The following is a 60,948-nucleotide window of genomic DNA, read 5'->3' on the forward strand; positions in this document are numbered from 1 at the left end:
GGTGTATTATTATTTTAAGTAAATTATATTTTATATGATCAATTTTGAGTTATAATATGGTAAATATTGATGGTTATAACTCCCATAAATATTCTCCATAATTTTTAAGAGTGTAGAAGGGTCCTGAGTGGGACTGGTGAGACTGGTGGGAGCTCTACTTCCCAATATAAAGGAAAGGATCACAGAGTGGGCTGATTAATTACACTATACTATACATTTTCCAAAGCAGGAAATTCACAAAAAAGGGAACTCCAAGAATGTCTTTGTTTCCAAGCTTTAGGAAGTAATTAAAACAAAACTTTTGGTACCAAATTCAGGTCATGATTGCCCATCATTAAAAGTGTATGGGGGATGGGGCAGCTAGGTGGCGCAGTGGATAAAGCACTGGCCATGGAGTCAGGAGTACCTGAGTTCAAATCCGGCCTCAGACACTTAACACTTACTAGCTGTGTGACCCTAGGCAAGTCACTTAATCCCCATTGCCTCACTAAAAAAAAAAATTAAAAAAAAATGTATGGGGGGGGCAGCTAGGTGGTGCAGTGGATAGAGCACTGGCCCTAGAGTCAGGAATACCTGAGTTCAAATCTGACCTCAGACACTTAACGCTTACTAGCTGTGTGACCCTGGGCAAGTCACTTAACCCCAATTGCCTCACCAAAAAAAAAAACATATGGGGGGGGGCAGCTAGGTGGTACAGTGGATAGAGCACCGGCCCTGGATTCAGGAGGACCTGAGTTTAAATCTGGCCTCAGACACTTAACACTTACTAGCTGTGTGACCCTGGGCAAGTCACTTAACCCCAATTGCCTCACCAAAAAAAAAAAACATATGGGGGGGGCAGCTAGGTGGTACAGTGGATAGAGCACCGGCCCTGGATTCAGGAGGACCTGAGTTTAAATGTGGCCTCAGACACTTAACACTTACTAGCTGTGTGACCCTGGGCAAGTCACTTAACCCCAATTGCCTCACCAAAAAAAAAAACATATGGGGGGGGGGCAGCTAGGTGGTACAGTGGATAGAGCACCGGCCCTGGATTCAGGAGGACCTGAGTTTAAATCTGGCCTCAGACACTTAACACTTACTAGCTGTGTGACCCTGGGCAAGTCACTTAACCCTCATTGCCCCGCCAAAAAAAAAGAAAGAAAGAAAGAAAGAAACATTGGCCAGTCTAGATAGTAGGAACTTGCCAACACCAGAAAAGTATATGGGGGCTGTTTCTTGGGGTGCATGGAAAATGGTGTCGTGACAACATAGGATTACATTCATTTGTCTGGTGATTCCCAAATCTGTCCGCCTCTAAGGTCCCTTCCAACTCCAAGAGCCAATGATTCAGAGAACACATTTCGTTTCCAACTTTTGAGAATGACAATGACACTTTGAAGAGTTTTGAACATGTGGGCCTCTTCTGGCTGTCAATGACTTCCTTAGAACGTCATCTCAGGGGTGGGATTTCTGACAAAGTATATGAACAGCTTGTTAACTTTTCTTGAATAAGAATGTGTGGATGTTTTTACAGATCTGCAGTGTGGAGTCCATGCCAGTCTTCCTATTATTCCAAGTTTTGCACATGGGCTTCATTTTGGGCTGACTTTCCTAGGGCACACAATGAGTTAATGGTGAAGCTAGGACTAAGATGATCCATCCAGTTGATGATGGGTTCATGCTTCACTATTCTGAGAATGCATTCATTTGGCTGGTCTCTGGAATAGAGAGAGGCACATTTTGGGGAATGATTCTGGTGACTTGGGTCTCTTTAAAAACTGTGGAAGTTTTCATTTGTGCTTTCCTTTTTATTAACAGACTTCCCTATAGCAAACACAAGTATTCAGAACCAGTTTGTCCATCTATGAAACAGGGCCTCTGAGGGCCGCCTTGAATGGGCACGTTTCAAAAACTGCCTGCAATCCTGCCATTATAACACTAGGTGGTGTCCTTTGCCTTAGGGTGAGTAAGTGTAGCCTGGAAGCCTTCGGACAACAAAACAGTAGTAAGTGGTGGGATTCAAAGCAGGGGAAAATGGAGACAACTGATGATTGCAAAATCACAACAGTAGACATTAGTAGTATGAAAATTATACTTTCTGGTTTCCAAAATTCTATTGGTAGAGGTCCCTCCACCAATACAGGTCAGCAGAGCTTTAGAGCATACCCAAGGGCACCAAGGAGTTAAATGACTTGCCCAGGGTCACACCGCTACAATGTGTCAGTCAGGACTAGCTGTTCCAGACTCCAGGCCTGGTTCTCAAGTAGATTTTTTTCAAAATCTTGGATTTTTTTTTAATGGGGGGTGGGGTTTCAGACCTTTAATTTTACCAGTAGAGAGAACTCTTGGTGTGCAAACACTTTCCAAGGATGCAGATCAGCAACTTATTGGTAATTTGTAGTCTCGGAGTTGTGTGGGGGCACTGAGAGATTGTCTACATCCCAACTTACCCACAAGCTAGTATGTACCAGAACTTGAACCCACATCTGCCTGACTCCAAGGTCTGTTTTCTGTCCTCAAAACCAGCCACTCTACGACTCACCTGACTCTTAGTGAGATTAAAAACTCGTCAGAAATACATGAAATCCACTTAGTAGCAACCTTTAGGCTTAACTGTGGTTTGACCCTTGCCCTTCCTCTCTCGCTCTCCCCTTATGCATTGGCCACTCTACTTGGGGCCAATTCTTATGGGAACTAAAGCAGAAAATGATGGGAGATGTGGGACCCGAGGCCCAAGCTGAGGCCGCTGGGTGTTCCTGGAGCCAGGAAGACCTGAGTTCAAGCACGCCCTTTGATATTTACTAACTGGGTGATCCTGGACAAGTCACCTAACCTCTGCCTCAGTTTCCTCATTTGTAAAATGGAGGCAATAGCAGCACCTACCCCCTAGGGTTTTTCTAAGGATCAAATGAGAGAATATTTGTGAAGCGCTTAGCAAATCTTTAAGCTCTTTATAAATGCTGGTTCTTCTTATTGGAAAGACCAAGGCGGAGCAAAGTAGAAAGCAAGAGAGTGGGTCTCTTGAGGTCCAGCGACTCCAAGTCCAACACTGTTATGCCACACTGCCCCCTAGAGGTCCAAGACCTCAAAAATGGCTGGGCAGAAAAGCTACAGATTCCTACAGAATTCAAAATACGGTAAATTGGGCAAGATCCTTGTTGAACTCAGGATCACAGACTCAGAATGGGAAGGGCCTTTGGTGGCCACGTAGGCTAGTCTCCATCTGAACAAGATGTCCTCTATTTCATACATCACTCCTCCTCCTCCTCCTCTGAATGAAGATTTTTCAGTCATGATGAACTGCAAGGATTGTGTGATTCAGCAGCTTTGCATATTCAGAAGTGAACTTGATGGGGCAAATGCTAGGCAGCAACTGCTTTAGATCTGAGCTGACTCTGCCCAGGGACCAAAGTGCTTTAGGGGACAATATGTCCCTGGTTCAGGAGGCTTCTGAGGAAATGGTCCTGTTATAAGAGCTATCTCATGTTAAATAATAGCCAGGTTAATCGAGAATATAAGGGAAATACTAAGTATTACCGGGAACCCTGGAGAGAAAACGCTAGAATGGGGGCTGGAGCTGATAGTATTCGACAGCATTACCCTAACGGGACCCTCTAGAGCCAGAAGGAAGATGGAGCTAGCCAGGCACTGAGGGATCCAACTCAGCAGTGCAAATGGAAGCTGGAATAAAGCCTTGCAGAATTTATAAAGGCTGCCCCAGCACTGGGGTTATTAGACGAGAAGATGGGCTTAGTCCTTACTGCAGTACTCGGCTGAACCCTCTCAGACCCTGGCACCCAGGAGGTAAGCATCTTTCTCAATCTGCAGCTTGGGCAGTCCCAGGCCAGGCTACAATGAACCAAGAGATTGTACTAAAACAAAGGCCTTTCACTTGAAAGGAAAACAAGAGCAAGAACAAAGAACAAAAGTGGCAACGAGCTCTCCGTCACCCATTTTCCCTCCTATCTCCCAAGCCTCTAGTACCTGAAATTCTTCCCTGAGTGGCTCTGTGCTCTAGGCAGTAGCTTGCTCATTCCATGAAGGATGAAACATGGGCACAGGAAAGGTGCCCCTCCTTGTTATACAAATGCTGATGTCTGAAACACTGTTGAACAATTATCGATTCCTCTGGGGAAGTAGAAATGTGTTTTGTGGCTTCTTGTAAGAGGAACTCTAGAACCGTCTGGGAAGAAATGACTTATGGGGGATCCTTCCATTGACTTCTTTCCCAGCTCAGCTCTGCCACCTGATCTCCTGCCTACCACTTGTGCCATGCAGATTTCTATCAAATCAGTCACTGGGAAACTGCTGACCTAATGCAGAGGCTTCTGGGGGATGTGATCCAAAAACCACTAAGAGTCTGCTTCATAACTCTTACTGTGTCATTCCAGGTCTTTCCCCCAAAGAATACCCCAATTCCACCAGCAAATAGTATACATATTTGCCTAGCGACCCACCAACATTGAGATTTGTCATTTTAATTTTTGCTCATTTGATGGGAGCAAGGTGGGACCTCAAAGTTATTTAAGTTTACATTTTATTTTAGCATTTAAGAAATTTAACAGCTTTTCAGGTCTTTCTTTGGAGGAGGATAATATGTTTCATCCATAGACCTTTGGGATTGTCTTGGATCATTGTATTGCTGAGAAGAGTTGTCTTTCACAATTCTTTATCAAACAATATTGCTATCTCTGTGCACAATATTCTTTTGGTTCTTCTCACTTCACTATACATCAGTCTTTCTAGGCCTTTCTGAAATCATCCTGCTTGTCATTTCTTATAGCACAATAAAATTCTATCACCATATACCATAACTTGTTTAGCCATTCCCCAATTGATGGACATTCCTTTGATGTCCAATTCATAGCCACCACAAAAAGCTGCTATACATATGTTTGTACAAATAGGTCTTTTTCTCTTTTGGGAGATGTCTTTGGGATATAAACCTTGCAGTGATATTATTGCTGGATCAAAGGGTATGCATAGTTCTATAGCCCTTTGGGCATAATTTCAAATTGCTCCCCAGAATGGTTGGATCCATCCACAACTCCACCAACAGTGGATTCCTCAATTCTATTTAAAAAAAAATTTAATTCTGAATTAATTTTTTTAAAAAGTCTATATACAAAATATAACACAAAAGGAGAAACATTATGTAAAACCATAGATTTCTATTTCATGTAACTGTGATGACTAAAAGGGTTTGAGAGACAGTTTCTGGGTAATACAATCAGTTTATTTAACCACTTAACCATTCTGGTAATTTAACCATTTTTTTTTTGCAGGCAATAGGGGGTTAAGTGACTTGTCCAGGGTCACACAGCTAGTAAGTGTCAAGTGTCTGAGGCCGGATTTGAACTCAGGTACTCCTGAATCCAGGGCCAGTGCTTTAACCACTGCGCCATCTAGCTGCCCCCAATTTAACCATTTAAAATTTTATTTTATTTCTTAACCATTTTATTAATCAAAGGATGGTCATTTAGCCAACTCTCTTAGACCAAAGACAATCATGGTGGGTTCACAGTTTATATATCCTTCAAAGAGTAGATGTTCAAAGAGGGGCTGAGAGTGACATCATGGCACCCTATAACCTATAAACTATCTCTTGACTTAGACCAACTCCAGTCTTGGGTTATCTAGGCAAGAGGATCTGTCTCCACACAAACTGGAATGGAACACAATGGGTTTCCCCACCTTAGATGAAATTCCTAGCTAGGTGGGTGGAGTCTGACCAAGGTGAAAGAGAGTTAACTCAATCTCATTATCAGTAATGTCCTTCAAGAGACTGAACTTAAAATCAGGACTTTGGAAGAGAGGGAGACCTCTGAATCTCTCCAAGATATTAGTTATAAACAATCATTTCATCACTTAAAAGTACATAATAAATTCAAGTCATTTGTTTCCAAAATATCCTTATCTTTAACCCTTTATCCTTATCCTTATATAGGAAACCATGGACTTGAGGCATTATTTTGAAGTCGTTGGAGGGGAATATTGGGAGAGCTCCACTTTTTCTATTCTTCCATCTTGGCTCTGCTAAATGTGCCTTAAGAGAAAGAAATATAGCACAGCACTCTCCAATCATCCACTTTTGAAGTTGAGAACAAGGAACATGAACATCTATTCATTAAAACAAATAATAAGTCATATTCTTTGGAAGGTCATAGGATTGTAAGGGGGGGAGGGGTTGGCTCCTCTCCAACCTCCCCCCTCTTGTTGATAGAGTCAGAGAAAGTAAAGAGTTTAAGGACAAAGTAACAAGGTGCTAATGTGTTAATCAGGAGTTAACACCAGCTGATCACTTTACAAAGTGTGAAGACTTCCTTGGATAAGCAGACCTCATAGGCCTTTGTGAGGCGGTTATATAAAGAGCTGAACTGCACTGGAATTGACCGAGTCTAGACGGGGAGTGAACTTCTCTCTCTCTTCCCGAGCCCTTCGCGTCGCGTCGCGGCTCAGCCCGCCAGCCCGCCAGCCCGCCCGCCAGCCCGCCCGCCCGCCCGTCGGTCAGTCCGCCTTGTAGCATTGGAAGAGTGATATTAGCCCAAGATGGCCAACTGCACGGTGAAGGATGCTCACAACACCCATGGCACCAATCCCCGGTACCTGGTGGAGAAGATCATCCGGACTCGAATTTACCAGTCTAGGTACTGGAAAGAGGAGTGTTCTGGGCTCACAGCTGAGCTTGTGGTGGATAAAGCCAGGGAATTGAAGTTCGTGGGGGGTGTCTATGGCAGCAGTATCAAGCCAACACCATTCCTGTGCCTGACCTTGAAGATGTTGCAGATACAACCAGAGAAGGACATCATAGTTGAGTTCATTAAAAATGAAGATTTCAGGTATGTTCGCGTGTTGGGGGCCCTGTATATGAGGCTGACAGGCACTGCCACTGACTGCTACAACTACCTGGAACCCCTGTATTATGATGGCCGGAAAATTAAGAGCCGCAACCGGGAGGGAGAGTTTGAAGTCAAGCACGTGGATGAGTTCATCGAAGAATTGCTCCACAGGGAGCGGGTATGTGACATTATTCTGCCTCGGCTCCGCAGGAGCCCTGCGACGGAAGGATCTGGGCAGCTGGAGCGTCGAACCAGCGCTGTGGAGGTGGAGGTGGAGAATGTAGAGTCCGGTGAGGAGAAAGGGAAGGACGAAGACCAGATGGAGAGGAACCCCGCCCCGGATCAGGGCGGGAGAAGGGACGGGGACCTGGACAAGCCCGGTCCCGCCCCAAAGCTGAGCCACTGGCGAAGCCGGAACCGATCTCCAAAGAGAAAACGCGGGTCTGCCAAAAGGACTTCATCCCTTAGTCGAGAAAGACATCGCAGCAAGAGGCCAAGACCCCACCCGAGGCGATCCCGATCCCGGAGCCTATCGGGAGCCCCGAGCCGTTCCCGGAGCCGATCCCGATCCCGGAGCCGATCCCGGTCATGGGGCGGATCCCGATCCCGGTCCCGATCCCGGAGCCGATCCCGGTCATGGGGCGGATCCCGATCCCGGTCCCGGTCCCGGAGCCGATCCCGGTCATGGGGCGGATCCCGATCCCGGTCCCGGTCCCGGAGCCGATCCCGGTCATGGGGCGGATCCCGATCCCGGTCCCGGTCCCGGAGTCGATCCCGGTCATGGGGCGGATCCCGATCCCGGTCCCGGAGTCGATCCCGGTCCCGGAGAGGATCCACAGCACAGAACCGATGCCGATTACGGAGTCGATCCCGAGCCCGGCGCCACGGTTCCGGATCAAAGTCTCCAGGCCATCACAAGAGGCCCAGAATCAAGAGCCACTCAAAGTACCCTGAAAGGTTGAAGAAAAGGAACAAGAAGAGTCGGCGACAGGAGTAATGGACGCCTGACAAAGTCCCCCGGGGTGTGAAGGCGCCCGTCCCCCAGCCCACCACTGCATCTTCTGCAGCTCTTCCCTATCCCATTTCTGACTTTTAAAAAAAACTGCTTAAGACGAGCCATGTTGAGTTTTTTGTTTATTTAGAATTTTTCCCCCAAATTACATGCAAAAGCAATTTTTAACATCGATTTAAAAAGACCTTGGGTTCCAAATTCTTTTCCTCCATCCCTCCCCGCGCCCCAAGAACGCAAGCAATTCAATATGTTATACATGAACCGAATAAATTGTGATTGGCTGTAAGTCACAGTGTCCTGACTCTTTTCTTTGGTAACTTTGTTCTTAAATATTACATCGCCCTGTTTACCATACCCTGTTTGTCTGTGCCAGACTACAGGCAGACAGGCCAACCTGATCTTTCTTGCTGGGTAGTGGAAAGAACCATGGGTTGAGTTTGAATTCTGGCTGTTAAATCTCTCTGTTTTTTGTGGGGGCAGCTAGGTGGCACAGTGGAAAATACACTGGCCCTGGAATCAGGAGGACCTGAGTTCAAATCCAGCCTCAGACACTTGACACTAGCTGTGTGACCCTGGGCAAGTCATTTAACCCTCATTGCCCTGCCCCCCCCTCCAAAAAAAAACCGTAATAAATATTTTTATATATAGTTTTGGGTTCCAACTTTTATCCCTCCTTCCCTCCCTCCCCTCCTCCTCCCTGGGGCGGTAAGCAATCACATATGGGTTATAGTATACACTTATGTACATTACCCTATTAGTCATTTTGTACAACAAAACTTGAATAAAAGAAAAAAAGTGAAAAATAGGCTTCAGTCTATGTTCTATTAATATCAATTCTTTCTTTGGAGGAGGATAGTATGTTTCATCCATAGACCTTTGGGATTGTCTTGTATCATTGTATTGTTGAGAATTGTTATCATTCACAGTTCTTCATCAAACAATATTGCTGTCTCTGTGCACAATGCTCTCTTGGTTCTGTTCTTTTCATCAGTTCATAGTCTTTCCAGACCTTTCTGAAATCATCCTGCTTGTCATTTCTTATAGCACGATAATAGTCTATCACCATCACATACCACAGCTTGTTTAGCCATTCCCCAAAGGATGAGCATTCTTTTGATTTCCAATTCTTAGCCACTGCAAAAAGTTTCTATACATATTTTTGTACAAATAGGCCTTTTTCTCTTTTGGGAGATGTCTTTGGAATATAAACCTTGCAGTGATATTATTGCTGGATCAAAGGGTATGTGCATAGTTCTATAGTCCTTTGGGCATAGTTCCAAATTGCTCTCCATAGTGCTTGGATCAGCTCACAACTCAACCAACAGTGGATTAGCATATATTAGCAATATAATGTCAAGGTTAATTACCCCAATTCTATTTTACAAAGTACATTAGCACCTACCCTGTGCCTGTGTTCAGAGCACACAAATGAATGAGTCGTGTTTCAATCCTCAGGGTGCTCAACACTCTAGTTGGAGACATAAATGCACACAGAGCGTGTGTTCCCATGTCCAAGAAGTACAAACCAGTAGCTAAAGTCATTCCAGAGCAGGAGCAAGCTCTGCCAGATCCAGGGCTGGGACCTGCTCAGGAGAATCAGATGAAGAATGCTACAGGTTTATAGGGGGAATATTTTCTTTTACTATTCTTTTTTTTCCATAAAGGATTTTATTTCCCCCCCATTTTATCAGACCTTTTTTTTTATTCAAATTACATGTAAAGATAGTTTTCAACATCCTCTTTTGTAAGATTAATTCCAAATTTTTCTCCCTCCTTCCTTCTTCCTCCCTCCTGATGCCACCTGACTATCTGATATAGGTTATGGGTAACAATCACATTAAACCTATTTACATATTAGTCATGTAAGAGAAAAGTCAGAACAAAAGGGGAAAAACACAAGAAAGAAGAAACAACAACAAAAAAGCAACAACAAAAGTAAAAATAGTCTGCTTCAATCTGCATTCAGACTCCATAGTTCTTTTTCTGCACGTGGAGAGCATTTTCCATCATGAGTCTTTTGGCATTTGGTCTTGGATGATTGTTAAACCTATCACAGCTGATCATCACACAATGTTGTTAATACTGTGCACAATGTTCTCTTGGTTCTGCTCATTTCACTCAGCATCAATTCATGTAAGTCTTTCCAGGTTTTTCTGAAATTCATACTATTCTTACTACTTTTTTTTTAAGTGAGGTAATTTGGGTTAAGTGACTTGCCCAGGGTCACACAGGTAGTAAGTGTTAAGTGTCTGAGGCCAGATTTGAACTCAGGTACTCCTGACTCCAGGGCCAGTGCTCTATCCACTGTGCCACCTAGCTGCCCCCCTTACTACCTTTTAATAAAGGCCTTTGCTGAGAGCTAATCATATCTGTCAGATGATTGTTAATGGGAAGCACACTGGTTGGGGCTCATGAATTATCATTTTTAGAAAAGTGGTTCCAAAATTCCAGAAATCTGGCTGTTTCAGCGAGTCAAGCAGCCTCTCTCCCACACATCTACTCCAACAAAAACACAAAAATTCCACCAAAATGAATAATGATCAAGAAATCCAAGTGAGTGATTTCTTCTTCTTCTTCTTCTTCTTCTTCTTCTTCTTCTTCTTCTTCTTCTTCTTCTTCTTCTTCTCCTCCTCCTCCTCCTCCTTCTTCTTCTTCTTCTTTTTGTGAGTGATTTCTTCTAGCCCAGAAGTGCACCAAGAGTCAGCCAGAAGCCCATGGACAAAAGGAAAGAGGGCCTCCAGCAAAGCCAGCACCTGCACATACAGACAAGATAGTAGCCTCTCACTGTGGCCATAGAAGGTCCAGAGTCAGGAGTTGCCTGCAGGCTCTGTAGCTGGATACCAGGTAATGCCTCCAAGGAAACCTCTGGCTAGTCAGAAGCCCACAGCACTCAACATGTCCAAAACTGAACTCATTATTATTCCCCAAATCCTTCCTGTTTCCTAACTCCAGATTACTGTTCAGGGCCCAGATTCACAACCCTGGTGTTATTCCCAACTCCTCAATCTCTCCATTCCCATCCCTTCTCCTGGCTGATACCCAATTGGTAGATAAGTCCTGTGGTTTCTTCCTTTATAAAAGCTCTTGCATTCAGGGGGCAGCTAGGTGGTGCAGTGGATAAAGTACTGGCCCTGGATTCCGGAGGACTTGAGTTCAAATCTTGCCTCAGACACTTGATACTTACTAGCTGTGTGACCCTGGGCAAGTCACTTAACCCCCATTGCCCCGCAAAAACCAACCAAACAAAAAAGCTCTTGCATTCAAACCCCCTTTTCTCCTCTGACACAGTCACCCTCAATTTAGGCCCTTATTACCTCCCTCCTGCACTATTGGAGGAGTTGGTTTCCCTTCCTCAAATCTCTCCACACTCCAATCCATCCTCCAGGAAGTTGCAAATTAATCTTCCTAAAATGCAAGTTTGACTCACATCAACCTTATTCAATAAACTGCAGAGGTCAAGCCTTGGCAACAGAGCTTGGGGTCTCCCTTGTCCCTGATGATGAGAAATGGTGATCAGAAGTCAGATTGAACCTGACCATATCCCCTAGAGCAAGAATATTTAGGGAAGCTGATAAATAGAATTGTAGCCCAGTATAGCCTCTCTCTGAGGAGAGCAGAGCGGCCTCCAGTCCCAGTTTTCTGCTTTCCCTCTTGGTGGTAGAAACAAGACTGTTAGAAAAGGGAGAAGGGGGACAAGGGGGAGAGGAGGATGGAGATGTCTATGCTGCCTCCCTCCGAGCCACACAGCGATCCCCCCATTCTGTAAGCACCAGGCTGGGGACAATCCCTGGCTACACATGAGACCCTGTTACAGTTATTACCATAGCAATGACCAACCAGATTTCCAGAGGATCTATGATGAACCCCACTCCAACAGGAGTGGTAGACTCCCTTTAGTTAGGAACATGGAGAGACACAAACATTTTTGGACATGGCTAATGTAGGGGTTTATTTTTTGCTTGACTATGATAATTGTTACAAGGATTTGTTGGTGGTGTTTATTTTTAATTGGGGAAATATCATGTTGAAACAAAATGAAAGCAAAGAGAAGAGAGGCTCGTCGGACCATGCTAAAGTTCTGTATATTTTTCAGTTAATGAAACTTGACCTTCTTTTCCTCCTGCCTCCTTCCCCTCCCCCGACTGAAACATTTTTTTAAAGTCTACAGATGGGTAGGGAAGGAGACCAGGAGGAAAGTCGTCAATAAGGATCGTTTGGAAAGTAATGGGTTGAATTTATTACATATTTATAAAAGTGATGTGGAATTGAAATTCACAGTTTCACATGTGATCTTCCTTTTGTGTAATATTTTGTATATGGACATTTAAAACATTTTTTAAATTCAGAATTTTTTTAAAATTTAAAAGTAGAAGTGAGGTGCCAACAGTCACCCCTAGAACCTGTGAGAAAATAATAGAGTTTTGAGAATGCCCAAAGGCCCCCTTGAGATTTATTGGATTAAGATTGATTGGATTGGGGGCAGCTAGATGGCGCAGTGGAGAGAGCACCGGCCCTGGAGCCAGGAGGACCTGAGTTCAAATCCAGCCTCAGACACTTAACACTTACTAGCTGTGTGACCCTGGGCAAGTCACTTAACCCCAATTGCCTTACCCCCCCCAAAAAAAAAGATTGATTGGATTGACTGACTTCAATGATTAACTCACTTAAAGTTAATTAAATTAAAACCACACCTGCCTGGCCCTCAAGAGGGTGTGTTCTTAGAGGGTGTGAACTCTGATCTCAACATGTTACCACCCTCAAGTCCAGTAAACCAATAGATTTGGTTGATGCTAGCCAATTAGCTTGAAGCAGCGTGTAAGGACCGCCTCTCCTCCAGACCTGCGGGAAGCTTCCAGTCACACAGGGAGAGAGACTTTCTTTTTTGGCTTAAGACTTGTAGGTGAAGGCGCCTTTTTCTCTCTTCTTCCCTAGATCCTAGCAAGGCTTTCCTAACTTTCAGGGCAATGTGCTCTATCTTTACTAACACTTAATGTGCTTTAATAAATGCTTAATGCCCCAAACTGATGCTAAAGCTTCTAATTTATAAGTAGCCATAGATTAGAAACCCCAGCTAATTTCCCCCAAACTTGGGACAGAAATAAGGTGACCACATATAGTTTTTGTTTTGTTTTGGGTTTTTTTTGCGGGGCAATGGGGGTTAAGTGACTTGCCCACAGTCACACAGTTAGTAAGTGTCAAGTGTCTGAGGCCGAATTTGAACTCAGGTCCTCCTGACTCCAGGGCCAGTGCTTTATCCACTGTGCCATCTAGCTGCCCTGACCACATATAGTTTTACTCATCACAACCCCAAGGTCATCACTTCTTTGGGGACCTAAACTGCAAACCTGAGTGCTGAGGATGGAGTGACCCAGAGCAAGAGCTACATCAGGGTAAGAGCTGGAAGGTGCCTCTGGGGCCCTCTGGTCTGACCTGCACACATCTGCTCTGGAGCTCAAGGAAGAGGAGAGAGAAAGAGAAACTGATCTATTGAGGAAGAGAAAAGACTTGCTGCAAACACAATGCAGTCAGGGAGTGACGTCACAAGTAACAGAGAGAGGAGAAGGCCAAGACAGACAGTGAGAAAGTGAGATGCACACACACCCAGATACTCACAAAAAGTCATTCATAGAGGCACAGAGAGACAAGCCTTCACATGAGCAGAGGAGCAATGAAGGGATGGATAGGAGGGGGATGAAGGCCTTAAGGAGCCCCTAGAACACTCTAGCACTTCCCTTTGGAACTCTCACCATGTCTCCATCATCTGGAAGCTGACTGCTTTTGTTCTTAAACTTTATTATTTTTATTAAATTTTATTATTTTTCCATGGAATTATAAAGTGTGTGTGTATGTGTGTGAGAGAGACATACAGAGAGACAGAGACAGAGAGACAGAAAGAGCCAGAGCCAGAGCCAGACACAGAGACAGAGACAGGAGACAAAGAGACAGAGAGAGAGCAAGAGCCAGAGAGACAGAAACACAGAGACAGAGCCAGAGCCAGAAAGAGAGAGCCAGAGCCAGAGCCAGAGCCAGACACAGAGACAGGAGACAGAGAGACAGAGAAAGACAGAGACACAGAGAGAGAGACAGAGCCAGAGAGCCAGAAAGACAGACACAGAGACAAAGACAGGAGACAGAGATAGACAGGGAAAGACAGAGAGACAGAAAGAGAGAAAGACGGAGGCAGGGAGGGAGGAGGGAAGAGCGAGGAAAAGAACAAGGGAGGGAGGGAAAGGGAGAGGGAGATTTGACAAATTCTCTTCAATAAACGTGAGAAAGAAGGAAAATTCTGTCCACATAAGAAAAACTATTTCAGTGTCAAAGGTGCGGAATGTAATTGCCCCAGCAGCGGGGAGGCTTTTGCGGGACTCCGAATAAGCCTCCCCTCAATGGAGCCAAAGCGGGATCGAAGTCCCAGAGACCTCCAGTGGTGGCCAAGGTTGCCTGCGGCCGCCCAGCCGCGGCTCCGCCTCTCATCAGCCCCCGCTTTCTATTGGGTCTCCCGGGCGGGAGGGGGTGTGTGGGGGGTGCTGACCGCGGATGTGGCTGGGCGCCCCGGGGGAAGTGGCAGAGGACCGGGCCACAGCATCCGCGTGAAAGAAGCAAAGAAGCATTTCCTATTTCATCTGGTTAAAAGAACCACAGGGACTCAATCGCCGCACCCCCCCCCCCCCCGGGCTTAGTGCAGAGAGGGGAAATCCATGAGAAAAAAGAACCGCAGAAAAGGAGAAAGGGATTTCCTCTGTGAATTGCCTCCCTGTGTCCTGAACCACCTGAAGTCTGGCGAAGCCTACGAACCGACTTTCTCCAAATGAGGTTTTTAAATACCCAAAATGGCACCCCTACAATTATATTGAAACGCTGCTATCCCGGTATGTAAACACGCGTCCCAGATGCCAGGGTCAGAAGCCCTGTTTAAAGTTCAAAGGTTTTCTTTGGGAAAATCCTCCAGCCCTGGAGTCAGGGAGACCAGAGTTCAAACTTGGCCTTAGACACTTGACACCAGCTGTGTGACCCTGAGCAAGTCCCTTAACCCTGATTGCCGGGGCGGGGATTGCCTGTATGATGTCTATTCAAAGGATAAAGTGAGTCTTTGAACTTAAAAAATCAGTCTGAGGGGCAGCTACTAGGTGGCGAAGTGGATAGAGCACCAGCCCTGAAGTCAGGAGTACCTAAGTTCAAATCCGGTCTCAGACACTTAACACTTACTGGCTGTGTGACCCTGGGCAAGTCACTTAACCCCAATTGCCTCACTAAAAAAAAAAAAAAGAAAGAAAAATCAGTCCGGACCCTACCCAGGTTGGCAAGAAATAGTGGCCAGAGGGCTGGGACTTGGAGACAGGAAGACCCGGGTTCAGGTCGTGCTAGCTGGGTGCCTCTGGACAAGTCACTTTATGTGTGAGCTCCCAGGAAAACTCTACACTTCTGCATTACCCATTCTGGTCTGCATTGGGAGAAAGAGGCTTCCTTCCCACCCGATGAAATCACAAGTCTCTCTGTCTCTGTCTCTGTCTCTCTCTCTCTCACACACACACACACACACACCACCTAGACAAGTATACTTGTGTACACACAACCATCCACATACACACAATTTAACTTCCACATGGGAAGAGCTCGTGTAGGGCGCCATCACCCCGTGTTGCACAGAGATGATCACTGGGGCCCTGAAGGGTTGAAGTCGCTTGTCCACAGTCATTCGGGCAGTGAATGGTAATGTCAGGACCTAGCCTGGGTTCTTCACCTGCACAGTCCATGGAAAGGCTGTAGACCTCAAGGGTCAGTAATTCTCACTGGCTAACTGCCCACAGGTCCTTCTTTTCTTTTCTTAAAAAAAAATTTTTTTTTTTAGGTCCTTCTTTTCAAGCCCAGGACTGAATGAATCTTGAAGGACATGTCAGCTCATAGACCACTTAGTAGAGAAGCAGGTGCTAAACCTGTCTTCTGTGTTCTCCAAGAGAAATTGGCTGCATGAAAAAGTCTTTTTCTTTATATGGCAGTGTGGGCAAACCTGGCGTTTATCTTTTGGCACAAAATTGAGAAAAGACAATTCTGATGGCTGAAGAATTAAAAAATTCTCCCTTTGACTCAGATAGTTGAGAGGTCAGAAGAAGAAAAGCCAGTCAAATAAAGGCATCGAGAAGTGAATTTCTGTGCAAACTCCACCCTGGGGAAACTCTAGGCCTTCTTGAGAAGATGACTGGCACGGTCAAACTACTCAGTCTGCTAAGTATGTGCAGAATAGAGGCCATTGCCACGGCCCAGCTGACAGATGGTGAGGGTCTTCACTAGAGTAGGGGCAGGGCACGAGGATGAAATGACAAGAAATGGAGCACAACCAGGAAAACGTGGTGCACAGAGACAGTGTGGTGAAGAACTGTGAAGGACATCACTATTTTCAGCAATCCGAGGATCCAAGACGATCCGGAAGGACTCCTGACTAAGCGCCATATCCACCACCAGAGAAAGACCTGCTGTTGATGGCACACAGACTGAAGCCTGCTCTTTTCCACTTTCTTTCATTTTTCTTTTATTCAAGTATTCCTGTACAAAATGACTCGTGTGGGCGTGGCTTACAGAATCATCCATGTGTAACCCACATCTGATTGCTTACTGCCTCAGGAGAGGGCGGGGAAAGAGCGCTAAACACTGGAACTCAAAACTATAAATAAAAGTGTTTCCTATTTTTTAGAAAGCAAACGAAATGGGGAGGCCTGGTGGGCATCCAAGGGAGCAGGGCTTGAAGCAGCGGCAAGCAGGAGATTCTTGGGGTTGAGGATGCTGGGGGTTTGTTTTGAGAGGTGGGCCACATGAACAGCTTCAAGTGCATGGGGCTTGGCTGGCAAAGGAGGGTTTGCAAGTGGCCTTGGTGAGCAAAGAATGGGTCCGCTCTTCCTGCTGAGCCCAGCTCCCTTCCCTGGGATTCATCACCACGAAGCCCCAGGCTTAGCAAGTGCTCCTCTCTTTGTGCTTGTTCACTGGTAACGAAGTGAGCCCTTGCCTTTGCATATGGTTTAAATGTGCATGTGACTGAATCCAAGCTCTCAGTCTGGGATTCACCCATCCCACATCCAGCTCTTAGCGCCCTTTCATCTCGCCAGGAATCCAAGTTTGTGTGTGTATGAGGTGGATCTCTGCTTTTAACACTCTCTCAACCTATGATGCCCATTTCATTTTTTTTATCATAAAAGTATTGGTTATTATTTGCCAGTTACATGTAGAGATAGTTTGCAACATTTGTTTTCATTAGATTTTTAGTTCCAATTTTTTTCCCTCCTTCCCTTCCTTCCTTCCTGGGTGAGAGTGACCCAGGACAAGCCTGCATAGGCGTATGGCAACCTGCAGGGCTGGAGGACACAGTACACATAGATGACATCACAGATCGCTTGGGCTACTGCAGTGTCAGGATTTCATTTTTAAAATGGAATTTTAATGAAATTTGGGGGCCTAGAACAGACTCTTCCAATCTATTCACTAGGGACTGATGCTCATCATGATGTCCCCTAGGTACAATAAGGGACTGAATAAAAGAAACTGGGTATTGTTTTCAGCATCCTGTTCTTACTAAGGCAGGGAAATACCTGAAGGCATTTTGGTTACCTTTTCTAAAATAAAAAGTGTTACTTGCTCCCAAGTGTCTGCTGCTGGAAAGCTGCTGTCCTGGTAGCTGGGGTGGCTGGGCTTTGGGGTCCCCTGGGAAGCCCTTGGTCTTCTCCCCCTTTCTCCTACACACTGGGAGAGGCCACAGGTAGTGGAGTGCTACGAGCTGAGTGGGTCAACTGGCTACTTCTGGGCTGGTGAAGCCCAAGCAAGGAGAAGGCCCCCACACCTACATCTCTGCCTAGTCCTATTGCTCAGTGGGGGCCTCTGCCAGAGGAGGGGGACTTGGGGTAGAGGGGACCATGCTGGCCTCCCCCATGCGCAGGTGCAGCTGCACACAGCTGTTTATTCTCCAGCAAGAGTGCCACGATGAGCCAGGTTCTGCCAGCAGGATGCTCTGGAAAGCCCGCTGCCCATTGGGCAAGGGCTCTTCCAGTGAGAGGGCTCCTTCCAAAACTGCTAGCTCGGCGCTAACACCTTAGGCCTCTGTGGGTGGAACACATGCTCCTGTTGAGGCTGGGACACCTCCAGCTGCAGGCCCTGCACCAACTGGTCGTGCCAGTCCTCGAGCGGGGCCCACAGGCCTGCTCATGGGCTAGGCCAGAAGCTTCTGCTCCAAGTTACTCCTCTGTAACTTCGTGGCTGGGTCGTTACTTTGTAGCTGTTGGCATCAGCCAAACAGCAGAGGGCAATTGGGACTTGGTGGCCGAACCCTCCAAGACTCCCAACCAAGGCCCCCAGGAAGCGGGGAGGCCCTGGCCCAGCCTTTGGAAAAACTGAGACACCCCTCCCATCTCCTGATGACCCAGACTTAGCAGAGGGGCACCATCTGATGGAGAAGTGATCAATGCTGGGGCTTGTTTTGTTGGCCTGCATATTTGGGACAAGGGTTTTGGTTTTTTAACAAGGGGAGGGGGAAGGAAGAGAATGTCTATTTTTGGTTTTTGTTTTTGTGAGGCAATTGGGGTTAAGTGACTTGCCTAGGGTCACACAGCTAGTAAGTGGAGAGTGTCTGAGGCCAGATTTGAACTCAGGTCCTTCTGAATCCAGGGCTGGTGCTCTATCCACTGCGCCACCTAGCTGCCCCCGAGAAAGTCTATTTTTGAAGAAAACCAAACTTCAATTTAAATGTAAAAAACAAAGGAACACAGAGAGTTTCTCAATATGCTCTTCCCTCACTCCCTCCCAACAAAGAAAAGCAAGTAATTGAAAACTATACCCAAGACTGCTGTCAAGAGGCAATCCCAAAGTCACAAACCTCACACACGAGGGTAAAGAGTTCACAGTCCATACGGAAGTTGGCGTATTTATGAAATGGCATAAAGAAGAGAAGAAACTAAACAGGAGTGGCAGGGGAGGAGAAATCCCGAATAACTCTGATGGCCAGAGGAATTCTTTTGGGAAGATGTGAGGGGGGCCCAGGTGCACAAGCAATTTCCCAGTCTATGTAGACTGTCTTCACTTCCAAAGACACACAGGGAGTTTGGCTTGGGGTGCAAACAACAAATTGTCCACTGCGGGGCTTCATTCTTGATATGACTCAGGGTCTCTTGCATCCTCTGGGTCCAGTGTTTCTGGAAAATATGGCAACTCCAAAAAGACACATTCCGGGGACCCTTAACATTCCTCACCACTCCCTGGGGCGGTGTCCCCTTATACTACTTATCTTTATACTTGGTTGGCTCTTTAGAAAACAAAACGACGGAGTTTCCCGGGCTAAAACTGCTGTTATAGGGCCAGAATCAATGAAGAGGCTGGATGGAGTACTCCCTAGCTAAACTGGCCATGGGTCATTCCACAGTGCATGTGGTCAAAGTCTTGTTATTTTGTAGTAGGGATGGATTTGGGGCAGCTGGGTGGTGCAGTGGATGGAGCCCCGGCCCTAGAGTCAGGAGTACCTGAGTTCAAATCCGGCCTCAGACACTTGGCACTTCCTGGCTGTGTGACCCTGGGCAAATCACTTAACCCCAATTGCCTCACTAATTAAAAAAAAAAGTAGGGATGGATTTAATTGATCAAATTGATTGTGAGGTGTCCCAAAGAATTACAAGACTCAGTGACTCAGTTTCCCAAGTTTTATTGAAAGACTGATGACCACAGGGAGAGCACCAGGGAGGTGTCTCGATTTGGGAGATGGAAATGGTTATATTTATAGTGAGAAAAAGTAGGTTATCTCCTCCTTAAGGAGGTACATGGGAGGTCATATCCTAATTTGGATTTCCTGGGGTCCTAAGACAACCCTGAGGTGGGTACCTTTTTCCTTGGAGTTGTGTTTTTGGGGTTTACATGTCATAAGGTGAACCACAGGACACCTTTGGCCCTTTCTGTGCATGTTCCTAACGACGTGCTTAAGCTTGTCAGACCCAGAGGGTCTCTGGGTTTGTGACATCTCTCTACTTAAGATCTGGTTTCTAGGTGTCCTGTCATCTAGGAATATTAATGGCTATTAATGACTCATGGTCTCTGGTTACTGTCTAAGCTTCTATTGATAGGGATGAACCTTCTTGGTTACTGTAAGAACACAAACCTTAGTTTCTCTGTTAACCCTTTGGGGTACCATTGATAACTCAAGCCTTAGGTTGTCGTTAACCCTTTTTAGCCTCCTCCATCAATTTCTCCCTTTCTACTTGGGCAGAACCTAAACCCAGCCCCTTCTCTTCACTCCTGAATCAAGGCACTGTCCCAGTTTAAGCCTTTGGTCCAGCACCTCTTCCTCTTTCTCTTCCACCCAGTTCTTTTCCTCTCCCCAGCTCCCTCCCTAAGTTGGTGTGTATTTATTCTGTCTCTGCTTTATGTACCCACTGTCTGTCCAGATAGAGTGTGAGCTCCTTGAAGGCAGGGCCTGCTTCACTTTTGTCTGACCAAGTGAGGGATAAAAAATTCAACTCTGACCTCCCAAGAGCTGGGTCTGTCTTTATGAAGTCCTCAGCATCTGGCCCAATACTGTCCATACAGCAAGTGCTTAATGTTTGGTGACCAAATCGAAAGCATCATCTAGTGAGCCAGGAAACACTTAGGGTTGACCTGCTTATTGATACAGAATGCTATGTTGAACAAACAAGTCAGGAGCAAAGAAAATTTGCAGACAGACTAGAACCATGGGCTGAAAGGAATAAGCATCATCAGATCCTAGAGCTGCAAAGCATCTCAGAAGCCAGCTGGCTCCACCCCTTATTTGACAGAAGAGGGAACTGAGGCTCAGAACTGTGAAGTAACAGTATCCCTGAGATTTGAACCCAGGGCCAACCAGCCTCCCAATCCCACCTTTCTTTTATGCGCTGTGAATCCCAAGCCCACTCCTCTTCACAGGCTTCTCACAGCTGTCAAAGTGACATTCCTAAAGCTACTGAGTCTAGGATCAAGTATTAACTCCTTTGTTTGGAAAGATCACAGACTAACTTTAAATGCTCCTCCCTCCCTGAGCCTTAAGTTATCTCATCTGTAAAATGAAGGGGTCAGACTCCATGACCTCTGAGGGCTCGTCCAGCTCTAGAACTAAGACCCCAGCATCCTACCTTTCCAACCTTTTTCTAGATTAGCCTCCCTTTCCCCTGACTTATGGCCCTGCCAAACTGGCCTTGACTTCCTCACTCACAATATGACATCTCTTGTGTCTCTTACTTTGCCTGGAATGCAATTGTTCCTCACCACCCCCTCTTTGAGCCCTTTATTTCCTCAAGACTCAATTCAAGCACTACCTACATAAAGCCTTTCCTGTTCCCCATTAACCGGCTCCCTTTCTTTCTCATCTCTGCCTCTAAACAGGTCCTTTCAGTACATTTATTTGAGGGGCAGTTTATTACTCAGAATAGTGTTTCTCTTCCAGCATTTTCATCTAAGGGGCCATGTTTCTTCTAAAATGGATTTTTTATCAGTTATCTATAAAAAATATTATTTTTCTGTCCCTCTCCATAACCAAAACATCCATACTACATATGAAAAGGGACAGTAGCCCTTCCCATCAGTAAGTCCATTTTCTTTTTTTTTTTTTTCTTTTTTTTTGTTTTTGTTTTTGTTGTTTTTCAGGCAATGGGGGTTAAGTGACTTGCCCAGGGTCACACAGCTAGTAAGTGTCAAGTGTCTGAGGCCGGATTTGAACTCAGGTACTCCTGAATCCAGGGCCGGTGCTTTATCCACTGCGCCACCTAGCCGCCCCCCCGTAAGTCCATTTTCTAAAAGCTAATGGTGTCTGACTGTCATTATTAATGGGGAGTCCGCCCATGAGGGCTTCTGAACAAGAGTATTAGAAAACTCAGTCCTTTATGGTCCCCTTTTGGAGACTGCAAAATGCCAGTGCAAGGGCAGTTTCAGGGAATGACTCTGGAAGGAGCTGCTACATAGGTAAAGCGATTTTCAGACCTTAACGTGTTATATAAAAATTGGCTAATGAAAGGATCGGCCATCTTCAAGACTAAGAGCAGCTCCTAAACCTTAGCCATTGCTGAGTTTACACATTTACTCTAATCAGGGGGACCCCTCTTGAGTAGCCTACTCTGAAATCTCTCAAAGCCACCAGTGCTCCTGGATGCCATTGGCAAAGGACAACTTGCACCCATACTCCTGGGGTTGTAACTAAGGATTCTTGGTTAACTGCTTACCCAGCATCCTTTGGAGCCAGAAAAGGGGGATTGAGGGCAGCTAGGTGGTGCCACAGTGGATAGAATGCCAGGCCCGGAGTCAGGAAGACTCGTTTTCCTAAGTTCAAATCTGGCTTCAGATGCTTACTAGCTGTGTGACCCTGGGCAAATCACTTGACCTTGTTTGCCTCAGTTTCCTCATCTGTAAAAATGAGCTGGAGAAGGGGCAGCTAGGTGGCGCAGTGGATAGAGCACCGGCCCTGGAGTCAGGAGGACCTGAGTTCAAATCCGGCCTCAGACACTTAACACCTAGTAGCTGTGTGACCCTGGGCAAGTCACTTAACCCCAATTGCCTCACTAAAAAAAAAAAATAAAAAAAAAATGAGCTGGAGAAGGAAATGGCTCAGAAGACCCCAAATGGGGTTATGAAGAGTCAGACACAATTGAAAACAACTCAAGAGCGCTCACTCACTCAAACGAAACACGGCTGTAAAATGAAATGACATTCCAGAAGGGAAACTATGAACATTCAACTCCCCGGCCGCGCACCGTGATGCCCTTGGCATCAGGTCCCCCGTCACCGGGGCAGGTCCGTCTGACCCGCACGGGCGTCCCCGGTGCTCAGTAAGTGGCCGCTGACGTCATGGCCCCCTCCCCCTTCATCCACGTCAGGGCCGGCCCAGCACTGGCCGGGGGAGGCCTCTCCGCAAGCCCGGCACGAGGCCCACCGCCCTCCGGCTCTGGCCGGGGTCCGGGCCACAGAGCGCAAAGGACCGCCGGGACAGCGGCAGAGCCGCGCTGGGGGGTCGCGGAGAAGGCAAAGGGGCCTGCCTGTGAGGGCGGGGCTTCCCGGGCCTCCCACTCCCACCTCTGGGAGGCGCCCTCGGCCCCGGCTCTGCTGGCATCCCCCTGGCGACGGCGAGCTCGCTCCTTCCCGAGGCTGCCCGTTCCACCTGGGGAGGAAAATCTCCGCCCACTCTTCCCCCCCCCCCCCCCCGTCCCTCCCCTCCCAAGAGTTGCCCCGGCCGAGCCTCCGTTTCCCCGCCCATAAGGTGGGGCAGGACCCCGCCTCCACTCCCTGGGATCCTCATGGCCGTGACGCACTTCCGCTCCCCAAGGCACAACAACGCCCCGGGCTAGCCCGAGCGGGTTCCCGAAAAGCCAAGGGCGGGAGCACGCTCGTCAGTCACTTTTCCAATGCCCCGCCCTCTCCTCATTGCGCAGGCGCAACACCATGCAGCCCCGCCCCGGCTACTTGGCACCGCCCCGCTCCCTCCCTCCCTCGAGAGCACCGGGCGGGGCCGGGCTGCAGCGGTGGAGGCGGAGCCGGGGAGAGGGGGCCGCCTAGCCGGCGTCTTCCGCGAGGAGGAGGAGGAGGAGGAGGAGGAGGAGGAGGCCCAGGCCCCCGGGGGCGAGTCGCCCTCGCTGCCTCCCTCCTCTGCGGGCCGCCTCGGGGGCGGTGCCTGCTGGCTGTGACCGAGGCCGCGGGCAACTTCCCGGGTGTAGGCTGCTCACCTGCCGACGGCCGCCCTGACGGGCGCCGCCGCCGCCGCTTGGCCCGGCCGGGCTTCCGTCCCCGCGGACCCGGCCTCGTTCTGACGCCGCCGCGGCCTCTTGGCCCGGCCGGGCTTCCGTCCCCGCGGACCCGGCCTCGTTCTGACTTCGCCGCCGCCGCTTGGCCCGGCCGGGCTTCCGTCCCCGTGTCCCTGCTCGGACTACCCGGAGAAACGAGGACTGGAGAGAGGCCGGCGCGCCCCGCCCCGCTCCGCCTGAGCCCAGCCCAGCCCTGCAGGCCCGGCCCGGCCCGGCCCCCGCGTCGTCGGTGGTCGCCTTGTTGCGTGGCCGGCGGGGGCGAGGGCCGGGCCGGGGCCCGGGGCCGCTTTCCTCTCCCACCCTCATCCTTCCCTCTCGGTCTCTCCCCACCCCCCCCTCCAGCCCCAGGCCGCGGCGCGCGCCGGAGCCGGAGCCGGGGCCGGGGCCGGAGGCCGGGCCGGAGCTGGCGGGGACTGCCCCACTCCGCCCCCGCGGCCCCGCCCGCCCATGGCCCGCCGCTGCCGCGCGTCGTCGGCCCATGGATTTGTGACTGAGCCGGACTCGGAATAATCCTCGCCCGCCGCGCCCGGCCCGGCCCCCGCCCCCGGCCGCCGCCATGGAGGGCCCGAGCGGGTCCGAGACCCCGCCCGTGACCCTGATCATTAAGACGCCCAACCAGCGCTACAGCGACCAGACCATCTGCTGCCCCGCCGAGTGGACCGTGGGCCGCCTCAAGGCGCATCTGGCCGACGCCTACCCCGGCAAGCCCGTGAGTCGTGGCGGGGGGACCCCCTTTGGAACGATCGAGGCCCGGGGAGCGCGCGCCGGGCCGGCCGGGCAGTCCGCCGAGGGCTCTCGGACCCTCCTCCTGGGAGGGAGCCACTGGGGAGGAGCTCGGGGGGCGCCCGCGACCGGCCGGGAGGGTCGGGCCGGCGCCCCGTGTTTGGCCGCCCCCGGACGGACCGCCCCTCTCTCGGGTGGGTTCTCGTGCCCGCCTGTGGGGGGGGAGGGGCGGTCCGAACCGGGCGGCCCAGGACCCGGTGTGTTTGGAAATGCTTTTTCATAGAATTTCTCTCCCAACGCTCCCGTGTCATTCCGTGCGTCTGAAAAGATGGTCCTCAAGGGCCCGTGGGCAGCTGAAGGAGCTTCCCGGCCCCCGGGCTCCTAGGGAGTGTCTGGGGCCGAATCTGAATTCAGCGCCTCTCGACTCCAGGGCAGCCTCCAAATGCCACGAACGTTTTCTTGTCCTGCTTCTCCTGGGTTCCGTTTGAATTTTCTTCTGTTCGCTTCTGTGTTTCGCCCCTTTTCCTTCTCTGCTTTAAAGAAGCTGAAAAGAATGGTGCTGTTGCCATCTCCCTCCCCAGTCTTCAGGGACCGGGAAAGAGAGCAGGGAAGAATGAATCCTGGGCCCCCTGAAGCGTGAGCCGCAGCGGGGTCGTCCTTGTACAGATGCTAGTGATTCTGCCTCTGCCCGTGCAGCTCTTCCCAGGTTTCTCTGATCATTTCTTAAGGCTCACTTATACTCCCTTACGTTCGTGTGCCCCGTGATTGAATCATCCCCCACTGGATAGGCTTCCCCTTCCTTTCCAGTTCTTTCCCACAACAAATAAAGCAGCTACACACGTTTTTGTACGAAAATAAATGAGCTCTTCCCCTCTCCTTCACGAATCTCTTTGGAGTATCAGCGGACCTAGTCGTGGTCGTTGTTTGACCTTTGTTCTTGAAGAGGACTGTTGGGATGTCATGACTGAAGTGAGGCAGGGCTGTGCATGGTCACCAGCCTCACTCTCTTTTCCAGAGCCATATGGGTCTTGGGGCAAGATAGACAGCAGGATGACTGGAGATGACCCCAGATGTTTGAGGCAGTTGGGGTTAAGTGACTTGCCCAGGGTCACACAGCTAGTGTCAAGTGTCTGAGGTTGGATTTGAACTCCAGTCCTCCTGAAGACAGGGGCTGGTGCTTTATCCACTGCACCACCTAGCTGCTGCGCCTCCTCCCCCCCCCCCCCATCGTGGCTTTCTTCAGGCACTAGTGGTGAACCCACCACCTGGCATCCTCAGGCCTTTTGTTTCTTACTGAAGACTTTCCGAGCCTTTCAGTTCAACAGCATTTCCGTAAAGCACCTCCTCTGTGTCCCTCATGATTTCTTCCTCCCCCACCCCCCCTCCTTCTCTAGGGTCTTGTATTTGAAAGTCAAATTTTCTATTCAGTTCGGGTCTTTTCATCACAAATGCCTAGAAGTTCTCTTTTTCATTGAAGTCCCATTTTTCTCCTGAAAGATTACACCCAGTTTTGCTGGGTAGGTGATTTTAGGTTGTAGTCCCAGTTCCTTTGCCCTCTGGTCCTTTAATGTAGAAGCTGCTAGATCTTGTGTTATCCTGACTGTGGCTCCATGGTACTTGAATTGTTTCTTTCTGGCAGCTTGCATTATTTTCTCCTTGACCCAGGAGTTCTGGGATTTGGCTACAGTGTTCCTGGGAGTTTTCCTTTGGGGATCTCTTTAGCACTTCCTCCGTGCCAGGCACCAGGCCCGTCCCCAGTGATCCAAAGCCAAAAGTGGAACTGGCCTGGCCTGGGAGGAGCTCTAGTCTAATAGGGGAAACAGCCCATCCATGTGAGGTCAGTCCTGAGGCTTATATCTTATTAGATATGTGACCCTGTGTCAGTCCTTTAACAGACTCTTAGCCTCAGTTTTCTTATCTGTAAAGTGGGGACCATAGATACCTACTTAATAGGGTTGTCAGGATGTATAAACCACTTGGCAAGCTTTAAAGGTTCTAGATAAGTGCTAGCTGCTCCCACTTGGTCATTCATTTGCTTCAGTCATGCGTGACTCTTCATGACCTCAGGTTTGCCATCTTCAGCTCATTTGGCAGATGAAGAAACTGAGGCAAACAGGGTGAAGTGACTTCCCCAGGGTCACTCGTAAGTGTCTGGCCAGATTTGAACTCCGGAAGATGAGTCTTCCTGACACCAGGCCTGGTGCTCTGTGTACTGTGGTGCCCCCCAGCTGCCCACCCTCGTTATTATTAGTGCTTAAATTGAGCATCTGTGGTGCGGATGTGCAGAGGGACCACCCTCCAGTCAGCGGAGGTGGCTGCTGAGTGTGAAGGCCAGCGTGGCCGGCCTGGCACTCTAGGGGTTACCTAGTTTCTCCTCACAATGGCTGCGGAAGTAGGGGCCGTTAAGACCCCTGTTTGATGACTCGAGAAACTGACACAGACAGGGTCACCCAGCCAGTGAGTGTCGAGGGCTGATTTTGCACTCAGCTCTTCCTGACTCCAGGCCTGGCTGCCGAGAGGTCAGTCCTGAATTCCCGGTTTTCCTCTTGACCTCACCCATTGCCCTCTGGGGGGGGGGGACACATGACCATTCATGCCCTGGCTTCCTTTCCCTTCCCAATCTTGAGCCTGTCCCTAGCAGGTTTGTTCCCCCCTCCCACCACTCTGCTTCTCTGAGCCTACTCTTCTTTGGTGATGGAGGACGGGATAGTTAGCCCACTCCTTTTGGGTTTGTTCATTTCACCTAGGCAGCGCTCCCTGCCCCAGACAAGGGCATCCTGTGAGTCCTCCCTATAGAGGCTGTTTCACATTTTCTCCCAAGCTTCTCTCAACATCGGCCCCTGCCCTCACCCCAGAGGACCTCTACTCATACTGCCTGAGCTCCTCCCCTCCTTAGTCTTTTGTTCAGCCTCTTCACCAGGTGCACTTCATTCTCTCCTTCTTCCCAGGCTCTAATACCTGGCTGGATAAGAGGGAGGGGTCCAGGGGGCTGAAGGGATCTGGGACAAAGAGGGAGAGGAGTCAGGAGTGTGGGTGGCGGTACAACCACAGCACCCTCTCTGGTCTTTGATCTCCCGGCTGCAGGTCCTGCATGTTGGGAAATCCTCACTTAATGGGGCTGTTGCCCCAAATTCTGCCCTCTTCTCTTCTTCCCTTTTGGGGCCAAATGCCTCGGAAAGCTGTCTGTGCTTTTGGCCTCCATTTCCTGTCACCTCTGACCTTATTGCTGCTCTCTCTAAAGTGTCCACAGATCTCCAGAGTCCTTATCCTCCTTAGTCTTTCCACTGTGTGTCATAATATCGACCCGGAGCTCTCTGCTGTCTTTCACCGTGCACATCCCCAAAGGCTCTGCCCTGGGCCTCTTTCCTCTTTCTGTGCTGTCTCCGTGGCCATGATCATTGGTCATTGCTGTGCACATGACTCCCCAGATCTGTACAGCCAGTTGTAGCCTCTGACTTGAGCTCAGTCTCCCCGGCTCCCCATTGGGCATTTGGAACTAGTTGTCTTCCAGGTGTCTCCAACTCATTATACCCCAAATGGAGCTCATTCTTCTCCTCAAACCCCCACCCCTCTTTCTTAACTTCTCTTTCCTTTGAATACACAGTCATTCTTAGAGTCACCCAGGTTTGTAACTGGGCCTTCTTCCAGGGGCTTCAGAGAAGTGTCCCCCCACCCCCTTCCCCGCCCCCATGAGGACAGCAGCAGAAGTGCATGTTTGAGGCAGCCTGAAAGGGGAACTCAGGTATACTGTTCTTGAAGCCCACCTTTCGGTCTAGAGAAGGGGAGACTTGAATTACCTTGTGGTGCCATTGGGGTATCCAGCCTCTTGGCAGAAAAGGAGACTTTGTGAGCAGTGTCCACTTGGGAGTTGCCTTGTGGTTGGCTGCCACTCCAGACCTAGAGACAGATCATTTCCTGCTATGTCCTATTTCTTCAAGACAAAAAAGCAAGGTTTCCCCGAGGTCCCAGCAAACTGAGTTACTCAGATGGGACAGGTCCAGTGAGAAGGGCACAGGCCTATTCACCCAGCTCCAAAGCTCACTGGTCATCTGAACCTCAGGCTGCTAAGGAAGCCTGTTGGGGACACTGGGAGACTCACCTTCAGGGGAGCTTCCCACCTTCTGGAGCACTTGATATTTCTGTTTTTGTGTGTAGGTAGAATTCTTTGAGGCATTTTCTGTAAGGGGTCAGTGAAATAAAGCTTGTGTCATTCTGAATAACCTTTGTTGTTCGGTTGTTTCAGGAGTGACCGACTCTCTGTGACCCCATTTGGGGTTTTCTCTGCAAAGATACTGGAGTGGTTTGCCTTTCCTTTTCCAGCTCATTTTATAGCTGAGGAAACAGGCAAACAGGGTGAAGTGACTTGCCCAGGGTCACAGAATGTCTGCGGCTAGATTTGAACTCAGGTCTTCCTGACTTTAGGTCTGGTGCTCTATCCATATACCATGTAGCTGACCACTGAATAACCGTATTGTGTGTTGGATGCTATTGTAGGATTGGGGGGCTCTACTACTACCCACACTTTTGGAAAGCCCCAAGCATGAGCTCTTCCTAAGTTTAGTTTTGGAGCGATTTCATAGGAGCTTTTCCTGCAGGGAAAAGGGAGAACCAGAGAGGAAACCTGACCTTTTCTGGCATGAGCGTAATCTGAGTAATTTCATTCCGCTTCAGGGCCGGGAGAGGGGGCTCAGCACGCCCTTTTCCCTCTTTTCTTTTCCTTTCTTTCTTTCTTTCTTTCTTTCTTTCTTTCTTTCTTTCTTTCTTTCTTTCTTTCTTTCCTTCTTTCTTTCTTTCCTTCTTTCCTTCTTTCCTTCTTTCCTTCTTTCCTTCTTTCCTCCTTTCCTCCTTTCCTCCTTTCCTCCTTTCCTCCTTTCCTCCTTTCCTCCTTTCCTCCTTTCCTCCTTTCCTCCTTTCCTCCTTTCCTTCTTTCTTTCTTTCTTTCTTTCTTTCTTTCTTTCTTTCTTTCTTTCTTTCTTTCTTTCTTTCTTTCTTTCTTTCTTTCTTTCTTTCTTTCTGTGAGGCAATTGGGGTTAAGTGACTTGTCCAGGGTCACACAGCTAGTAACTGTCAATTATCTGAGGCTGGATTTGAACTCAGGTCCTCCTGAATCCAGGGCCCGTGTTCTATCTACTGCACCACCTAGCTGCCCCTTCCCTTTCTTCTAAGAGAAAGAACAAGATGCACCCTGAGCATGGTGTGCAGAACAAAAAAGATGCCCTACATGCTGCTCTGTGCACTGGATCTGGCCCAGCGCTGGTTTCCATCTTTTCCGTCAGCACCAGCTGGTAGCATCTAAATGCAGGGATCCCATCGGCAGGGCTCTGTCATTGGAACATGCAGATCTGTATCACTTTCTTCTGTTCGTCCTCCAGTTTCAGGCACAATCTCTCTCCCTGGTTGGGTCTCCTTCCAAACCTTTGGCAGAATTGTTCACCCTCATCCACTGGTCTTTAATTCAGTTCAGTAAGCATTTCCTGAGCATCTACTGCAGTGAATTGGGCACAGGGCTAAGCCCTGGGGGTATAAAGACCCAAATGAAGGAGCCCCTGCTCTTGAGGAGCTTCAAATCTTCAGGCTGTGGAGGAAGGGCAACATGTTCACAGATAAGGATATGCTGCTCTGTGCTGCGAGGGGGATTGGGAGGGGCCCCAGGAGGAGATCATGGCTCCTGAGCTGGAATTGAAGGAAGGGAGGAATTAGCAGAGGGGGAGATGAGAAGGGAGAGGATTCCAAGCCCAGGGGACAGCCTGGCAGAGGCAGGAGAGGGGAGTGTCTTGTCTAGGGAATAGGAAGGGAGCCAGTTTGGCTGAACTGTCTCTCTTTGCGAGGGGGATTCTGTGTGGATCATTCTGGAAAGACAGGTGGGAGCCTCAGAGCTGCCTTCTCTCCTATGGGCAATGGGGAGCCACAGGAGGCTCTTGAGCAGAGGAGTGACATGTTCAGACCAGTGCTTTTGGAACAGTAGTTTGGGAGCTGTGTGGAGAATGGGTTGAAGAGGCTGCCAGGAGGACCGTTTAGAAGGCCTTGCAGTGCTCCAGGCTAGTGGGATGAGGGTTTGAGGCCGGCTCACAGGCTTTGGGAATGGAGAGAAGGGGATGTGAAAGAGGTTGAGGAGATAGGTTTGATAGGGCTGCTGCCAGTGGGCTTAGATATTGGGGGCGAGAGGAGAGGGAGGAGTCTCAGGTGGTTTAGAATTTGTGAACGTGGATTAGAGGAGAGATGCTGAGGCCCTCAACAGAACTTGTGCTGTTTGGATGAGGGCTGCATCTTAGGGGAAAGAGAGAATTCTGTTTTGGATGTGCTGAATTTGAGATGCTGGTGCGATGTCCAGCTGGCCCTTGGAAATGTGGGGCAGGAGAGAGGTGGACATAGATTTGTGGCTCATTTGCATGGAAATTGTCATTGAACCCCTGTCCCCAGATGAGATTTGGAGAAGGAAAAGACTCGAATGCAGCTGGAGTCCAAGTCAGGGTGAGAGCTCGGATGAAGGCAGTGGCTGTGTGAGGAAACGGAAAGGCAGAGGTGCTGTGGTGTAGTGGGGAAATGGCCAGACAGAGCTGGTGATTGGGAGAGGGGTGGGGACCGGACATGGGGTCAGGCATCTCATGGAGATTGGACCTTGTGCGGAAAGAGGAAAGATGGGAGAAGGGTCAGGTTTAGGCAGAAGATAAGGATCCCATTTTTGACCGAGTGCATTTGAGATGCTGATGAGACAAAGGAAGAGAATGCTTTGTGTACATCCAGACACTGAGGCCAGGATAGACTGTGAAGTGTCATCATAGCAGATAGAGAAAGCTGGACCTGAAGCCAGGAAGAACTGAGTTCAAATCTAGCGTCAGCAACTTACTACCAGCTCTCTGACCCTGGGCAAGTCACTTAACCTCTGTCTGACTTGGTTCCTCATCTGTAGAGCAGGGATCATATAGGATCTACTTCCCAGGGTCCTTAGGATCAGATGAGATCCTCTTTGTAAAGCGCCTAGCCTGCCCCTTATGGTTTGCTGTTGAAAGATGAAGTTGGATTTGTCCAGGGCCCCTCAGTTAGTGTCTGGGGTGGCACAGGATTGGCTTAGGGTGGGCGGGCTGTAGGGATTTGGGAGTCACCTTAACTCCCAATTACGGATGAGGCTACAGATAATTAGGGTTGACATAGAACATTTGAAAGTTTGCAAAGTGCCTTATGTCAGTGGTGCCAAAGTCAGAAACAGGGCCACTAAACCGCACGGAAGAAGATCCCCGTGGGCAGTTGCACGTGGACATAGAAAACCATGGATTAGCATTGTTGTTCATTGTCTGTGGATTTGGAAAACTATGTATTAGCATTGTTGTTTAGTTGTGTCCAACTCTTGGTGACCCCATTTGGGGTTTTCTTGGGAAAGATACTGCTGTGGTTGGTCATTTCCCATGCCGGCTCATTTTACAGATGAAGAAACTGAGGCAAATGGCAACATGACTTAGCCAGGAAGTGTCTGAGGCCAGATTTGAACCCAGGAAGATGAGTTTTCCTGACTCCTGGCCTAGCGCCTCTTAGCTGCCCTACCCTTAGCATTATCTATGTTCTGTTGTGTTTTTGCTCAGTGACTTTTTTTTTAATTAATAAAGTATCTTATTTTTTTTCCTGTTACATGTAAAGATAGTTCTCAACTTTTGTTAATACAGGCTTTCCAATTTCAGATTTTTCTCCCTCCCTCCCTCCCCTCCCCCCTCCCCTAGACAGCAGGTAATCTGATATAGGTTATACACACACACACACACACACACACACAACATTAATCATATTTCTGCATTAGTCATGTTATAAGAGAAAAATCAGAGCAATGATGAAAAACCTCAAAATAGAAATACAACAGCACCCAAAACAAAAGAAATAGTATGGTTCATTCAGCATCTATACTCCACAGTTCTTTTTTTTTCCTGGATTTGGAGATCCTCTTCCATCACAAGTTCCCTGGAGCTCTTCTGTACCATTGTATTAATGAGAAGAATATAGTCCATCACAGTAGATCGACACTCAATATTGATGATACTGTGTACAATGTTCTTCTGGTTCTGCTCATCTCACTCATCATCAGCCCACACAAGACCCTCCAGGTTTCTCTGAACTCCTCCTGCTCATCATTTCTTACAGCACAATAGTATTCCATTGTATTCATCTACCACAACTTGTCCAGCCATTCCCCAATGGATGGGCATCCCCTCAACTTCCAATTCCTTGCCACCATGTAAAGAGCAGCTATAAATATTTTTGTACATGTGGGTCCCTTCCCCCTTCCATGATTTCTTTGGGAAAAGACCCCAAAGTGGTATTGCTGGGTCAAAGGGCATGCACAGCTTTACCTCCCTTTGTTGCCCAGTGACTTTTAACCAAATTCTGGTACACGGGGCCCCTCTGCTTGACATGATTCTCAGTGGAGCCTCACAACAATTCTGTAAGATAGCAGCTGGAGATCCTTTTAGTTTTATTTTACAGTTGAGGGACCTGAGGTATATGCAGGCTAAGTAACATGGTGGGCCTTGCAGCTTGGAAGTGTCAGGGGAGGATTTGAACCAGGTCTTCCTGACTCCAGGTTCAGCATTCCACTGCACCATGAGGCCTTTTTTTCACTCTGCTGCTTTGAATTTCTACCAAGAGCCACAAGGGGAAGAAGAGCAGAGCTGGGCTGGGGCTGGGGGGGAATGGGTGCTGGTGTTTAGGGAACAAAAAATTCAGGAAAGGAGCCTGACGAACAAGAGAAAGCTGAGAGGGCTGTGTTCTAGAGGAGCAGAGACCCACTGGGCGCTGGACAGAACTGAGCCAGTTAGTTTTCCTAGAGAGGGGCCTTGATGGCTGTGGCGAGAGCAGGTCTGGGCTAGTTAGGAGGCTAGAGGAAGTCGCCAGGAAGCTGATTCTGAGCCGCAGACTGAGCTGTGGGGGTGGCCGGGTCAAGGGAAAGTTTTGTTCAAAAGGATCTTGGAGGAAGAACAAAAGCATCTTGGAGACCCAGGGTGTGTTTCTAGGTAGGTTGGAAGGAACCAGTGGATAAGGAAGATTGGCAATGACAAGAGGGCGGGGAGAGAGGAGGGAATGGTGTGAAGGGTATAGGAGAGGGGTAAATAAAGGCTATTCAAAAGACTCTTAAGAGTCACCAAAGTAACCAGGGTTATAAGAGAAGTAGAAAACTGGGAAAGCCATGGAGGCAAAGGGACTATTGCGATGTGAAAGGAAAAACAAGACCTATACCTTTTCATCCTCCTGGCCTGTATGCTGGGGGCTGGGGAGGAGGAAGAGCATCCCTGGCAAAAGAGCAGGCTGTGTGCCTTTCATGAAGAAAGCTAGGAGGAAGGGAGGAGGTGTTGAGTTGGGGTCTCCAGAGGGCAGAGAAGAACCTGGTCTGGGGATGATGGATAGGGCTGACGTGTGCCTGGGGGTGATGTGAAAAGGTTAGAAGTTGCTTTTCCCTTCAACAGGTAGCAACTCAGAATGCCAGGGATAGCAACAGTCTAAGAAATCTATTTGGCAAACCCAAGATGAGGGATAGCATTTTTAGCAGATTGCCAGGAGGAGATCCGTGGTTGTAGTAGGCTGCCATCTTGGGCTGAAGCCATTGGATTTGGCCCATGACCTTGGATGCCTTGAGAGAGGCTCAGAGGGCTTCCTGGAAGGGATCCAGAGCTGAGTCTCTCTGCTCTGCCTACTTCTGGAGGGTTGTTTAAGTTCTGGGAGGACATTGATAAGCTGGCAAGGTTCAGAGGTGGGCAGAGCCGTGGCCACCATGAACTGAAGGAGCTGTAGATACTGAGGGTATATCAGCCATCTCCACCTACATGGTGTTCACAGCTCCAGAGAAGAGATGTGGCCTCGTGGAGCTGAATGTCACTCCACAGATGAGAGCTGTCCCAGCAGGCTGCAGGTGCCTCCTTCCTGGAGGAGGGTGGGTGGGGAGGCTGCCCACTCTTCCCCCACTGAGATTCTGAGACTCTGGGAGGCAGCTGGACCCATGTTTAGGAAAGTGCTGCGGATTTGCTTGGAGACCGAATGGGTCAGGAGCAGCAGACCGCGATGGGGGCCGAGTTTGGGTGCTGTAGCTTCAGAAACATCTTTGAAATGAATGGAATTTTAAAAAATTAAATAGAAACTTTATTCCCCTTACAGCTTGCAGGTTGGCCCTGCAGTGAGAAATGTTGACTCTAGTAGTTGTTCTTGTCTCGGTCTGCTGCCTATGTTTTGTTCTCTGTGATCTCCGTTGAGCATCTGCCAAGTACAAGGAAGCCCAATAACTTGGGATAATGTTTTGTTCATGCGATATAATGCTATTCTTTTGGCCAACTGGGGGGCGGCCTGTTAATCCTCTGTGCCCCGCCCAGGCTAAGTCCCCCCAAATTCTGGTTTAGAGAGTGTGGTACTGTCGACCAGCCTCCCCCCAGCAACCCTGGGCTAACACACCAGATGAGGTCCTTAGGCCCTAACCCAAAGGGGTCAGTTTGTTTCTGGCTCATGCCCCAACCCTAGAGTTTTATGCCGAGAAAATAGAAAAGAAAAAATAAAATCTTGGGGTGGCATGTCTGTCGCCTCCTCTTTTGTCCAGGCCCACATCGGACAGTGTGGCATTGGGGATGGGATGGCCTTTATTTCTGTCATCACAAAAAGGTGCCTCACAGGAACCAATTGAGGAACAGAAAGCCCTGGGGCAGTGAATTGTCCCATTTGCCTTAGACTTGCAGGCCAAGGCTCCTGACAGAGCCCTGGGCTCTTCACAGGCTGGTGTTTGGCCCCCTGTGCAGTCTTGGTACACGAGCTATTCTGTTCCTGAACCTGCCATTCCTCAGACTTAAGCATTGGGAGCTCTTCAGGCTGGGGGATGGGCTTTTTGTCTGTCTTTGGGTCATTGTCTGCGCTGCTTCCCTGCCTGGATTTCACAGCCTTCACCCCTGCTTTCCTTCTGGATTCAGCTCAAGCACCAGGTCTCCAGAAGCCTCCTTTCCTCCTCACCTGCCCCAGGGCTCTCTCCCACAGGCACCTTCTCTCTGGGGATGTGTATGATGGATGTCCTCCAGACCCGTTGGCTCCCAGAGGGAGTGGATGATCCTTGAGGGCAGGCATTGTGTTTGTGAGCATTTACTGCCCATTACCTTCCTTTGCAGTAGAGACGATCATGGAGTCTTTATGTTCTGGTGTACAGATCCCTACCCCGGGGCAGATCAGCGGTTATTTGTCATTGGCATTCTTAGTGCCTCAATCCCCAGGCCAGGCCACTTTGTATCAAAGGCAGAACCTGAACCCAGGCCTTTCTGACCCAGAGGCCGAGGCTGCCCCTCTCTCCAGGCTACCACTCTTCCTCTCATGCTGAAAAAAACAAAACTGTTCTTGCTTTTCAGGTTAGATTGGGCGCATTCGGAGGATCTGAGGGTTAGATGGGACAATGGACACTATCTAGTGCAGCCCAGTGTGATATTGGCCATTGGGTTACATTGTAAACTGCTCATCTTCTAACCCCTCGAGCTCTTGTTTATAGGAGCTGTGGTCTAGTCATGTGCGCCCCCCCCCCCCTTTGCCGTCAGATTGGATTTCAGCATCTTCCACTGGCCCCCAGGCAGATGCTGTCCACATCTTTCAGTCTCCTTATCCTGTTGTCTAACCCTCCCAGCTCTGTGTCACCTTCAGACTTTCCAGGTATCTCTTCTGGGGCTTCCTGATAAGCCATATATGGCCTAGGGGCAAGGAGAGAGACCCCCGGAGTACTCCAGGAGCCCTCCCAAACTGATGTCAGTCTCCACTCACGATTATTCTTTGGGTCTGGTCATGTAACCCGGTCCAGTTCCATGTAACTGTGCTGTGCTAAAGCTCTCCAGATTGTCCACAGAGAGTAGCATGAGAGACTTATTAAAAGCTTGGTGAATCTAGTGATTCTATGTCTGCCACAATGCTGTAATGTCTAGTCCCCTGTCCAAAAAAAGAAAAGGAAAGGAAAAGTTAGTGTGGTATGACCCTTCTCCTCCTGAAACTCTTTTATTATGATGCTAATTTTTGAAAAGATTGAGGGAGGGGCAGCTAGGTGTCGCAGTGGATAGAGCACCAGCCCTGGAGTCTGGAGGACCTGAGTTCAAATCCGGCCTCAGACACTTAACACTTAAGCTGTGTGACCCTGGGCAAGTCACTTAACCCCGATTGCCTCACTGAAGAAAAAGAAAAGAAAAGATTGAGGGAGGGAGAGGAGCTGTGTAAAACAAATAGAAGTGAAAATATGGATTATAAACTGATTTGGTATCATCATCTCTGACATGCCATCTCTATCTAGTTCTTGGTGACTTTTTTCAGCTCATCCCTAATTATATTCCCCGTAAAAATGTATGAGACTAAGCATGTATGTAGGATGGGGTCAGTGAAGGGTAGACCACAGTCGTGTCATTTCCAGTGTCTCATTTGTGTAGTTAAACTGAAGAGCAAATGAAAACAAAGTGAGTTGTGCTCCAGGCATTGCTGAGATTCGTTGTCTCTGATCCTAATGGAGAAAAGAACCTGAGCGTGTAGCTTGAGGATTTTTCAAGGGAGCCCAACTTCAAATACCTTCCCACTTTACCTGTCACCTGCTCTACCCACTTTGGGTTGGAGCCTCATTTTGTTAATGAGCATTCCCTTCTTCAGTGTAGGTGAGAAGGACGGTTTCCTCGTGCTTTTAGTTGACATCTGTGTGGCTGAAATTGTCGAAGCATCTCTAGCTAGGATGTATTTGTACTGGAGTGCTGGGTTTGGGGCTGGGGAGAGGAGTTCAAATCCAGCCTCAGACACTTACCAGCTGTGTGACCTTGGGCAAGTCACATAGCCTCTGTTTGCTTCAGTTTCCTCACCTGAAAAATGGGGATCACTTTTGTTTTGTTTTGTTTTTGTTTTGTTTTTTAGTGAGGCAATTGGGGTTAAATGACTTGCCCAGGGTCACACAGCTAGTAAGTGTTAAGTGTCTGAGGCTGGATTTGAACTCAGGTACTCCTGATGCCAGGGCCACTGCTCTATCCACTGCGCCACCTAGCTGCCCGGGATCACTTTTTAGTTTAAAAAAGCACCTACTTGACAGGATTATTGTGAGGATCAAATGAGACCCTATTTAAAAGCACTTGGCACAGTACCTGGTACATGGGAGGCACAGTAGGAATGCCAGCTACCATCGTTGTTGTTGTTAGCTGTCAGCATATTTTTGAAATTTGTCTTGAAATGACAGAATAATGGCATTATATGAGCATGTCCCACATAACATTGCCTTGACCCTGGTGTCTTTTTTTCCCCCATAAAAGTATTTTATTATTTTCCAGTTACATGTAGAGATAGTTTGCAACATTTGTTTTTATAAGATTTACAGTTTGAAATTTTTCTCCCTCCGCAAGACAACAAGTAATCTGATATAGGTTATATGTGTATTAAAGATATTTCTGCATTAACCATGTAATGAGAGAAGAGTCAGAGCAAAAAGGAAAAACCTCAAAAAAGAAAAACAACAACATAAACAATAGAAACAGTATGGTTCAATCTGCATCTATATTCCACAGTTCTTTTTTTTTTTCCTGGATTTGGAGAGCATTTTCCATCATGAGTCCTTTGGAACTATCTTAGACCATTGTATTGCTGAGAAGAGTCAAGTCTATCATAGTTGATCAACACACAATGTTGTTGATACTGTGTACAATGTTCTCCTGGTTCTGCTCATCTCACTCAGCATCGGTTCATGTAACTCCTTCCAGGTTTCTCTGAAATCTGCTTGCACATTGTTTCTTACAGCACAGTAGTATTCCATTACATTCGTATACCACAACTTGTTTAGCTGTTCCCCAGTTGATGGGCAGCCCCATAATTTCCAATTCCTTGCCCTGGTGTCTTTTTCAGTAAAGTCATTCAAACATTTTAACTACACCCTATCTTCATGTTTTGAACTCAGCTCTGAAGCACTTCTGACAGGCCTGCTCAGTGTTTTTTCTGTGGCTCTAATGCTGCTACCGTCATTCTCTCAACTGTGTGCGTGTGTGTGTGTGTGCGCGCGCGCGCGCGCAAGTGCATAGCCAGTTAATGGTGCTAGGCTATGCCTGTATCTGCCAATTTTCTAATACTGTGAGAGTGAAGGGATTTTGTTGAACATGAAGCTAAGGATGTTATTCCCATATGTAAAGTTGTGCAGTTAGAAAAAGCTGAATCCTTCTCTTTGTCCATCTTGTAGTCTACAAAGGATCAAAGACTGGTGTACTCTGGCAGACTGCTTCCTGACCATCTGCAGCTGAAAGATATTCTCAGAAAAGTAAGGTCCTCCAATACTATTTGATAAGTTTGTTAATACATTTCTTTTTGAAAGTGGTCATGTTCTGAATATGAATAGGTTTCCAGCTTTGTTTCTCATTTTTGAAGAATCTGAAATGATTCCTTTAGGATAATGTGGTGAGTATGAAGAGCCTTCTTGAAGATATAAGAAGAAGCTGCTAGCTTGTCAGCAAGATCTGCATCTGATAGCCATCTGTGGAATGGGATTACTACATATGTATATATTCACATATATGTGGGTATAAAAAAGTGTCCTTTTTCCCGTTGTGGGGCATGGTTTTTTGACTGGTGATGAATTTACATTGCTCTGCTCAAACAAACTACCTTATCTAATTTCTCCACGTGACCAATGAGGGAGACTGAGACAACTCCATGGTGCCGAATATAGGTAGAAATTAAAGTAAAATCTCATTAGTCATTACCCGAGTTAGACTTTCTAATTTGGCCCTTAACAGTAACATGGTGGATAAGCTAAGAGAGAGATTAGTAAGTACTTTGTGTAACTCCTGGTTTGAGACTCCCAAATATCTTATATTTGTGGTGACCATGGAGGGCTGACCTGTGGCTCCCGAGACTCTTGGCGTGAAAGGGAACTTCCTACCTTCAACGCCGGTGACCTTCTCTATCCACCCCTGTATCAGAGGATGAGAGCATAGGCATGGTGGTGGCTGGGATACTTAGGGGCTCCAATGGCCACTCACACCCTGTAGTACTGATTCTGTGGGAAAGGATCCCAGCTCTGTAGCTGGGAGGGACCTCAGTAGCCGCCCAGCCCCCAACATTAAGTGAGCTGCCTCTGGGCACACAGGGAATCCGGGATTGGCCCCCAGGTGCTCTGACTCCAAACTCCCCCCTTCCCCATGGCCCAACTCTGAGGCTCAGGCCTTGGCAAGACCTCACGGCCTTTTAGAGCTTGTCTCCCCCCTCCCCCAGCAGCAGACCCCCCCCCCATTCCCAGCTCTTCTCTCCCTGCCATCCTTTGTGACTGTTTGCACCCACCATTTCTCTGCTTCCTTCTTTATTCTCATTCTTTCTCTCATTGGCTCTTTTTTCCTTTTTTTTTTCTTTTGAGTGGTCCCCTTTGTCTCTTGTTTCATTGCTTCCAAGGTTAGCGGTCTTTCTGCCTCCCTCAGGCGCTGCCCTGCCTTACCATCTGGACTCTCATCAGTCTAGATTTTTTTTCCCTGTTCAAGTGAGGGAAACTTTGAATACTCTTGAGTATTATGTTCAAGTTATAGTTTTGTAGCACACCCCAAGGGATTTCTAGTTCAGGCTCATGGCAGCCTCTGTCTCCAAGTGACCTCCTGCCAACTAAAGTCCAGAGAAGTTCATTTCAAACTGAAGTCATTTGAACTTCTTTCCTAATTCGAGTTTACATGTATTGCTTGTGTGATTGGAGTGTGCGTACCCTCCAAAGGGACAATTACGATGTCAGCTTTGATTTTCAGGGCCTGGAAGCGTTTCTAATGTTGAAACCACCGATTTCCTTTGGCCCAGTTAGTAGCAGTGCTCGCTCTTAAGCTGCGTGGCATGTGAAGCCACAGTCCTGTTTGGAGACACGGCAGAACCTCTTCAGAAGTTCAGAGGACCTACCGGTCACGGTGCTGCAGCGCCAGGACTCAGTCCTGCCCAGGAAGGCCCTGCGAGAGCCTCGGAAGGCAGGAAGAGCCGCTCTGGTCACTTGGCTGCTCTTGCCTGCCTGCCGACCTTTTGGATAACAGGCTTCTGAAGATTGCTTGGTGACCTCCGCTTTATTTCATTTTAGCAAGATGAATATCATATGGTCCATCTAGTCTGTGCTTCTCGAACTCCTCCCAGTTCCCCACAACCCAGCAGCCGGAGAGGCAGTGAGGAAGCATTGACCTCCATCAGCAGTTATGTGAGTGTTTGGCCTGCAGGGGGTGGGGTGCGGGGGGAGTGGGCAAGAAGGCGCTTGTTTTTCATCAACCCAATTCCTGAAAACAGAATTGGATCATGGGCAATCCTTCCCAGCACGGCTGGGGGCAGCCTTTGCAAGAAGCCTTTCCTCATTTCCCTAGTTGGAAGAAGTACTCAGCCCCCCAACATTTCTTGATATTTACTCACTGTATGCTTGTCTATGGACCTGCTTTTTTCCTCCAAGAGAAGATAAACATCTGGAGGGCAGGGACCATTTTGTGTCTTGTCTTCATATCTCTGGGGCCTGCCACAGGATAGGGGCTTGGTAAATGCTTACTGACTGGCTGAGGTGGGAGAGCAGAGGTCATGCCTTTTTTTTTTTTTTTAAACAAGTCAGCAAGCATTTATTTTATTTTTATTTATTTTTTTTTGCGGGGCAATGAGGGTTAAGTGACTTGCCTAGGGGCTCACAGCTAGTGTCAAGTGTCTGAGGCTGGATTTGAACTCAGGTCCTCCTGAATCCGAAGCCATTGCTTTATCTACTGTGCCACCTAGCTGCCCCCTAATCATAGAGGAAGATGCATTCAACTCTTAATGAATTTTTCTTCCTTTTCTTTCCTTTCCTTTCCTTTTCCTTTTCCTTTTCCTTTTCCTTTTCCTTTTCCTTTTCCTTTTCCTTTCCTTGGTTAAGTGACTTGCCCAGGGTCACACAGCTAGTAAGTGTTAAGTGTCTGAGGCCGGATTTGAACTCAGGTCCTCCTGACTCTAGGGCCGGTGCTCTACCCACTGCCCCACCTAGCTGCCCCGAGGTCATGCTTTTTAATGCTTTCAGTGGAGTGGGGCGGGGGTCCACAGCTCTGGTTTCACAGTAGGTGTTTAATCGTTCAACACTTAGTTAATACTTAGCTTATTATAGGCTGAATTGGGGGAGATCCAAGGGCCTGGGTTTATTTTTGAATGTTAACCTGCCTTGTTGTAAGAAGGGCAGTGTTTGCCCCAATAAGGAACACTCTGTGTCCTTATGAACTTAGGTCGGGTTGTTCCACTCTCTGGTTTGGTGCTGCCAACGTTGTTTCAGATGAACTCAGGGGGGCTAATGAAATTCCTAAACTAGGATTAATTTTCATTTGCTTTGATTAAAAGCAAATTTACACACAGACATTTTTGGAGTGGGGCTGGGTGCCCAAATCTGACAGGAGTAGGAAATTGTTACCTAAGAGCTTCTCCCTTGGGAGGCCTGGTCTTCTGTTTGCATTAGTCCCAGAAGAGAAGTCTGGCTCCGAAGGGGCAGCCCTCCCTTCAGTGAAGGTGCGTTTCCATTCACTCTTCCTTTTTGGGAGTATTGTTATCATGTCTGGATCTTTGCCCGCTGTTCCTTTGGGGTCCTCCAGACACACCCAGGAGAATACTGAAGGGCTTTGAAGAGGCGGAATTCTGTCCCTAGGACTGCCAGCGGTGCCCAGGGCAGCATCGAACCCAGACAGGGAGAGACTCCTCACAGCCGCCCCGCTTGGCCACCGGGAGCTCACCTGGCGCTCTCTCTTATTCCCTCCTTCTCAAGGATGCCAGGATCAGTCACTGTCCTCCTGCCTTCTTAGATATGAAGCTGATAATTCTCCTCTCCAGGCCTGCCTTCCCCCTCCTTTTCCTGGAGGATGAGGGGTTCCGCCAACTCCTTGGGTAACTCAGCAAGGAGCCATTTAGGGCCCACCCTGTGTGGCTGATGCCTTCTCCCGAGGCCTTAGCTTTGCCTCAGTGCATCCCTCCTAGGCACTCTCTGTCATTCCTCTTGGCCAGACTTCCTTCTGTTCCTTTGATACCTCCAGGGCCGTGGAGCACAGATTTGCTGGTTCTGCCTCCTAACCCTGGCAGAGACTTGTCCATCCTTCAAGCCAGGAGGCTGCAGCTGGGGGTGGGGAAGAAAAGCCTTGGACTCGATTGCTGGCTTCGTAGCTTGAGACCATCCCCTGCCCCCTGGGCTGCAGTCCCTCCTCTGGGAAGTGAGATCGTCAGATTAGAGGGTCCCTCAAGCCCCTCCCCAGGACTCTGAGGATGCCCTTGCAGTCCCAGTGGCTCCTGGTCTGTCAGCTCAGTGTAGTGACTTTCTGGCCCACCAGGGGAATTCCCTGAATTGCCACCAATCTGTGACTGGAGACACCAGAGCTTGGCTAGCAGCTGTTGAGGCTGCCACGATCCCATGTGACCCATGCTAAAGAGGCCGCACCCTCCCACCCCCTTCCCTGGCTTCTTTTTTTCCCTTCTTGGTTGGTGAGTGTCTCCATTAATGAAGCATGCCAGCTCTTTCCTTCCCCCCTCCCAAGTCCTGGTCTAGGGGGACCAGGGGCCAGATCCAGGAGGAGTGTAGAGCTGGCAGTCTGTGGACTGTGGAGCCCTTTATCCTATAGATGAGGGGAAGTGACTTGCCCACGGTCACTCACCTAGTTAGGGTCTTCAGACTTGGGAGCCAGTGCTTTCTCCTCTGCTTGGTTGCCATAAGCTTCCCTTCTCTCTGATCCTTGTGCTGGGCTGCTCACTGCCCTGCCAGACCTAGATAAGGCACATGCTGCTTTGTAGAGCACTGACCTCCTTCCTTGTGGAAAGACTTCTTGGCCTCCGAGTAGTCCCTTAGCTTTTCTTCAGGCAGCAGACGTCCTACTAAGTGAGGCAGTCCTCAGCGACTCATTCAGGCTCTTGGACAAGTTTTCTTTCCACACTTGGCCCAGCTCAGAATGACTTTCAGTTGGTGGGATGACCGTTGTCTTCCCTTTTGGAGTCTGAACATGGTGGTCCTTCCGCCCTGTAATGGGGGATGTGGTGCACCCCAAACAGCTTGCTTCTCATCAGGGCGTTTTCTGCCTCAAACAGAGGAACTGCCCTAACATCCGACTGTGGAAAGAACTGAGGCTGGGCCTTCAAAGAGACCACTGTCATGGTACACAGACTGGTAAAGTGGTCATCTCAATGCTGCCAAAGTCCAAGGTGCTGGGGAAGCTGCCCTGATCACCTGATTCCCCCCAGCCTCAGCCGCGGCCCCCTCACCCATCTACCTGTTAACTCCATAACTGCTGAATGCCAGGCTCCCACCATCCTGGGCTTCTGGGCACTGAGAGAATGGGGAAGCAATGGGAGCTTGTGGTGTCCATGGCCTGGCTTGCCAAGACATTCACTTTCCTCAGGCCCTGGGCATGCACTGTGTTTTCAGTAGCTGCCCAGGATAAATGAGATGGGCTTTGTGAGTGTCATGGACTATCCCTGGGCTTTAAGGGTGAGCTAGACTTAGATGAATGGAGGCCCATCGGAGTAAGAGCCAGGGGGCACAGCGGCAGTGCAAACAGCAAGAACTAGATGACCTGGTGGTCCCCATTGCTCACGAGCTCCCACCTTCATGCCCTGGGGAATACCCACCATGTGGAAGTGCCATGGGACCCTCCCCACCCCCACCATCACACCTGGCTCCCTCTTTGCTCGCTCCTTCCTTCCAAACCACACCCTTGTGCTGCCATGGTATGTTTGTCCTGCCTCGTGTCTCCTCAGTGGGCACAACAAAACGTGGCTGGTACCATCGTCAGCTCTTCCCATCATCTCATGCCTGTGTTCTGTTGGGGGCACATGTGGAGAGGGACCCCCTAGACAGACATTTCTATGATTGGGCAGGCAGGCACTCGTTAGGCACCTAGGTGCCAGGAAGTATGCAAGGCGCCACTCTGTGCTCCTCCCTGCTTCTCTGTGTGGTTTGAGGTCGGACCCTGAAGGCAGTTTGCAGCCCTTGCCCCTCCCCAGGTCACGGCTCCATCTTCCTGACTGGGGTCCAGCCCCAGTGACTGACCTTGAGCTGGTCACAGATAGTTCTTGTGAATGAGAATCCTTCCTCCTTCCCCAGCTTCAGCCTCCATGATGAAGACCTTGTTTAGGGTTATTTAGCACTCGGGTGTAACTGTTGGAACATAACTCAGTCCCTAGGATTGCTCTGAAACAAACTTACTTGGAAAAATCCACATTGTATTTTCAGAGTTCGGATAATTCAGGATCATCAACTCCATCTTCAAGTCAAGAGACTTTGGCTACCACGGCCAGTTCTGGCTCCGAAGGACTGAGGTACCGCAGTTCACCCCAAGCCCCAGCCGATCCCGAGCAAAGCCTTCAGCTCCCATACGTGATGCAGGGGTAAGTGACGTGTGGTTTGGCCTTTGAACGTCTCTTCGTTTTGGCCCGTGGAGGGCGCACATCGCCCTAGAGCCAGCCCTGGACTGTGGAGGTTCTGTCTTGGTGTCGACTCTGTACATCTTGGACATAATTCATGTGAGGTTGCTAGCAGCTGGAGTCATCTAGGTCTGTGTTCAGATCTGGCCTCAGTGTTGACTGGGTGACCCTGGGCAAGTCACCTCCCTTCTACTGGTCTCATTTTTGTGAGGGTAAAATGAGATGATGTTTTTGTTTTTGTGGGGCAATGAGGGTTAAGTGACTTGTCCAGGGTCACACAGCTAGTAAGTGTCAAGTGTTTGAGGCTGGATTTGAACTCAGGTCTTCCTGAATCCAGGGCCGGTGCTTTATCCACTGCACCACCCAGCTGCCCCTGAGATGGTGTTTTTAAAGCACTTTGAAATTTGAAGGAAGGAAGCAGGCTTTTATTTAGCCTGTTTTAAAGTTTTAGAGGGATGTATAAATGCTCGTTATGTAGGGGACTCCCAAGTGAGGAAGTGGCATCTGCCAAGGCTGAGCCACATCTCTTCAACAGCTTAGTCTTTGGGCATGGCTTGGGACTGTGCCCAGGTCTCCTGGCCTGTAGGGGCCATAGGCAGGACCTGACTCCAGGGCATGTGAACATGGAGACTAGCATGCCCCACTGCCTTGCACATAGTAGGTGAGTTACAGGAGGTGAACTCATGCTGTGCTCACACACCCCCCTCACACCCACTTGGGAAGGCAAGGGCCAGAGCACGCCCTGTGACAGTGATAGGCCCTTTATGATGTTTGTGGTTTATGTACAATGATTCAAGCACCAAAATTGTTATACTTTGAGAATTATTTTATGGTTTATCTGTCAAATGTAGGGGAAAAACCCCAGAACAAGATGGGTGACGAAAGCATGTCAGCCCCTCACCTGGCCAGTATTTGTGTGACGGTGAGATCACCTGGTGGGGAGGTTGTCCAAGAAGTCCGATGTAGCTTCCTGCTCCCAGGGTGACCCAGCGCCAGGAAAGGTTCCCTGCCCCGTCAGCCAGAGGTCAGGGCCTATTCTCAAGCCCCCAGCTCGGGGGCAGCAGTTGGGGGCATATGTGGGCCAGAATGATCTCTACAGCCAGCGTGGCCATTTCCTGGGTTTCTCTTGGGTTTGTTACTGCTCTTTGAAGTCCACGGAACCCGAGAAGCAGCTGCCGACAAGATAGTTCAAGAAGAAAAAGAGTCAAAGAGCAGAGGGGCTTGTGTCCGGAGCCAGGAGCTTGGAGGGTCATTGGGTGTGCCTGTAGAAGGCAGGAAAGCTGGAGCAGCTCTCCACTGGATCGAAGGCTTTTCCCACTGAAGGGGTAGGTGGGTCTGCAGAGCAGCAAAGGGGTCACCATCAGCTTCCTGACCATCCAAGACTGCAGAGGACGGAGGAAAGTCATGAAGGTTGGCATCTCCCTGCCCGCGGCCCGGTACCAAGGCAGCCACGGCTGGACTCGTGAGAACAGGACAGGGGCTTCCTGCCTTCTCAGAGCCAACTCACGTTAGCAGGTGTGAGCGATGTTTTGTCCTGGTTGTTGGCCTGAAGGGAGAGCTTGCGGAAAGGAGAGGCAGGTGTGAGAAGGGAGCAGTTGGTTCAGATGTCTGAGAACTGGGTTTAGATTCATGGACCATGTACCTAAGAGTGATGGGCTCTTGCCAAGGTTGGAGCACACCTGGAAGGAGATGGTAAAGACCTAGGAAGGGGGAAGAAGAAGACCACCCATAGGAATTCAAGCCAGATGCCATAGATCAGTTCAGAGGACCAGTGAGAGATGCTTTTGGGTTTTCTTTTTTTTTTTTTTTTGGTGAGGCAATGGGGGTTAAGTGACTTGCCCAGGGTCACACAGCTAGTTAAGTGTTAAGTATCTGAGGCCAGATTTGAACTCAGGTCCTCCTGAATCCAGGGCCGGTGCTCTATCCACTGCGCCACCCAGCTGCCCCGAGAGATGCTTTTGGAGGCTCTTCCTAAGGGGGAGGGAGCTGCTTGCTCTGAGGAGGTAGATGTGCCACGTGGTCAGGTAACTGGTACATGGGAGCTGTTGGATAAGAGCTAAGCTGCTGAGGACTAGAGGAAGAATCAGTGAGTGTGGCTGATGGCGGACTAGCTGTCCTTGGGGTTTATGTTTTTCCTTTTCAACCCCACCCCCCACCATTAACGAGAATTTGTTTTTTCTTTCACCCTGTTGCCCCCTCAGAAAGGAGGGAAAAAATCATCTTCTTCTAGACAGACAGATTGATAGAGGTATAGATATATAGACGTAATATAGATTTTTATATGTGTAATAGAGAGAGAGAGATGTCACTGTGGTTCTAGTTCTACACCCGTATATATCTCTATGGATATAGCTAAGCAAAATGAACTCCCTCATTGGTCATGTCCCAAAGCTCACGTCTCACGCTGTATCTGGAGTACGTCCTCTCTCAGGCCTCTGGAATCATGATCAGCGTTCTGAAAGCTACACGGTTCTTTCTGTATCCCTTTTTCTCCTGGTTCTGCTCACTTCCTACAAGTCTTCCCTGTTTTCTCTGGAACCAGCCCCATCATCATGTCTTACGGCACAGGACTGTGCTATTACATCTGTATACCAGACTGTGTTTAGTCACTCCCAAGTTAATGGGGATCCCCACAGTTTCCAGTTCCTGCTCCAACAAGTAGAATATAGCTATACACGTTCTTGTGTGTCATGGGTTTCCCCTCTCCTTGATACCTAGGAGTGGTATCTTTAGTTCAAAGGGCGCATATAGTTTCTTGTCATTTCTGGCAGATTGCTCTGCAGAATATATGGGCCACTTGCACGCGCTGTCTTGGGGGGCCAGTGCTCTGTTATACACTGTGCCCCCTGCTGACTCGTCTAGCCGTGTCATCTGGCCCGTCAGTGTGGGAGCTCCAGCGAGCGCCGTCCTGTTCTTGCTCTTCTGCTTGAGCCCTGAGGATTCAGCACAATCCTTTCTTTGCCTTAATAAATGCTTTTCTTTTCTACTTATTTACTTCTGGGCCCTAGCTTAGAACCAGGGTTGACAGGTTCCTGGTCAGAGATGAATTCATCTAACAAAGACTGGTAGCATTAAACTAGCATTTATATAGCGCCAGGCACTGTGCTGAGTGCTTTACAGCGATTGTCTCATTTGGGCCTCACAACCACCCTGGGAGGCATGTGGGGGTTTTTTATGCCCGTTTGTGTTCCTTCAGAGCTGGGAACACAGAGAGAATTGAATTGTTCCCTAATGACTCATACTTGATTCAGATCCCTGTTGAGAGAGACAATCTTATGCCAGCACGTCACTGTTGTCTTCCCATGTAATATGACGGGAAACCACGAGGGCCTTGTAACTAAGGCCCTGGGGATGGCCCAGGTCTGCAGTCAGGGTGGGGCTTGAAGCCAGTGCTAACCAACAGGATCATGCCAAGCCTTTGGCATAGCTTGGCTTGAACCTTTTAGAAGAAATTTATTATTATCTTTGGGGAGTTTTTTAATCACCAAAATTTCCTCAGGATCTGTCTGTCCCTTTCTGCCCCCAGAGAGCCAGCCCACCTAACAGGAAAGAAAAGAGAAAATAATTGATCAAATGGAATAATACATTGGAAAAGTTTGAAAATATGTGCAGCTCGCCTGCCCTCCGGGCCCTCTCGTCGCTGCAGCAGGAGGGAGAGGGCTCTTTGTATGTTTGTGACGTCTGCTTGTGGTGCTTGGGGGGGGGGCTTTCCATTTGGTGCAGTCATTGTGGATATCGCCTCAGACCCCGGCGATCTTTGTTGTCGTCATTTTGGATAGCACAGTCGGGTTCCCTGCCATTTCTGGGTCTCCTGGTCCTTCTTTATTCTAGTGCCTTTCCTTCTGATGGGGATCATGAATTTATCCTTCTCCATGAGACTTGGAGCTTCCCGAGAACAGGAACTGGGGTTTTTGTGGTTGCTTGCCTTTCCTTGTGTCCCTAGCACTTGGCATGGTGCCCAGTACAGAGCAGGTGTTTAATAAGTGCTTGCTGGCTGATCTTGATCACAAGAGCTGCCAGCATGAACATCTTAGTCTCTTTAGTTGTCTCATTCCAGAGTCACCTTTACCAATTCACAGCTCCGGCAACAGTGCACCGGCGTGCCTCCCCCCGCTTCTGGCCTCAACTTTCTGCCATGGATTTGATGGCTAAGGTTGTCTCCAGAAGGCCACCATTAAGAGGCAGTGAGAAAAACGGGGGAAAGAAGAGGGGTGGGGGTGGGGGTGGTGTTTAAAACATGAACATGGAGTAATTTCAGAAGTAATCAGCTTTTACACACACCCTCACCCCCATGCCCCGAGTGAGGAAAGTTGAGAGGGGATTTGGCATCATTTATACAAACTATGGGCCAGTAGTGGTGCCAAAAAGGAAAAGAGGAGAAATTGCAGAGTTGTTTGATGTGCACCTAGAGCTTCCCCTTCCTCCTTTTCTAGGTTTTTCCCTCCTCTTTCCCCCCCTTCCCCTCCCCCTTCCCTTTCCTTGTCCTCTCTCCTTCTCCCCCTCCCCTTCCCTCTTCTCCTTTTCCCTCCACAGAAGGGAGCCACACCCAGCCAGTACTTGAGCAGAGCAATACTCGAGGTATATTTTTAGATTCAGAGAATTGGCAATCTGTAAATCATGGTAGTTCTTACTGGTGTGAATGGTAATCAGTCTTCAGTTCCCCATGACAGTATATGCCCAGCCCCACAGTGGAGTTTTCAGTAGCCAGTGGCTGACTGGTTTGCTCTCAGATTTGTTACTAACAGTGGTAAATCATCCCTGGGGACCTTTCTCATCCAACCATGCGTGCCCTTTGACCTGGAGCTCCCTTTGCTAGGAAGAAGGACTTCGAAGTCACTTAGAGAGTCTCGCTGCCCACTAGCAGCCTGTTTTGTGGTAGCAAAGGAATGGGCACAAAATTGTTTCCTGTTGTTGTGGTCCACTGATCTGACGAAATCCTGCTGACCTGTAAGAAAGAGCAAAGAGGACACCCCAGAGAAGTGCCTCGAGACTTGGGAGCAGAGCCCAGGGAGGCCTCATCAGGACAAGAATGGATGCAGCGTCAACAGCAGTGGAAGCTGAAGAAGAAGGATGGAGCAGGATGGACTCGGGAGAAGCAGTTGCCTTGTGGGAGGCATCTCCCTTTGCCTTCTGGCTGAGGGGAGAGCTCTGCTCACAGGCTCATTTCTTTGGTGTCTGTTTTATTGGACTGGATTTTTTAAATTTTTTATTCTTGTCATAATAGTAGGTTCTGTGGGAGGGGGAGGAGTATATTGGCAAGGGAAGGCTGTGTACAGACAAAAGGTGTGAATATGATGTTATTGCTTAAAATCGGTGTGCTCAGAATACCTGAGATTGTTCACGAGACCTCCCTCTCCCCACTTTGCAGAGATTGGGGGCTGTGGATGGTGAGTTGAAATACAAACGACTTGTTATTTGGTTTTGCTGAACTGAGCTTCCTGTCTTCTTCAGTCTTTGTTACAAGGGACAGTATGGGGGGGGTTAGCTGATGTATGACCAAAAGATCCCAATAGTCAGCTTGAAAAGCATTCAGATTTCATTCCAGATTTAAAATGGAACTCTGGTCCTTGTTGAGAATTGCTGGAAGAGGAAAGGACTCTTCCTCACTCTCTGTACCCCAGTAACAGCAGCGGGGGCTCACCAACTCTATTTGGGGGGGGATGACAATGAAGGTTAAGTGACTTGCCCAGGGTCACACAGCTAGCAAGTGTCAAGTGTCTGAGGCCAGATTTGAACTCAGGTCCTCCTGAATCCAGGACTGGTGCTTTATCCACTGTGCCTCCTAGCTACCTCCCAACTCTATTTTTAAGGAATTGATTTTCCTTAGTTTCCATTGAAACTGTTGGACTCAGATGATGATAGTCACTCAGACCCGACCTGAGCCTTTTGTGTTGTGTCATGTGCTCCATAAACCTGCTAAAAAGCTGAGATTTGTGTCCCCCTATTTTGTGTTTTAGAAACGTTGGGCATCAGTTTCCCGGACAAGCTCTTCCAGCTGGCTTCCCCGTCTACCCTGCTTTCAGCCCCCTGCAGATGCTCTGGTGGCAGCAGATGTACGCCCGTCAGTATTACATGCAGTAGTAAGTTATTTTCACTTGTCATTGCGTGCTTTGTAAGCTTCTAAGCCATTGCATTTGGTAGCATTCTGTATCTAGCCCAGTCAGAGACTTGCTGATCATCACTGGGCATGTTGGGTGTGGCTCAGGGGGCCGCGGGTGCCTGGTCAGGTCTCCACTTAGAGCGGGAGGGCCACGGCTGGTCTTTCCTGTTACTGTTCAGAGGGCCGTATGTGGGGAGAAGTTGGAGGGCTAAGCCCAGGACAGTCTGAAGAAAGGTGTCTGCTCTCTCCGGGACACCCAGTGATGGGACAGAATGTGCAAAAATTCCATTGATAAACGCCTATGGCTTATATTTCAGGGAACCCCTTTGTTATGGTTGTTCAGTTGTTTTTCAGTCCTATCTGACTCTCCGTGACCCCCTCTGGGCTGTTCTTGGCAAAGATCCTGCAGTGGTTTGCCATTTTCTTCTCCAGCTCATTTTATAGAAGAGGAAACTGAGGCCAACAGAGTTAAGTGACTTGCCCAGGGTCACATAGCTAGGAAGTGTCTGAAGTTGGATTTGAACTCATTGAGATGTGTTTTCCTGACTCCAAGCCCAGTGCTTTATCCACTGTGCCATCTGGCTGTCCTCAGGGAGTCCCTTAGGACCTGGGACAGACTAGCCTTCAGTTCTCTTTTGTTGACTGCACTAGGTCCTTCAGGCGTATGACCCCAGGCCATGCCGGGGTTAGTACAAAGGGCCTGTATACTTCTTCCCACCTTCCCTCTCCCTTATTTCAGTAGAAGGGAAGTGTGAGGGCCAGGACATTTGCGGCTGCTTGTTTGTCCCTAGTGCTGAATGTGGTTTTTTGGTGTGTAGTTCTGTGGTGTTTTTTTTATTTGTTCTCTTTGTTTTTGTTTGTTTTGGGGGGTAAGGCAATGAAGTGACTTGCCCAGGGTTACACAGCTAGTAATTGTCAAGTATCTGAGGCTGGATTTGAACTCAGGTCCTCCTGACTCCAGAGCCAGTACTCTATCCACTGTGCCACCTAGCTGCCCCAGTCCCGTGGTTTTCATTGGCGTTTGGGAACTTACTAAGAGGATCTCTCTGTATGAGCATTCTTCACGCCATGGTCTGTTGCCTGGGGCACTGACAGCTTCAGTGATCTGTCCAAGGTGACAAAGCCAGAGGGGACACTGGAGCCCAGATCTCCCTAACCCTGGGCCTGGCTTTCTGTCTGGGATGTCACAGATTGCTCTTACCATGTAGAGTGTAGTTGTTTAAGAAATGCTTCTTTGAATCGGATTGTGGGGTTTTTGTTGGCTTATTTGCTTTTAGTTTGGGATTTTACCTTTTACAAAGGAATATTGAAAGGTATCATGAGCAAACATATAACAATGCCTTGGGAACATAATTCTTCCCCTCAACATATTCTGGGCTCTTGGGAGGAAAGGGGGATTTTTAGCTCAATTCCTGCATAGCCTCCGTCCCACCGGATTTCACATCCAATTCCTCCTCTTCCTCTTGGGTCCAGGGCCTTCCCTGGTTGTAGCATCTGGCCTGGACTCGTGGGTCCTAAGGTCATTCTGGCTTGGGATCTGGGTTGACAAACCCACCCTCTGCACTTAGAACTGAAAAGGATCAGCAAAACAGCCCCAAACCCCAAGCCCGGTCTTTGGGGCAACAAAACCTCGGGAGAAAGGAACGGCTTTTCCCCCAGTTTGCTGCATGGCCTATCTCTGCTGTGCTCCCACGGCAAAGAGAGAGCCTGTGCGTGTGTTCTTCAGGTCGGGTTAAAGAAGTGTACCCGGTGTAACGAGGCTGCTCCCAAGCCCACAGTAGGCCAACAAAGAATGCCTTCTCCTAGAATCGGGTCTGTGAAGCGTCTCCCATGATATGTGATCAGGGCATGTCTTAAAGTCCTGTCACATTTTTAGCCCTCATGAGAAAAGGTAGGAAGGTGCATTTTGACACAGCCCTTGTCCTTGATCAGAACAGCCCTCTGGGGAGGCAGAGTAAGCAACCTCTCCTCTTCCTTACTTTGCCAGTGGCATAGAGTGCAGGATTCTCCAAACAGTCCTTGTTGCGGTCATTTATGGCCCCATATGTATAGACAGAAAATCCGAGTGATTCCCAAACACTGCTGGCTCAGTACGTGCCTGACTTGGAGCTCAAACGGCCTTTCTCAACCCAAGATGGAAACCTAAGGCGAAGAAAATTGGCTTCCTATCTTGTATGGCATCTGGCCTGTTTGTAGCTTTCCAAATCACATGGAGTTCTCCCCACTGGGACTTGGGACCTGGGCTTAACTAGGCAGTACCCCTTCTCTTAGAGGAGAAAGCTGTCCTACGTGGAAAATCATGATTCCTTCCATGCATAAAGCCGTCCCACTGGGGTCTGGGCAAAACTCCCAGCAGGAACTCATTCCAAGATTCCCTATTAATGCAAAGGGCCAAATTCTATTTTTTTTTTCTTTTTTAATTTTTTTGCAGGGCAGTGAGGGTTAAGTGACTTTCCCAGGGTCACACAGCTAGTAAGTGTTAAGTGTCTGAGGCCGGCTCCTGAATCTAGGGCCAGTGCTTTATCCATTGTGCCACCTAGCTGCCCCCAAATTCTATTTTAGATGAAGCTCCCATCACTAACAAACATTACTCTGGACCCCACTGCCAATTACATTTCCCCCCCTTCCTCCAGACTCTTTGGGACTCTGGAAGAGGGGCGGGGGCCTGTTGTGTCTCTGTTAAGCTCCTACCATTTGTGTTTCTCCAATATTAAGGGGTCCAAGAACCCCAGTTTCGTTTAGCCACTTGGACTCAGATTAGCTTTTACAACAGAATGTTTACTTCAGAAGTTTAACAAGAACAAACATACAAACATCTCTAACAAGGTGGAGGGGAAGATAACCACCCACATTCCTTTATGCTGTCTTGGTCTCTCTGGGTCAAGGAGGGAGGGGGAGTTGATTCACAGCTTTGTTTGATTCCTGTGCAGCCTAAGTCCCACCAAGTTTCAAGTCCAAAGCTCCGCCCCCGGCCCCTCCCCCCCCCCCTTCGCCGGCCTTGTGTTCAAGGACCTTGACTTCTCAGGCCTTCCCTGCTGGGCCGATGGCCATCTTATCCTATCATTCTGAACTTCAAGGCCCCTATGATGGGCCGCTCACTGGAAGGGGCGCAGAACGGATTCTTTCGTGAACGTGTGTATGTTATTGCTCTGAAAATGAGTCAAGGGGCCGTGGAAGCATCAGATGTCTGGCTAGAAAGGACCTCAGAGCTCATGTGGGCCAGTCCCCTGTAGACCGGCTTCTCGAATATGAGAGGCTTTCCTCTCTCAGCCCCTTTGGACCGCCTCGATTTTTGTAACTGCTGATTCTCTTCCTGGGTTCCATGATGGCTCTCTTCTCTTCCTATTCCCTGATTGTCAGGCATTTCCCACGGCCCAGTCCTTGCCTTTTGCGCCCTCTGGAAGGGAGATGGAGTGTTTGTCACACACACAAGGAGCATCATCCCTGCCTTCGCGGCATTTGACGGGTTGTAGCAGGAGGAGAGAGCACAGACTGCATTTTAGCAGCCCCTCCCACGGTTGGGCGGTGTGGTGCTCCCTTCTCCTAGGAAGGCCTTGACCATTTCTTGGTCACTTGACCTGGCCCTTGACGTGAATTCTCTTGGACATTGCCATGACTTGTCAATCCTGCCTGTGTCCCATCTGCAACTTTCTTTTCTCAGAAATGACCTGAAGTGCAGACGGCGCCAGGTCATTTTGCCACTGCCGTATCAGTGTAAAATGTGTTTGGCTCAGAGCAGCTCCAGCTCTGCCAGGATCCTGGGAGAGGCCTTTGGACCCGCTCCAGCAGAGGCGTCAAACACAAGCAGAAATGGGGGCCACTGAGCCACGCGTAAGCATCTTGTGGCCACAGTTGGCCTGGAAAACCCTACGTTTATTCTTTGTTCAGTCGTTGTCGGGCGTGTCTGTCTCTTCGTGTCCCCATTTGGGGCGGTCTCGGCAAAGCTACTGGAGTAGTTTGCTGTTTCCTTCTCCCGCTCATTTGACAGATGAGGAAACTGAGGCAAACAGGGTTCAGTGACTTGTCCAGGGTCACACAGCTAGGAAGTGTCTGAGGCCATGAACTCAGGGAGGTGAGTCTTCCTGACTGCGGGCCCTGCGCTCTGTGCAACATGGCACCCCATCTATAGACTTCTGTTTATTTTTCAGGTGTTTGCCTATTATATTTTAGTCCGGTCTGGTCTGGCCTCCCCTCAGGGGAGTGGTCTGGGGCTCTGCACGATCTTTTAAACGCTCCTCAGCTGAGTTTCCTAAGCCACAGCATTGGTCCAGGCCTTCAGCGCTCTCCACTGAGATAGCTCAGTGAAGTCTAGCCTGCCATCACTCTTTTCTGCTTGGTGTGCTTGACTCCCCAGCCAGGCCCGGCTCTACACTGGGCCCTTCCACCTTCGGCCTACATTGTGGACCCTGGTAGGTCATTGCTGTGGTCAGAGCAGAGGAAAGTCTTCTAGGTGCGCATGGAGCATCTCCTTGCAGAACGGTCCAGACTTGTGTCTGAGCATGTGCCTAGTCACAGGCTCTGTTCTGAGGCCTGTGTACCCCCTGGGCTGAACAGCAAGTGTCCCCTTCAGTAGTGTCCCAAGAAGACGGTTGCCTCCTGTTCAGTGCTGGTTATTGCCACAGTTTTCCTTGCATCGAGCTGAGATTGGTCCCCTTAACTTCCCATCGTTTCGACTTCTTTCTGGAGCTATCTCCAGCTTCCTTCAGTTACCTGAAGACAACCATCATTTCTCTCAAGTCTTAAATTCCAAAGTACTTGACCAGCAAGGTGGCAACTCCAAACCTCAAAAGAAAGGAATTTCGCACCAGCTCTAGTTAGAAAAAGATAAGACAGGACTACCACCTCCCACCCACAAGGCAACCCCCCCCCCCCCCCGCCCCCGCGCCAAAAAAAAAAAAACCCCAAACCAAACTTGATTGCTCAGAACTTTCATGAGTACCCTGACCCTTCCCAACCAGTGTCACAGGCCTGCACGACAGAAAGGAGGCTTGGGGAGAACAGTCGGAAGACGTGTTGCATGGTATTCTCTGAGCTATTGGCTGATACTGGGGGACAAAATGCTGGACAAGACGGGGAACCCCTCCCATTGGGAAGAGCAGCCTGGCCACCCTGGTTTGTCTGCATAGCAGTGGGAGGGGCTGGGAGCCCGAAGAGAGAGGGAGACAAAGTCATCCAGGTAGTAAACGTTTATTAAGTGCCTGCTGTATGCCAGGTACAAAGAACGGCAAAACCACGGTCCCTGACTGACGGGGGAGGCTGCATTCAAGCGTCTGCAGAGACAAGACCCCTCCAGGCTCCGTGGGGGGAGTCAGCAGGAGGGGCAGCGGCATTAAGGGAGACAAGGAAGAGCTCCCTGGGAAAGGGGCACGTTTGAGCCGAGGAGGCCTCCCTCCTGTGAGCAGGAGAGCCGAGAGAGGGTGCTAACAAGGAGAAATGAGTCGTTGTCTCTTCCATGTGTCCGATGGCGCTCCTCGCTTCCCTCCCCGGTTTTTGTTCAGTGTCATTTTTCATCTGACCCCCATCCTGGTAATCACCCAGTGCCTGTCCCTCCTAAAACATGGGCCCCTCACGGAATACAGCACTTGCCACGTTTAAGCACAGAGCTCACCCCTCCCTTGTTTTGGATGTGTCCCCTTGCCCCCCCCCCATTCCTGCAGAGAGCCTCTTTGTCCCAATCTGAAACATGGTTTTACAATTCCCACTGCTTGTACGACTTGTTCCCTGTACCTGGAATTTTTGCTGGTACCTTCATTCCCAAAATGTGGATTAGGTGCCATGGCCTCCCTAGTCCTCACTCACTCTCGTTCCTATGTGCCTTTGAAAGGTCTGTCCCATAGCACTACTGCACTCACTGCCCTGGCTTCCCCAAAGCCTCTCCTCTTCTCAGCTGAGAGCCTCGCTTCAGATTTCTCTTAGAAGAGAAAAGGGATTCGTTAGCCAAGAGCGGCCCCTTCTCCCCTCTTCCTCACGGCTCGTCGCTCAAACGCCTTCTTTCCTTGTCTCCCACGAAGTCCCTTCTAGGGCAGCTGCTCTTGATCCTGTCCCCTCCTGTCCTTCCTGTCCTCCTGAAGCTCTCCCTAACCACTCATGGCTTTTCTGATGCCTGCAGACAAGCCCGTTGGCTCCATCCAGCCATCTCTGCCACAAGGGTCTGTATCTTTTGTCCCATCTGCGATGGCGGCTTCCGCTTTCTCTTCTGCTCTAAACCATTCAGCTGAAACCACTGCTCTTTCCAGAGTACACAGTGATCTCTTTTTAAATTAAAGTTTCTTTCTTTCAATGAACAAAAAGGATTTTCCTTTCCCTGTCACTAAAACCACTGTTCTCTTAATGGCCTTTTCTCAGTGCTCATCCTTGGTGCCTTTGACTGGTGACCGTCAGCCATCTCCTGGGCACTTTCTCCTCTAGGGTTTTATGACCCTTCTCCCCTGGTTCTTCTTCCTCTCATACTGTCAGACTTCATTCAGTCTCTGTTTACTGAATCTTCATCCTGGGCATTCCCACTAAACGTGGCTAAACAGAGCCCAAGGCTCTGTCCTGGGCCTTCTCTTCCTCTCTACTATCTTGCTTGGTAATCATAATTTCCCATGGGCTCAGTTATCATCACTGTGTAGATGATTGTCCCACCCTTACCTCTCGTTCCTGAGCTGCAGTTTGGCATCATCAGCCACCTCTTGGGCCTCTTTGACTGAATGCCCCCTAGACATCTCAGATGCAACAATTAGCTTTCCCCTGTAACCCTCCCTGATCCTGCACTTTCCTGTTCTTGTTGAGGGGCACCTCCCACCATCCTCCCAGTCACTCAGCCTTGCAGCCTTGGTATCATTCTTTTTTTTTTTTTCTTTTGGTGAGGCAATGGGGGTTAAGTGAGTTGCCCAGGGTCACATGGCTAGTAAGTGTCAATTATCTCAGGCAGGATTTGAACTCAGGTCCTTCTGAATCCAGGGCCAGTGCTCTATCCACTGTGCCACCTAATTGCCCCTTTGGTATCATTCTTAACTCCTCATTCACACTCACCCCTCTTATCCAGTCTCTTGCCACAAGTTTCATGCTTGTTCTCCCGATCTTTTCTGTCTCCCAGTCCTTTATTTTTTTTGTTTTGTTTGTTTTTGTTTTTGTTTTGGCAGGCAATGGGGGTTAAGTGACTTGCCCAGGGTCACACAGCTAGTAAGTGTCAAGTTTCTGAGGCCGGATTTGAACTCAGGTCCTCCTGAATCCAGGGCCGGTGCTTTAACCACTGCGCCACCTAGCTGCCCCTCTCCCAGTCCTTTAAACTTACTTCAGTTGTCCTTTCTATCTCCCTTTGTGCCTATCACTGTGATCTATCCATGAGAGGGACTTAATGTGGCATCCGATTGAATTTTTTGGATTTACTGGTGTTGCCAGTGGAATTTTCCTGCCTGATCAGTTTAAGGCTGAGGGGAGGGACAGTTTTATTCATATCATTATTTTTCACTTATTTTCCCAATTTCCCATAATAACCGTTAAATGTGAAAGTATGCAGGCCCTGCCCATGAAGACAGACCAGACAAAATATTAGGACTTTTCTTTGTAATTATCTTCCTTTTGATTATTTCAGTCAAGCTGCTGTTTCAGCCCAGGCAACCCCCAATACTGACTCAGCCCGGTCTGCTGCTGCCCAGGCTCCCCATCTGGCCAATGCCCCCGCACGTGAAGGCCAGCCAGGTCCAAACGCAGGGGCCCAGGAGAACCGAGCCTTGAATCCCAACGTGCAGATGAACGCGCAGGGAGGCCCCGTGGTCAACGAGGAGGACCTCAATCGAGACTGGCTAGACTGGATGTACACGTTTTCTAGAGCTGCCATCCTCCTTAGTATCGTGTACTTCTACTCCTCCTTCAGCCGCTTTGTCATGGTGATGGGAGCCATGCTGCTGGTCTACCTGTGAGTAGAAGTCATCTGCCTGGGGCACAGCTCCTTTATCTGATGGGGCCCTGTCCTCCTGCCCTGCTGGTCTGAGCTCCAGGCCAAGTCGGCCCTTGGCAGATGGGCTTTCAGGAATAAGCCCTCCGGGCAGAGCTCGAGTCTTTGTGGGCTAGCTAGCTGGTCTTTCAGTGGCTTCTGAAGTCTCCCTGAGATTCAGAAGGTTCCTGGCCTTTGGGACACAACTAATGTGCTTTCAAAAGAGCCGGCCAGTGGTTAAAACTATGAATGGGCCCTGGGGGAGTCTCTTGGGGCGGAGCCAGGACCCTTAGGAAATGGTCCGGATTTCTTGTTTCACTTGTGAATCCCTGGTGGATGGGACGGCCACTTCTGATTTCTAATTCTTTTTCTCCTTATGTTGCTGAACAGACACCAAGCTGGCTGGCTTCCCTTTAGACAAGAAGGAGGGCAGCTGCAGGCCCCCAATAATGCTGATGTGAACCATGATGGGCAGAACGGGAATAATGCAGACCTTGAAGAAATGGTATGTTGGCACAGAGGCTTGTTAGGTCCCTCATAGTTGCTTATCTCCCCGTTCCACTTTGCGCCTGGAGTGACCACGGGATAGAAGATCCTGAGCTTCAGAAAGGGCAGCTCGGGTTCCTCCTCTCATGACCTAATTTAGGCTAGCCCAGAAGGTTGTGCTCGAGGTGGGCGTGGATGCACTCCCTGCATGGGGTCCCTGAGCAGGGATTCTTCTTTGCTTCTTTCTGTAAGGCCCAGGTTCATGGTCATAGCCTTTACTTGCCATGGAAGGGAGATTCAGATCACACACTTCCATCCTCCCTCCTGGGTCCCAGGGAAAAGGCAGCAGGGCGAGGCCCTCACAAATGTGGTTTTTGTTTGGTTTGAAAGGAGCATCTGATGGATGATGGGCTTGACGATGAGAGCGAAGAGGATGCCGGGGAGGCTGCCAGTGCCGGGCCCCAGCCTGGGCTCTTGGCTTCGGCCTGGTCCTTTATCACCACCTTCTTTACTTCACTCATCCCGGAAGGGCCTCCCCAGGTTGCCAATTAGACCTGACCATCTGTGCCAGCCGAGAAAGAACTGTACCGAGCAGTGGGTTTGACTGGAGGGAAGTGTTTTAAATAACAGTGCAATTTCAAAAAAATTTATAACTTTCTTTTGATCATGTTGTAAAAAGGTGTTTTTTTTTCAGCTTCTCATGCACATGAATCTTTTCAGCACAAGTGAGAGCTACACAATGTGTGCTTTTTTAAACATCCTTTAAGGAGGAGCACAGTGTGACAATGTTGGTCTTCCATGTTTTATTCTTTTCAATTATGGATATTATAGCAAGAAAAAATTGTTGTTAGTGCACATTATTCCTTTCAAGAGCTGTTTAAAGTATAGATGTCTACAGCAGGGAGCCTGTGGCTCTTCAGCAGTGTGAAATTTGAATCAATAATGCCTGTTTTCTGCGAATGACCCTAAAAGTTAAGAAGACGATTTTTATACTTCTGGTTTCTCCTCAGAATGCCCATCACACAAAATGTGCTGGCAGTAGCTTTTCTTCTGCGACACAGCAATAAGCCCTCCTCACGCTCGTTGAAAGCTTCACTTTTTTAAACCAGTTTTCTGATGCCAGACTCAATTATGGATATTTTCTTTTGTAGAGTACACCCTATTAATTGGAACTAATCCTTTTAAAACAAACACAAGCAGCTCTTCAAGGGAATTAACAGTGATGTTGGATTCATTACAAATGTTTGATATATACAGTACTTTTTATAAAATGAGATGTACTGGAAATCAGTCCCTGTAATTAGTTTTTTTAATAAAAGGTCAATTATAGTAAACTGTTTGTGGAATATTTATTTAATCATCTTCAGTAGCTTGCCATTGTACTTCAACCCTTATATTAATCAGCATAATGCTTTGATTGGAGACAGCCTCAAGGTCAGAGATGGGCTTGTATGAGCAGGATAATTGATGATTCAGATTCAAGGAGTGATTGTGAGAGGACCGATTTACCCCTGTGCTAGAGAAAGACATTTCTTCCTTCTGAAGAAGCATGTTTGCAAAACTCAATTGAAATCAGAAAGCAGCTTAATGGAAATATGGGATTGAGCATGTCTGGCCCCATTCTTCCTGATAGTGCTAAAGACAGGCTGTTCATCTTTTTCTCCCTAATTTCTTCTTTTCAGTTGTTGTCGGAGCTAACCTTTGGTTTCTCGTATCTTAAGTTAAGAGGTTTACGATGATAAAGTATTTCAGAGAGAGGGTCT

General features: G+C 48.9%; 3 protein-coding genes across 4 annotated transcripts; all 3 read left to right on the forward strand.

Moving 5' to 3' along the window:
• Nucleotides 1–6,474: 6,474 nt before the first annotated feature.
• Nucleotides 6,475–8,110, forward strand: LOC122729663 (pre-mRNA-splicing factor 38A-like). Its single transcript, XM_043968638.1, has one exon. It carries the CDS (start codon nt 6,532–6,534, stop codon nt 7,816–7,818), a length of 1,287 nt encoding a protein of 428 aa, XP_043824573.1. The 5' UTR covers nt 6,475–6,531; the 3' UTR covers nt 7,819–8,110.
• Nucleotides 8,111–17,732: 9,622 nt separating this feature from the next.
• LOC122753988 (collagen alpha-1(I) chain-like) lies at nt 17,733–24,094 on the forward strand. Its single transcript, XM_044001922.1, has 2 exons — nt 17,733–17,865; nt 22,680–24,094. The coding sequence occupies exons 1-2, from the start codon at nt 17,733–17,735 to the stop codon at nt 24,092–24,094; spliced, it is 1,548 nt and encodes a 515-aa protein (XP_043857857.1).
• Nucleotides 24,095–24,136: 42 nt separating this feature from the next.
• Nucleotides 24,137–60,514, forward strand: HERPUD2 (HERPUD family member 2). 2 transcript variants are annotated; one of them, XM_043968649.1, is made up of 8 exons: nt 24,137–24,309; nt 38,503–38,580; nt 40,366–40,479; nt 44,488–44,642; nt 50,636–50,758; nt 58,358–58,681; nt 59,090–59,204; nt 59,576–60,514. In XM_043968649.1, the coding sequence occupies exons 1-8, from the start codon at nt 24,157–24,159 to the stop codon at nt 59,735–59,737; spliced, it is 1,224 nt and encodes a 407-aa protein (XP_043824584.1). In that variant the 5' UTR covers nt 24,137–24,156; the 3' UTR covers nt 59,738–60,514. The 2 variants fall into 2 exon arrangements, with proteins under 2 accessions (XP_043824584.1, XP_043824589.1); XM_043968654.1 differs by lacking the exon at nt 40,366–40,479.
• The last annotated feature ends 434 nt before the right edge of the window (nt 60,515–60,948 follow it).

The sequence above is a fragment of the Dromiciops gliroides genome, chromosome 1 (assembly GCF_019393635.1).
Source record: "Dromiciops gliroides isolate mDroGli1 chromosome 1, mDroGli1.pri, whole genome shotgun sequence".
Lineage (NCBI taxonomy): Eukaryota > Metazoa > Chordata > Mammalia > Microbiotheria > Microbiotheriidae > Dromiciops > Dromiciops gliroides.

Excerpts from the sequence above, each read along its gene's own strand:
- LOC122753988 (XM_044001922.1), top strand. The coding sequence starts at position 17,733 with ATGCTGGCCTCCCCCATGCGCAGGTGCAGCTGCACACAGCTGTTTATT. Across the intron at positions 17,866-22,679 it reads ATTGGGCAAGGGCTCTTCCA|GGCCGGCCCAGCACTGGCCG; the intron begins GTGAGAGGGCTC and ends CATCCACGTCAG.
- HERPUD2 (XM_043968649.1), top strand. The coding sequence starts at position 24,157 with ATGGAGGGCCCGAGCGGGTCCGAGACCCCGCCCGTGACCCTGATCATT. Across the intron at positions 24,310-38,502 it reads ACGCCTACCCCGGCAAGCCC|TCTACAAAGGATCAAAGACT; the intron begins GTGAGTCGTGGC and ends TCCATCTTGTAG. Across the intron at positions 38,581-40,365 it reads TGAAAGATATTCTCAGAAAA|CAAGATGAATATCATATGGT; the intron begins GTAAGGTCCTCC and ends ATTTCATTTTAG.
- LOC122729663 (XM_043968638.1), top strand. The coding sequence starts at position 6,532 with ATGGCCAACTGCACGGTGAAGGATGCTCACAACACCCATGGCACCAAT.